The 68,920-nt window shown below is 57.8% G+C and overlaps 3 protein-coding genes across 10 annotated transcripts in view; 1 reads left to right on the top strand and 2 right to left on the bottom strand.

The window, feature by feature from the left end:
• Positions 1 to 113, top strand: part of LOC104339482 (olfactory receptor 52K2) — a 3,272-nt gene extending 3,159 nt beyond the window's left edge. The window contains exon 3 of the mRNA XM_009945637.2: positions 82 to 113. Coding sequence (XP_009943939.2) covers positions 82 to 113 — 32 coding nt within the window. The remainder of the gene's footprint in view (positions 1 to 81) is intronic.
• A 15,161-nt stretch (positions 114 to 15,274) lies between these two features.
• Positions 15,275 to 42,740, bottom strand: RRM1 (ribonucleotide reductase catalytic subunit M1). Of its 2 annotated transcripts, none has more exons than XM_075414344.1 (19): positions 42,723 to 42,740; positions 40,977 to 41,065; positions 37,971 to 38,148; positions 36,256 to 36,356; positions 35,549 to 35,608; positions 33,741 to 33,780; positions 32,642 to 32,804; positions 31,590 to 31,731; positions 30,109 to 30,192; positions 29,291 to 29,452; positions 27,724 to 27,803; positions 26,176 to 26,377; positions 23,904 to 24,053; positions 21,132 to 21,353; positions 20,644 to 20,720; positions 19,565 to 19,700; positions 17,839 to 17,934; positions 16,833 to 17,021; positions 15,275 to 16,494 (listed from the first exon to the last, which is right to left on the bottom strand). In XM_075414344.1, exons 2-19 carry the CDS (start codon positions 41,043 to 41,045, stop codon positions 16,306 to 16,308), a joined length of 2,340 nt encoding a protein of 779 aa, XP_075270459.1. In that variant the 5' UTR covers positions 41,046 to 41,065; positions 42,723 to 42,740; the 3' UTR covers positions 15,275 to 16,305. The 2 variants fall into 2 exon arrangements, with proteins under 2 accessions (XP_075270459.1, XP_075270451.1); XM_075414336.1 differs by lacking the exon at positions 42,723 to 42,740 and adding an exon at positions 42,481 to 42,612.
• A 10,835-nt stretch (positions 42,741 to 53,575) lies between these two features.
• The window catches only part of STIM1 (stromal interaction molecule 1), an 89,793-nt gene continuing 74,448 nt past the window's right edge, over positions 53,576 to 68,920 (bottom strand). For 3 of the 7 annotated variants that reach the window (XM_075414278.1, XM_075414294.1, XM_075414288.1), the window contains 2 exons: positions 67,633 to 68,023; positions 53,576 to 55,340 (listed from right to left, as the gene is read on the bottom strand). In XM_075414278.1, the coding sequence (XP_075270393.1) occupies positions 54,809 to 55,340; positions 67,633 to 68,023 (923 nt within the window). In that variant the 3' untranslated portion in view covers positions 53,576 to 54,808. The remainder of the gene's footprint in view (positions 55,341 to 67,632; positions 68,024 to 68,920) is intronic. The other 4 variants (XM_075414318.1, XM_075414327.1, XM_075414303.1 and 1 more) reach the window with 2 other exon arrangements.

The following is a 68,920-nucleotide window of genomic DNA, read 5'->3' as shown; positions in this document are numbered from 1 at the left end:
ATCTAAAGCAAAATTTATTTTCTGTTCCTGACATTACCTATGGCGACAGGTAACAGGAATGACCGCAGATCACTCTAGGAAACAGAGTTACTTCATCATTCTGCAAAGACTGAATGCAGATTTATCACCCACTTGGGAGAGAGCGCGATCTACTCAAGAAGTGAGGAAAATAAAATGTTTCCTGTAAGATGTGATGCTTCCATCTGTCTTTGCTTCCTTCTTTCCTCCCTTTCTAGGTGTCGTGGTTTAACCCCAACCAGCAGCTAAGCACCGGACAGCCACTCACTCACTCCCCCGCCATGGGATGAGAGACAGAATCGAAAAAGTGAGAAAACTCATTGAGATAAAGACAGTTCAATAGGTAAAGCAAAAGCCATGCACCTAAGCAAAGCAAAACAAGGCATTCATCCACCACTTCCCATCGGCAGGCAGGTGCCCAGCCATCTCCAGGAAAGCAGGGCTCCATCAGGCGTAACGGTGGTTTGGGAAGACAAACGCCATCACTCCCAACTTCCCCCCCTTCCTCCTTCTTCCCTCAGTTTTACTGATGAGCACGACGTCCTGTGGTGTGGAATATCCCTTTGGTCAGCTGGGGTCAGCTGTCCTGGTTGCGTCCACTCCCAGCTCCTTTTGCACCCCCAGCCTACTCACTGATGGAGCACGGTGAGGAGCAAAAAAGGCCTCCACGCTGTGCAAACACTGCTCAGCAGTAGCACAAACATCCCCCGGTTAGCAACGCTCTTTGCAGCACAAACCCAAAGCACAGCCTCATACTAGCTACTGTGAAGAAAATTAACTCTACCCCAGCCAAAACCAGCACACTAGATCCTCCAAATCTCTCTCAAATCTGACACAAACCATCATGGTCCCGCTGATTTCCATCTCAAGTTGGAAGGGACCCGTAAAGATCATCGAGCCCAACTCCTATTGAACATATATAGAGTGATGTATGTTCCTTTTCACACACAGAATCACACAGAATAGTAGGGGTTGGAAGGGACCTCTGTGGGTCATCTAGTCCAACCCTCCTGCCCAAGCAGGGTCACCCAGAGCAGGCTGCACAGGACCTTGTCCAGGTGGGTCTTAAGTATCTCCAGAGAAGGAGACTCCACAACCTCCCTGGGCAGCCTGGGCCAGTGCTCCGTCACCCTCAGAGGGAAGAAGTTCTTCCTCATGTTCAGACGGAACTTCCTGTGCCTCAGTTTGTGCCCATTGCCCCTTGTCCTGTCACTGGGCACCACTGAAAAGAGCTTGGCCCCATCCTCCTGACACCCACCCTTCAGATATTTGTAAGCATTTATAAGGTCCCCTCACAGCCTTCTCTTCTCCAGGCTGAACAAGCCCAGCTCCCTCAGCCTCTCCTCGTAAGGGAGATGTTCCAGTCCCCTCATCATCCTCGTAGCCCTCCGCTGGACTCTCTCCAGTAGCTCCTCATCTTTCTTGAACTGGGGAGCCCAGAACTGGACACAGTACTCCAGATGAGGCCTCACCAGGGCAGAGCAGAGGGGAAGGAGAACCTCCCTCGTCCTGCTGTCCACACTCTTCTTGATGCACCCCAGGATCCCATTGGCTTTCTTGGCAGCCAGGGCACGCTGCTGGCTCATGGTTAACCTGTCGTCCACAGGACACCCAGGTCCCTCTCCAGGTCTCCTTTCTGGGTTGAGTGAAGGTGGCCCATCCACCTGAGTCATGACTGATGGTTGGTGTCAACTGGCCGGATAGTTGATGGGTCATGATTCCGAGCCCATTCTTGTCCCTACGTACCCCGTTAGGGCTCGTTAGGCAACCATTGACACAAGCTTTTGTCTCATCCGTGTATGACCATTCATTAACAGTTACAATCAGGTCTTACAATTATAATCTTGGGATTTCTATTGTCGTGGAGCTGCTGGAGAGCGTCCAGCGAAGGGCTACGAGGATGAGGAGGGGACTGGAGCATCTCTGCTACGAGGAGAGGCTGAGGGAGCTGGGCTTGTTCAGCCTGGAGAAGAGAAGGCTGCGAGGGGACCTTCGAAATGCCTCTAAATATCTGCAGGGTGGGGGTCAGGAGGACGGGGCCAGACTCTTTGCAGTGGTGCCCAGCGACAGGACAAGGGGCAACGGGCACAAACTGGAGCAGAGGAAGCTCCAGCTGAACCCGAGGAAGAACTTCTTCCCTCTGAGGGTGATGGAGCCCTGGCCCAGGCTGCCCAGGGAGGCTGTGGAGTCTCCTTCTCTGGAGATATTCAAGACCCACCTGGCTGCGGTGCTGTGCCCCCTGCTCTGGGTGACCCTGCTTGGGCAGGGGGCTGGGCTGGGTGACCCACAGAGGTCCCTTCCAACCCTGATCATGCTGGGATTCTGGGATTCTGTGATCTCCCCATGGAGCAGCTCCCCCCGACCCAGGTTTGTCCACCTCCGACTGCAGGACCCCCAAGGAAAGAGGCTCTTCCCCTTGTTTACCCGCAAAGCCGCCGCGCGCGGGCACGGACAGACGCATCACGGCTGAGTAATTAGCCTCAGGACACTTCCAGCTATTAGCCATAACTCGCTCGCTAATTTTTCATCTCTCCTTTGGGTGAGGTGTCCAAAGCAAACAACAGGTTAACCCTGTGAGTGCTGGGGTAGGTGCAGAGCTGTTCGGAGGCGGGCTGTGGGGAGGGGGCTCCCCATGGTCCCCTGGGGTTTGGGCACCGATGCCCAGCCCTCGTCGCGACATGGAGGTGTCTGCAGGATGGCGTGAAAGAGCTGGACGAGCACGCCAGTGCCCAGGAAGGCTCCTGATGCAAACAAAGTAAATGCTTTTTAGCCCGTGCTGCCCCTTGCAAGCCCAGCACCCACGCTGTCGGGGTTGACCACAGCGAAAGATGAGGAGCTACTGGAGAGAGTCCAGCGGAGGGCTGTGAGGATGGTGAGGGGACTGGAGCATCTCCCCTACGAGGAGAGGCTGAGGGAACTGGGCTTGTTCAGCCTGGAGAAGAGAAGGCTGCGAGGGGACCTTAGAAATGCCTCTAAATATCTGCAGGGTGGGGGTCAGGAGGATGGGGCCAAGCTCTTTTCAGTGGTGCCCAGCGACAGGACAAGGGGCAATGGGCACAAACTGAGGCACAGGAAGTTCCGTCTGAACATGAGGAAGAACTTCTTCCCTCTGAGGGTGACGGAGCCCTGGCCCAGGCTGCCCAGGGAGGTTGTGAAGTCTCCTTCTCTGGAGATATTCAAGACCCGCCTGGACAAGGTCCTGTGCAGCCTGCTCTGGGTGACCCTGCTTGGGCAGGGGGGTTGGACTAGATGACCCACAGAGGTCCCTTCCAACCCCTACCATTCTGTGATTCTGTGATTCTATGACCACAGCCCCCAGCTCCCACCGTTCTCCTGCCTGCGCCGGCCCAGAGCCTGCACCGTCCTTTCCCACCACAGCCCATGCCCCGGGGCCACTCTCAAAATTAATGTACATTTTAATCCCAGCTAAATAAACACCCTTCAGCATCGTTTCCTTCCACGGCTGCAGCGTGCAACCCTTCCTGAGATCTGCAGCACCAAAGGTCCCTTTCGGAACCACCGCCTGAACCCCAGCTCCCGGCGGTGGGTGCTGGAGGTACCACCAGAACGGGTTTTCTCGTTATACCGCGGTGTTTTCAGCCCCTAAAAACGCCCCAGCACTGGGGATGGGTTTCGGGGGGGGTGGGGGTGGCTCTGATTTTTGTGAAAGTTTGGGTTTGGTTGCTGGTTTTCGCGTCGGGAAGCGGCCCCAGGGGAGCTGCACGACGTCGGCAGCCGCTGCAAGCGTGGAGCAAACCCCCAGCACTGGGAGGGAGCTTGGGGGTCCCCACGGGAGACCCCTGGAGAGTCCTGGTCATGGTGGGCACCAGGGACAGCGAGACACAGCTGCCCAAACACACGTCCCTCGGTAACGGGGACAGACCGCCACGGGGATGGGGGTCCCAGTGCCACCAGTGCCCCCATGCAGAGCTGGGGGCTGTGGGGGGAGGGGGCCATTGTGCACTGGGGAATTAGCAGGGGAGTTAAAAAAATAATTAATTAATTGGGGGGGGGGGTTGGAAAGAAGGACTGGGATCCTGCAGCTAGGTCTAACCCCGCAGTGCGGTGGCCGAGGGGACGCAGGGACGGTCACCCCAGTGCCACCAGCTCCGTCTCCAGCCAAGGAACTGATGCAAAACCCCCAGCCGAGCGTCATCAGCTGCAAACCTGTTAATTGGGCCCTCGGCAGCAAGCCGGGGGGCCGGGGGGGCCGCAACAGCCCGGCCACCAGCGATCAATCCTCCTGTGGCCCCCCGCGCCGTAATTACCATCCAGCTCGTTAGCGCTAATTGGATTACTCCCAAGAAGGGATGGGAAAAAAAAATAAATAAAGTTCAATTGCTTTTAACTTCAACTTGTTCAAAAAAGTCCAGGGAAGAAAAGAAGTCCGAGGGCCAAAGACAGGCTGGAGGGATGCTCCTGTCTCTTGTCATGGGAACGCAGCCCGAAGTCTGTCCCCAGGGCAAGGGGGCTTCTGGGGGTCCTTGTGACCTACGGCCACGTCCAGCTCTGGAGCCCTCAGCACAGGACAGAGCTGGAGCTGTGGGAGCGGGGTCAGAGGAGGCCCCAGCCATGATGCGAGGGCTGGAACCCCTCTGCTGGGAGGAGAGGCTGGGAGAGCTGGGGCTGGGCAGCCTGGGGAGGAGAAGGCTATGGGGAGACCTTAGAGAGGTCTTCCAAAACTTCATGGGGGCCTACAAGAGAGCTGGAGAGGGGCTGGGACAAGGGCATGGGGTGATGGGACAAGGGGTGATGGCTTTAGGCTGAAAGAGATCAGATTTAGATGAGATATTAGGAAGAAATTCTTTATCATGAGGGTGGTGAGGCCCTGGCCCAGGGTGCCCAGAGAAGCTGTGGCTGCCCCCTCCCTGGCAGGGCTCAAGGCCAGGCTGGATGCAGCTCTGAGCACCCTGGGCTGGTGGAAGATGTCCCTGCTCATGGCAGGGGGATGGAACCAGATGGTCTATAAGGTCCCTTCCCACCCAAACCATTCTGCGATTCTATGCACCCTGCACCCAGCTCCCCCGGGGATCTGCTGCCCTGGAGCTCCTTGAGGAGCACAGCCAGGAGAAGACAACCTGGCAGACTGGGCTGGATTGGGGTGGTCTCACAGCCCCACCCCAGCCACCCCCCCCTGCCCTGCCCCCAGCGCTGTGCCCAGCTGCCCTTGCATGGACTGCAGTGTCACCAGGCCTTTGCTGAGATGGTTCAAGGCCAGGTCCCAGAAGCAAGCAAGCAGCGGAGGAGCCCAGGGTGGGGTTCTGCAGGACCATGGATGCAGCACCAGGAGCTGAGCACGTCGATGACAGTCCCCTTGGCCACCTCTTCCATCCCAGCTGGTGGCCTGGGACAAGCCCAAGCAGGTCTGGGCAGCTGAGGGGTGGCCAAGGGGACAAGACCAGTGTGACAGTGGTCAGGGAGAGAGTCTGGACTGCAAAACACCCCCGCTTCTCCTGCATCCCCCCGTGCAGACACAACCCCAGAGCAAAACACCCTGGAAATGGGGCATCCTGGGTCCCCCTAGAGCACGTCATCTTGGGGGGAAACTGAGAGGTGAGACCAGAGGAACAGAGAGGTGTGACCAGAGGATGGTCTGAGCCTGAGAACGGCCGCTGTGGGGCTGCAGGGAGCTGCTGGGCTGAGCCCCCGGGACAGTTCACAGGAGCCACTGGTGACCTTCCCGTAAGCGTCCCACTGTGCTGCACCGGTCCGAGCCCACCAGAGCAGGGCTGAGCCCACCAGAGCAGGGCTGAGCCCACCAGAGCCAGGCAAGCCCAGGAGCTGATGCCTGGCCAGGGATGGGGATTTGCTGGTGAGCCCGTTTCGCAATGGGCAGTAGAAGAGGTGGTGGGCAGTAGAAGAGATGGTGGGCAGTAGAAGAGCTGGTGGGCAGTAGAAGAGATGGTGGGCAGTAGAAGAGATGGTGGGCAGTAGAAGAGGTGGTGGGCAGTAGAAGAGATGGTGGGCAGTAGAAGAGGTGGTGGGCAGTAGAAGAGATGGTGGGCAGTAGAAGAGATGGTGGGCAGTAGAAGAGATGGTGGGCAGTAGAAGAGGTGGGTGGGCAGTAGAAGAGATGGTGGGCAGTAGAAGAGGTGGTGGGCAGTAGAAGAGCTGGTGGGCAGTAGAAGAGATGGTGGGCAGTAGAAGAGATGGTGGGCAGTAGAAGAGGTGGTGGGCAGTAGAAGAGATGGTGGGCAGTAGAAGAGATGGTGGGCAGAAGAGCTGGTGTCCCAGCCAGCCTCCGCAGAGTCCTGCACATCCAGCTCATGGCTGCTGGAGTGACACAGGCCCTGGGGTGTGGTTGGGGCCACCTGCACTGCTGGGATGGTGCCCTGAAGCCCCTTCCATGCTTGGATGGAGGACCACATGGAGAGACAAGGTCACCCCCACCCACACACACAATGTCCAGGGGACACCAAGCCCTTGGCAGCCCCACAGCGGGGCTGTGTGAAGCTGAGCTCCTGGGGCAGATGTCCTCCCAGCCCTGGGGTTTGCACAGCTGGAAGGTATTGGGCAGGCCTTGACCCAGGCTGCCCAGGGCAGTGGGGGAGTCCCCATCCCTGGAGGGGTTCAAACACCGTGTGGATGTGGCCCTTGGGGACATGGTTGAGCAGGCATGGTGGGGTTGGGTTGGCGGTTGAACCTGATGGTCTTAGAGGTCTTCTCCAACCTTGATGATCTTAGAGGTCTTCTCCAACCTTGATGATTCTATGATTCTAAGGTGAGCCGGGAGGATGGTGGGGTTTGCAGGGCTGGTGGGTGAGCAAGGAGGACAGCAGAGGCAGGAGCACGTGCCCTGTCCCTAGGAGGCGAGAGGAGAGGTGCCCAAAGTGGTCAGCTCTGGGTTCGCAGGGGCCATGGGTGCAGCCTCGGGTGCAGAGGGGTGCGTGTGTCCGGGCGATGCCCCCCACCTCTCCAGCACCTCTCTGGTGAGCTGTGGCCCTTCCCACCGGCCAACAACCCCAGGCACCAGTACAGGCTGGGGCTGAGCTGCTGGAGAGCAGCTCTGCGGAGAGGGACTGGGAGTGCTGGGGGACGACAGGGTGACCATGAGCCAGCAGCGTGCCCTGGGTGCCAAGAAGGCCGATGGGACCCTGGGGTGCGTGAGGAGGAGTGTGGGCAGCAGGGCGAGGGAGGGTCTCCTGCCCCTCTGCTCTGCCCTGGGGAGGCCCCATCTGCAGTGCTGGGTCCAGTTCTGGGCTCCCCAGTTCAAGAGAGATGAGGAGCTACTGGAGAGAGTCCAGCGCAGGGCTGCGAGGATGAGGAGGGGACTGGAGCATCTCTGCTGCGAGGAGAGGCTGCGGGAGCTGGGCTTGTTCAGCCTGGAGAAGAGAAGGCTGCTGGCAGTGCCGGGGGGGGGGGACACAAGCGGCTGCGACCCGCTCTGCTGGGGGGGGGGCACCTCCCGGCCGAGGGCAGCAGTGACGGCCCCGGAGCTGCCACCTCCTCCCTGTCACCTCCTGCACTGCCACATCCCTGCACCGACATGTCCTGTCACCTCCTGCCACCCCCCCTGCACTGCCACCCCCTGCACTGTCACCTCCTGCACTGTGACCCCCCTGCACTGGCACCTCACGGCACTGTCACCTACTGCCACCTCTCTACACTGCCATCTCCTGCACTGCCATCTCCTGTCATATCCCTGCACTGCCACCTCCTCCCTGTCACCTCCCTGCACTGACGCCTCCTGTCACCTGCCTGCAGTGCCACCCCCTGCACTGTGACCCCCTGCACTGGCACCTCACTGCACTGTCACCTACTGCCACCTCCCTGCACTGCCACCTCCTGCCTTGTCACCTACTGCCACCTCCTGTCACTTCCCTGCACTGCCATCCCCCTGCACTGCCACCTCCTCCCTGTCAACTCCTGTCACCTCCTGCCACCTCCCTGCACTGCCACCTCCTCCCTGTCACCTCCTGCCACCTCCCTGCCCTGCTACCCCCTGCACTGTCACCCCCTGCACTGCCAGCTCTCTGCACTGCCACCTTCTGCCACCCCCTGCACCGTCACCTCCTTACACTGCCACCTCCTGTCACCTCCTGCACTGCCACCTCCTGCACTGACACCTCCTGTCACCTCCCTGCACTGCCACCTCCTGTCACCTCCCTGCACTGCCACCTCCTGCACTGCCACCTCCTGTCACCTCCTGCACTGCCACCTCCTGCACTGACACCTCCTGTCACCTCCCTGCACTGCCACCCCTTGCACTGTGACCCCCTGCACTGTCATCTCCTGTCACCCCTTTGCACTGCTACCCTCTTCACTGTCACCTCCTCCCTGCCACGTCCCTGCACTGCCACCTCCTGCCTTGTCACCTACTGCCACCTCCTGTCACCTCCCTGCACTGCCACCTCCTGCACTGCCACCTCCTGTCACCTCCCTGCACTGCCACCTCCTGCACTGCCACCTCCTGCCTTGTCACCTACTGCCACCTCCTGTCACCTCCCTGCACTGCCACCTCCTGCACTGCCACCTCCTGCCTTGTCACCTACTGCCACCTCCTGTCACCTCCCTGCACTGCCACCCACTGCACTGTCACCCCCTGCACTGCCACCTCCTCCCTGTCAACTCCTGTCACCTTCTGCCACCCCCCTGCACTGACACCTCTCTGCACTGCCACCTCCTGTCACCTCCCCACACTGCCACCTCCTCCCTGCCACCCCCTGCACTGCCATCTCCTGTCACCTCCCTGCACTGCCACGTCCCTGCCACCCCCCTGCCCTGCTACCTCCTCCCTGTCACCTCCCTGCACTGCCACCTACTCCCTGCCACCTCCTGTCACCTCCCTGCCCTGCTACCCCTGCACTGTGACCCTCTGCACTGCCACCTCCCTGCACTGTCACCCCCTTCACTGTTACCTCCTCCCTGCCACCCCCTGCACTGACACCTCCCTGCACTGTCACCCCCCTGCACTGCCACCTCCTGTCACCCCCTGCACTACTACCTCCTCCCTGTCACCTCCTGTCACCTCCCTGCCCTGCTACCCCCTGAACTGTGACCCTCTGCATGGCCACCTCCATGCACTGCCACCTCCTGTCACCTCCTGCCACCCCCTGCACTGTCACTTCCATGCACTGCCACCTCCTGTCACCTCCTGCCACCCCCTGCACTGCCACCTCCATGCACTGACACCTCCTGTCACCTCCTGCCACCCCCTGTCACCTCCTGCCACCCCCTGCACTGCCACCTCCATGCACTGTCACCTCCTGCCACCTCCTGCCACCTCCTGCACTGCCACCCCCTGCACTGTCACCTCCCTGCCCTGACACCTCCTGCACTGACACCTCCTGTCACCTCCTGCCACCCCCTGCACTGCCACCCCCTTCCTGTCACCCCCTGCCACCCCCCGTGCCGCCACCACTCGGGCTGCAGCCCCTTCCCCACGCCCGTGCCCCCCGCCCCGGCTGGGCCCGCGGCGCTCCCTGTCCCGGAGCTCTGAACCCGCCGGCGGTGACCGGGGGGGGGGGTCCCACCGCGGGGCTCAGGGGGTCCCAGCACCCCCCGAGCCCCGGCCCCAGTGCGGGGGCTGCAGTGGGGAGCGGAGGGCTGGGTGTCATGGCCAGGGACAGACGGGCAGGCGGTGGCAGAGGACAGCCCCATCCCGTCGTCCCGTGCCACGCTGCGAGGACGGGGTGACCCCGTGGCACCCCACGAGGGGCCCAGCCCGGGAGAGGGGCCGAGCCCCCCACCCCTGCACAGAGTACACAGCGGAGGTTTGGGGGTTTTTCCCCCCTCAGCCTTCACCCGTCAGTGAGGAACCTGCCCTAAAGACTTGGGCTCTTCTTTCTAACTTTATTAACGCCGTAATTAGCACTCATACTGACCGCTCCCTAACGACCCTCTGCTGTGTCACAGACTGGGGGGGGACACGCTTATAAATCCCCTGCCAAACCCGGACCTGAGATCTTGTGCTCCTCTCCGACGCACCCAGCAAACGGCCGCTGGCCAGAGGAGAAGAACCACCAGGCTTGAGTGGAAGCGGGGTAAAACTCATGGAGGGGGGCCCCGACGGGGAGGGGGTGTCCAACCAGCAACACCCCAGGCACCAGGACAGGCTGGGGCTGAGCTGCTGGAGAGCAGCTCTGCGGAGAGGGACTGGGAGTGCTGGGGGACGACAGGGTGACCATGAGCCAGCAGCGTGCCCTGGGTGCCAAGAAGGCCAATGGGATCCTGGGGTGCATGAGGAGGAGTGTGGGCAGCAGGGTGAGGGAGGTTCTCCTGCCCCTCTGCTCTGCCCTGGGGAGGCCCCATCTGCAGTGCTGGGTCCAGTGCTGGGCTCCCCAGTTCGAGAGAGATGAGGAGCTACTGGAGAGAGTCCAGCGGAGGGCTGCGAGGATGAGGAGGGGACTGGAGCATCTCTGCTACGAGGAGAGGCTGAGGGAGCTGGGCTTGTTCAGCCTGGAGAAGAGAAGGCTGCGAGGGGACCTTCGAAATGCCTCGAAATATCTGCAGGGTGGGGGTCAGGAGGACGGGGCCAGACTCTTTCCAGTGGTGCCCAGCGACAGGACAAGGGGCAACGGGCACAAACTGGAGCAGAGGAAGCTCCAGCTGAAGATGAGGAAGAACTTCTTCCCTCTGAGGGTGACGGAGCCCCGGCCCAGGCTGCCCAGGGAGGCTGTGGAGTCTCCTTCTCTGGAGATATTCCAGCCCCGCCTGGACACGGTGCTGTGCCCCCTGCTCTGGGTGACCCTGCTTGGGCAGGGGGGCTGGGCTGGGGGACCCACAGAGGTCCGCTGGACTCTCTCCAGTAGCTCCTCATCTCTCTTGAACTGGGGAGCCCAGCACTGGACCCAGCACTGCAGATGGGGCCTCCCCAGGGCAGAGCAGAGGGGCAGGAGAACCTCCCTCGCCCTGCTGCCCACACTCCTCCTCATGCACCCCAGGGTCCCATCGGCCTTCTGGGCACCCAGGGCACGCTGCTGGCTCATGGTCACCCTGTCGTCCCCCAGCACTCCCAGTCCCTCTCCACAGAGCTGCTCTCCAGCAGGGCCACCCCAGCCTGTCCTGGTGCCTGGGGTTGTTCCTCCCCAGGGGCAGGACCCTGCCCTTGCCCTGGTTGAACCTCATCAGGTTCCTCTCTGCCCAACTCTCCAGCCTTGCCAGGTCACGCTGGATGGCAGCACAGCCTGCTGGTGTACCCACCACTCCTCCCAGTTTGGTGTCATCAGCAAACTGGCTGAGGGTACACTCTAACTCTTCATCCAGGTCGTTGATGAAGAAGTTGAACAAGGCTGGGCCCAGTACTGACCCCTGAGGGACACCACCAGTTCCCGGCCTCCAACCAGACTCAGCGCCGCTGATGCCAACCCTCTGAGCTCGGCCATTCAGCCAGTTCTCAACCCACCTCACTGACCACTCATCCAGCCCATAATTCCTGAGCTTCCCTAGGAGGATGTGATGGCAGACCGTGTCCAAAGCCTCGCTGAAGTCAAGGTAGACAACATCCACGGCTCTCCCCTCATCTACCCAGCCAGTCATGTCATCACAGAAAGCCATCAGATGGGGCAGGCATGACAAAGCTCTGCTCACCGCTGCCAAAGGAGGATTACCTTAGGCTCTAGGAAAAGCTTTCTGGCAGTAAGACAGCCTTCGAGTACTGCGCGTGGAGAACCGGCATCACCGGAGGGTTTCGGAGCAGGTCAGATTCACACCTGCCTGAAACTGCTCGGAAGAGGAGGGGATGGAATAGCTGGTCTCTCCAGGTTCCACCCAGACCTATCTTCTGCAGGTCCTGGATTCCAAACCGCAAGTGCCACCCATTCCCCGCACTGTCCTTCACCGGCAGCACAGCTTTGGGTGAGGATGGAGTCAGCCACGCTCCCGGCAAAGTGGAAGGAAGGCTCATTGCTTCTTATCACAGAATCACAGAATGGTAGGGGTTGGAAGGGACCTCTGTGGGTCACCCAGTCCAACCCTCCTGCTGAAGCAGGGTCACCCACAGCAGGCTGCACAGGACCTTGTCCAGGCAGGGCTGGAATATCTCCAGAGAAGGAGACTCCACAACCTCCCTGGGCAGCCTGGGCCAGGGCTCCAGCACCCTCAGAGGGAAAAAAAAAAGTGCTCTCCTCCAGCTCCGCAGACCTCCGGGCTCAGACTTCGGGATGCACTGGAGGTTGGGGGAAGTCCTCAACATCTCTCTCGGATGTTGAAGCGACTCAGATACCTTTTACGTCTCTTGTTGTGTTCACAACAGAGCCAGGGTTTGTTGAGATCTTTGCAAAGAGCCCAGGAACAACCCAAGGCAAGGACACTGCGCCCACGGCTGCCGTTTGTCCCCCTTCCCCCCAGCTAGCTCAGTCTCACAAAAGCTCGTACAAACCCGCCGTCGTTTTACCCCGGCTAGGATAAACTTGGGCTGAAATTCATGAGAAGTTACAGAATATCACAGAATAGTAGGGCTGGCAGGGCCCTCTGTGGATCACCCAGCCCAACCCCCTGCCCAAGCAGGGTCACCCAGAGCAGGGGGCACAGCACCGCGGCCAGGCGGGGCTGGAATATCTCCAGAGAAGGAGACTCCACAGCCTCCCTGGGCAGCCTGGGCCAGGGCTCCAGCACCCTCAGAGGGAAGAAGTTCTTCCTCATCTTCAGCTGGAGCTTCCTCTGCTCCAGTTTGTGCCCATTGCCCCTTGTCCTGGCGCTGGGCACCACTGAAAAGAGTCTGGCCCCGTCCTCCTGACCCCCACCCTGCAGATATTTATAAACATTTATAAGGTCCCCTCACAGCCTTCTCTTCTCCAGGCTGAACAAGCCCAGCTCCCTCAACCTCTCCTCGTAGGGGAGATGCTCCAGTCCCCTCACCATCCTTGTAGTTTGACGCCTCAACGCCTGCACGGGATTGCTGCGCTGTGGGGACGAGGGTCGGACGGGGAGCAACAGAGAACGGGAGCTGACTGAGCTGAAAAATGAATATTAAACAGAAATAGCCACACAGCAATATTTCACGCTTGTTACCGAGTTGGACTTCAGTGCTGGTGGACAAAAAATCCTACGCAGTGCAAGAACTCGAGGGAATTCGCCTCTTCCCCCAGCACAAATGCCTCATTCCTTATGGAGCACAAACGAGTTCTGGGCAGAGACGAGGGGAGCCTGCGAGTACTCCTCTGTATGTGCCACCTGGTATTTCCCACCAGCACCTACAATCTAAAGCAAGAAACCGACACATTAAATATTGTGATTTTGAAAATAGGAAAGCAGATGGGAAAGAGCCTTGGAGGGAAAGGCAAGCGCCTTGTTTTCCTGCTGCATTGCAGCAGCAGAGTTAAGAATCTCAGTTATGTTTTACTGCCATAAATTAAGAAGAATCACACAGGCAGAAAGAAAAAAAAAATGAGAGCTCTGACGGCTCTGAGTGGCTCAGTCAGAGCTCTCAGTCTTCCTGCGCTGAGCCCAAAACAACCCAAGTGACGGAGTAAAACCCGGGGCCGAGAACGAGCCGAGGGCTGCGCCCGCCCCGGAACGGGAGGGGATTTCGAGCGACCTTGAGAATGCGACAGAGCCCGAAACCAACAAGGTGAAATTCAGCCAAAACCGGCGGAAAGTGCCACACTTTGTGAAGAAAACCAGAGCACGGTTTCCAAAGCGTGAAGACCCTGGGTAAGCAGCGGGGTGGTAAGGATGGAGCTGGGCTTGGGGCAGACCATAACCCCGACGAGCCGGCAACGCGGCGCCGGTGCCAGGAAAGAGCCGGCTCCTTCTGAAGCTCGACAGCAGCAGCAGCATCGCACACAGCACACGGGTGTCAGCTCTGCGTGACACTGGGGTGCTCTCAGCCAAGGGCCGCACCGGGGCTTGGGCACTGCGGCGTCAGACAGACAGAAACGGAAAGAACCCGTGAGACCCAGATCAATAAGAAAGTAATGACACGAGAGAAGAAGAGAGCTGGGTTTGTTTTCTTGCATAAACAGGGAGCTGGAAGGCGTGAACACACCGCCGCTGTCAGGAGGCAAAAGGCTTTTCTAAAGAGCAGGGATTTGTTTCTCTCCGCGACTACCGAAGGGAGGATGAGGAGCTTCGTTGGCAGCATCAATAATTCAGCCAGCAATTACAGAATCCCAGCATGGCAGGGGTTGGCAGGGCCCTCTGGGGGTCCCCCAGCCCAACCCCCTGCCCAAGCAGGGTCACCCAGAGCAGGGGGCACAGCACCGCGTCCAGGCGGGGCTGGAATATCTCCAGAGAAGGAGACTCCACAGCCTCCCTGGGCAGCCTGGGCCAGGGCTCCGGCACCCTCAGAGGGAAGAAGTTCTTCCTCGGCTTCAGCTGGAGCTTCCTCTGCTCCAGTTTGTGCCCGTTGCCCCTTGTCCTGTCGCTGGGCACCACTGGAAAGAGTCTGGCCCCGTCCTCCTGACCCCCCCCCTGCAGATATTTAGAGGCATTTCGAAGGTCCCCTCGCAGCCTTCTCTTCTCCAGGCTGAACAAGCCCAGCTCCCTCAGCCTCTCCTCGTAGCAGAGATGCTCCAGTCCCCTCCTCATCCTCGTAGCCCTGTGCTGGGCTCTCTCCAGTAGCTCCTCATCTCTCTTGAACTGGGGAGCCCAGCACTGGACACAGCACTGCAGATGGGGCCTCCCCAGGGCAGAGCAGAGGGGGAGGAGAACCTCCCTCGCCCTGCTGCCCACACTCCTCCTCATGCACCCCAGGATCCCATTGGCCTTCTTGGCACCCAGGGCACGCTGCTGGCTCATGGTCACCCTGTCATCCAACAAGACGAGGAAGGGGATGAAGTAACACCAGGTCTGTGTTTCAGTACCATGCAGAGGAGGTGTGCTCGGTTTGCTGCGACTGTGCTAGAGGCGAGGCTTGAATTCTGGCGTCTTGATTTTTTAGTCCAGCACTTGCCCAGTTTCTTCTGCTCCTGGCTTCTGTTACAAGGCGTCACTGCCAGTGCCTTGGGGATATTCCAGCCCCGCCTGGACAAGGTCCTGTGCAGCCTGCTGTAGGAGACCCTGCTTCGGCAGGGGGGTTGGACGAGATGACCCACAGAGGTCCCTTCCAACCCTGAACATTCTGGGATTCTGTCTTTAGCTTCATCCCAAATCTTCAAAAGGACACACAGAAACAGAGAGCCTAGCGAGTTCAGCACGGCTGCCCAGCACAGCCAGGGCTCTGCTCACACGCCCCGTTCCACGCGAGAGCCTTCAGGCGGCTCTCTGGAAGGAGCTGTGTGCAGGAGGGCCAGGGGCCACCAACAAGGCCCCAGCCTCCAGCTGCTACAATTCCCTTTTAATCAGAAATAGTTCCCAAGGTACCACTGCTCATTCCTTCGACATTCCACATTTTATTGAGTCTGGCTGGATTAAAGGGTTAGTTGTATGGTACATGAATTCAATAAATATTTAAGAACTGGATGATGAAGACCCATCGCATTAGAGTGGGGAGTTAAGTACGTGGATAAGTAAAAATTTATTATTTTTAAAAGATCAAATAACTAGCTAGGGTGGATAAATGTAACTCCTGAAAAAAAAAAAAAAGATGGTGTGTGCACTTCAGGTGGCTTTCTGGCCAGGGACAGCACGGAAGCCCATTACCAGCAAACTGACTGATAAATTAGAGCGGGTTCTTAACGCAGAATAAAATACACGGCAGCAGTTCTGCCATTTCCTGCTCAGAACTGAGAAGGAACATTTACCAAGAGCAACGCTCCGCCCTGCCAGGCTGGATGGAGAAGATGGACTCTCCAGGTAGCAACGCATCTACCACCAGTAGGCTCCTTCAAAAAGCGTTTTGGGAAGGGGACAGGAGGGGTCAAGGAGATTGCATGGTGGGAGAGGGTTCTTGCTGGCAGACGAGCACACGCTCCAGCTTTCTACGCTGAACAGAAATTGCTCCTTTGCCATGCCAGACAGCGCAGCAGGCGTGAGACACCTAGCTTAGGGATGTTCTCCCGCCGTCTTATCACAGCAGAGGGAAAAATATCGGTCAGGTCTGCTTCTTCCCTCTTTTGTAAATGAAAAGAATTGTCTGAAGTCCCCTGGACAGATCTCCAGGTGAGTGGCGTTGGCACTTTCCCTGTCTGTTCAGAAGGCCGGCCTACAGGTTTCTATGTAAGACCACGCAAGAGCACTGAAGTTTTCAGGAAGCCCAGCTACTAAAGCAATATACAAACTTCTCACGCACCCTACCCCTACCTGTGCACCAACCCCAGCTGGATGGGGAAGCTACAAGACACTAGTGTGATCACCCCTCCTGCCACGGGTCCAGCAAGCCTCCACATCCTGAAGTTATACTAGATGCTTCCATCCGAGGACTCCAGCCAGGTGGAACGGCTTTGCTGGCGCTGCAGGGCGGCCCTGTTAGGAGCCACACATCATACACTCATCCCGGTTCTCCAGCGAGCACACCATGGCTGCTTTATTCCTCTCCTTCTCCTCCTCTTCCTTGGAGGCCTTCTCCCGCTCTCGGAGTTTCTCTTTGTTCAGGGTGAACTGGATGGGGTTCGCAGCTGGTTTTGTCCTAAGGTAGTACATGCCCGTCTTCAGACCCTGCAGAGCGAAAGCGCCAGCCTAAGAGCTGCAATCAGCTGCAGGCCAGGCCAGCAACGCCGCCACGCTCTGAACCACTGAGGCCAACCCCCCCTCAGCCCACACCACCGCAGCGGCCTCACTGGGACGTCCAGCGGTCAGGATTAACGGGAGCGATGCTACAAGCATCCACGGCTTCACTGCTCAAGAGAGATATTCCACTAGCAGGACTGGATTCTCGGAAGGAAACGACCGGTGACCCTTCTCAGAACCAGTGAGACCAACTTCTTGGCAGACCTTCTCAGCCCCCATTTGCTGTCTGTCCTGAGCAAGCCTCCCCGCCCGCCGCTGCCCGGTACCTGCTTCCACCCGTAGAAGTGCATGCTGGTGAGTTTGCCGTAGTTGGGCTCTGCGATGTGGATGTTGAGAGACTGGCTCTGATCGATGAAAGCTCCTCTGTCGGCTGCCATCTTCAGGATGGTTTTCTGGGAGATCTCCCACACTGTCTTGTAGAGTTGCTTCAAGTCATCGGGAATCTCTGGGATGTTCTAAAATGAACAGGAAGAGTTTTCCAACGCAGTGTAACCAGTGACTGCCCAAATGTTCATATTTATAAAAGCAAATGCTTCACCAGTTCCTGAGACTTCAGAAATCCTGACCAGAACTCAGGCTCTTGGCAGCTGAACTCTATCACTGAACCCAAGCATTCTGTATCTGAAAGCACCCAAGCATAAAGAAACCTTACAGGACAGCTTATTCTGGGGAATTTTAGAGAAAAAGCCGTTTGCAAAAAGTCCTAAATAGCTGGGAGGTCTTACAAAAAGCAGTCCAGCAGCTAGCAGCCGCCCCAAAGCTCATGACAAGTGGGATGCACTTTGTTCACGTGCGTGACTCCACGCACAACAGTCACAGCAGCATTTCGAGCTCCGCAGCACGGGTGATCCATCCCACACAGACTCTTCTACATGGATCGGGACGTCACATACTCTGCTCCTGCCTCCAGCCTGCTCCCTGCTACGAAATTAGCCCTTCACAATCTTTATGGTAATGAGAACCCAGACATTTGCAGAATCTGCATAAAGCAGCGCAGCGTGACTCGGTGTTTGTTCTAGCAATAATCAGGAGCACATTTCCATTGGGCTTCTCTGACACGGGCAGGCTCCAGCAGGGACAAATTACCACTGAGATCAGACACATGTCCTCCTATTTCCAACGGAACTGCGACACACGACAGCTTCTCCTCCCCGGGCTGGCCGAGTCGCTCCTACACAGCAGACCTCGAAAGCGCTGCACGGCAAAGCAGCTGCCCCGTCACCCAGCCTAGGAGGAATCCCTGCGCCGCGCTCCCCGGCTGCTCACACACACCTGGATAGAGCCGTTGTGCGCAATGATTTGGTTTTTCATCTCCTCGTTCCACAGGCCCCTCTCTGTGAGATCTTTCAGCAAGTGTGGATTCACAACCTGTAAGGGGAAAAGGCCACAGAAGGAAAGCACTGCATGTTCTGCTAAGCTGTGCCTTCTGGCACAGATACACCTACCTCGAGGGAACAAACCCACCCCAACGTGCACAGGCTTTTAAACAGTTAAACCAAACCTTGCACAGCACTGACAACTTCCACGCTTCTGCCCGCACTGAGGTACGCGTGGCACGAGGTTGAAACAACAGGGTAACCACAAAGGCTGCTTGCAGCGCCTGGCTGACACCAACCTGGGGCTGAACTCGTAGGACAGTGATGGCAGAAGTTATGGGACATTACAGATGAGAAAGGGGAGTGTATGGAACTCCCCTGCGTAAGGGACAGCAAAAGATGTGAAAGGGAGAGACGCTGGCTTACCAGCGCCACTGACCACAACCTGAATTACCAAACCAGGGCATAAACAATCATCAAGACTGGGGTCAGAAGGGGAAAGGACAAAACCGGTGCAGGCTGTTTACTTGGGAAGAAAAAACAGCCAAGTTCTGCTTGCTGGGACCGGGGGTACCTGTCCAGCAGCCCTGCACCTGAGCTCCACAGTGCAGCAGGTCAATAAACCCGTGGCTCCGACCTGACCACACGCGTCTGGTTTGATCCCGCAGTCAGGAGGACACGGAGAGCTCTCCCTGGCATCGAGGAGGGGGCACCTCGGAGGGGACGGCCTGACCAGTCCTCCCTAACACCCAGGTACTCCCACTGCCTCACCGAGGGGTCTTTGCTAACTCCAGCCTCCAGAACTCAAATTGTTTCATGCTCTTTCCCAAAGGACAGACCCCTCTGCCTACAGAAAGCTTTTGATGACCCCTTCAGATCTCTTCCGTGCTTCACCTACAGCTCTTTCCTCAGGACTGTGCAAAGCAGCACTGCGGTCGCAGTTACTCTTGCCACAGCATGCCTGTCCCTTCAGTAATTCCACTAATCACCACTCATTTAGCAATTATTCCTGCAGGTCATCTTGAGGCTTCAGAACATTTTTTTCCAGACAAAAGCAGCGTTTCTTTACAATATGGCATATTCCATAACGACTGTCAGGAGGACGGGGCCAGACTCTTCCCAGTGGTGCCCAGCGACAGGACAAGGGGCAATGGGCACAAACTGAAGCAGAGGAAGCTCCAGCTGAACCCGAGGAAGAACTTCTTCCCTCTGAGGGTGATGGAGCCCTGGCCCAGGCTGCCCAGGGAGGCTGTGGAGTCTCCTTCTCTGGAGATATTCCAGCCCCACCTGGCCGCGGTGCTGTGCCCCCTGCTCTGGGTGACCCTGCTTGGGCAGGGGGTTGGGCTGGGGGATCCCCAGAGGTCCCTGCCAACCCCCACAATTCTGTGATTCCATGACTACTGGGGAATATGCAAAACTGCACTAGGACAGCACATTGTGCAGGCCAGATGTTCCCCTCGGCGCTTTTGGCCTTCGACATAAACGTCTGACTTGAGTTATAGAATCACAGAATCATAGAAAGTTTTGGGTTGGAAGGGACCCCTAGAGATCATCTAGTCCAACCCCCCAGTTACCAGTAACGCAGTTACCAAGCGTGCAGCCTCCATCTTGTCATTTTTAGCAGTGAAAGTCACCAGAGATACGAAAACAGAAAAGCTCTTTCCCACGGCTGCCTCGCTCACCTGAAACTCTCCCGAGAGGACTCTGCGCGTGTAGATGTTACTGGTGTAGGGCTCAATGGATTCGTTATTGCCCAGGATCTGAGCAGTAGAAGCAGTTGGCATTGGAGAGAGGAGAAGGCTGTTTCTGACACCGTATCTGGTAACAGCAGTCGAGAGTTAGCAAGCTCCAACCAGGTGAGACAAGACAGAAAAGACCCAAGAACAGCACAGTTTTAATACCGTCTGCAAAGAGCTAAGAGGGCCAGCATAAGGAACTCTCAGCTTGTCAGGGTAACCTGCAAACCCTCAGATTACCTGCAGTAAAAAAGTCCTAGGAACCTCCACTAAACTTGTAACATGGCTCAACATGGAAGCGTAACTAAAGCCTTTGCTATTTTCATCTTTAATCAGAGGCTTTCCCAAATTATTTAGTCGTGAGAAAGCGAGCACAGGAAAAAAAAAAAAAAAAATCTGTCAGGCACTCGTCAGCTCGACAGCCCTCAGGCAAAACCAAACCGAGCAGCCCACGAGGAGCCTGAGACCTCTCCTACACGAGACAGTAAACAGAGTTACTGAATTTAAAAGCCAGACCCACACAAACTGAACAAGCGACGGGCGCTTCACGCTTGCGTGGCTCCTCTCTTGAGGACGCCCAAGGCTCAGCTGCGTTTCCCTGCCGGTGCGGGAGGAGTTCCCAAGCCCAGCTGACTGCCTCGCTCGTCACTCTGCTCGTTTAATTGGAACACAAACCGTTCTGCTGCTGCATCCACGATGAAATGAGAGCTCAGAGTCCAGAGGGTGGGCTCTCTCTGGCTTGTAAGAAGAAAAGTGAAAGCAAGCCATCCACAAAACAGTTTTGAAGAAAGATCTGCTGCGGCGCCTGGACAAGGTCCTGTGCAGCCTGCTGTAGGTGACCCTGCTTCGGCAGGGGGTTGGACTAGATGACCCACAGAGGTCCCTTCCAACCCCTACCATTCTGTGATTCTGTGGGGGAAACGCATAAGGACCATTTTTACCCTTGCCCCGACCTTTTGCTTTCAGTCAGTCAGAACGTATCGCTCGTGTTTCACATCTAACACAAACTGTGCAAGACTACTCACGTAGCAATCTTCTCCTTTAAAGCCTTCCAGTCCCAAAGGTCAGACGGGGTGACATTCCACATGTCATACTGCAGAATCTGAAGAACACAGGTGTAGACTAAATTAGTCTAAATTTTCTCCACGTTTCATAAATCTCATTGTAAATTGACCTGCTATTCCTGTTAACTATTCTCTACAGTTCTGCCTCAGTGAAGCTCCTGTACCATAATCTTACACTCAACCTTTAACTGCACTAAAGGGGACGGCCACACAGGCTGAGTGCTGCTCTTCTCTTCTTGCTCTCCGCACCTCAGCTTAACTTCTGCATTTCCTCTGCACTTCAGAAGCCAAATGATGGAGGAAAACTGAAGCACCACTTGCACTGCTGCGATATTATCAGCCGACGGTGTTCCAGTCCCACATCTCCTTCTGTACTGAGGAGCAGGCACAGCCACGTTACCTCCTTTCCAGAGCTTTGGCCCTGACACAGCACAGGTCCTGGTACTTACTCCTTTGCTGACAGGAGAACCCTCGTACGTTTCATAAGGTCCTTGCTCCTTGGCAAGTTCACAGCTGGCTTCCAAAGCACCATAGTAAATGGTCTCAAAAATCTGCTGGTTCAAGCGCTGGGCCTCGGGACTTTCGAAGGGGCACCTCATCAAGATGAAGGCGTCTGCCAGACCCTGCACACCGATGCCAATGGGACGATGGCGTCTGTTGGAGCGTTCAGCCTGCAGGACAGCAAAGAGAGGGACTACCTTTAGCAGAACTACACAGAATCACAGAATAAATAAGGTTGCTGATGACACCAAACTGGGAGGTGTGGTAGATACACCAGAAGGCTGTGCTGCCATTCAGCATGACCTGGACAGGCTGGAGAGCTGGGCAGAGAGGAACCTGATGAGGTTCAACAAGGGCAAGGGCAGGGTCCTGGCCCTGGGGAGGAACAACCCCGTGCATCAGTACAGGCTTGGGGTGGACCTGCTGGAGAGCAGCTCTGCGGAGAGGGACCTGGGTGTCCTGGTGGACGACAGGGTGACCATGAGCCAGCAGCGTGCCCTGGCTGCCAAGAAAGCCAATGGGATCCTGGGGTGCATCAAGAAGAGTGTGGGCAGCAGGGCGAGGGAGGTTCTCCTTCCCCTCTACACTGCCCTGGGGAGGCCCCATCTGGAGTCCTGTGTCCAGTTCTGGGCTCCCCAGTTCAAGAAAGATGAAGAGCTACTGGAGAGAGTCCAGTGGAGGGCTACGAGGATGATGAGGGGACTGGAGCATCTCTGCTACGAGGAGAGGTTGAGGGAACTGGGCTTGTTCAGCCTGGAGAAGAGAAGGCTGCGAGGGGACCTTATAAATGCTTACAAATATCTGCAGGGTGGGGGTCAGGAGGACGGGGCCAGACTCTTTCCAGTGGTGCCCAGTGACAGGACAAGGGGCAATGGGCACAAACTGAGGCACAGGAAGTTCTGTCTGAACATGAGGAAGAACTTCTTCCCTCTGAGGGTGCCGGAGCCCTGGCCCAGGCTGCCCAGGGAGGCTGTGGAGTCTCCTTCTCTGGAGATATTCCAGCCCCGCCTGGACAAGGTCCTGTGCAGCCTGCTGTGGGTGACCCTGCTTGGGCAGGAGGGTTGGACTGGGGGACCCACAGAGGTCCCTTCCAACCCCTACTATTCTGTGATTCTGTGAAAGGACCTCCGAGAGGAACTGTCATCCATATCACAGAATCACACAATGTTCGGGGTTGGAAGGGACCTCTGGGGGTCACCCAGTCCAACCCCCTGTCGAAGCAGGGTCACCTACAGCAGGCTGCACAGGACCTTGTCCAGGCAGGTCTTGAATGTCTCCAGAGAAGGAGACTCCACAACCATACCATTGCCTTAACATTTATGAGCCATCCATTCTACTATTCTGTGATTCTGTGATTCTGCTGCAACAACCCACCTTCCAGTTCTGCTCTGTTGCCCACTGTTTGCTGTTTGGTGGGGCAGGAATTTGAGGACCCAAATTTTTAGAAGTGACCACTGATTTTAATCGCTCAACCTGACAAAGGGAGCCACGATTTAGAAGTGAACACTGAGCACTTTCTGAAAAACAGCCCCAGGAAAACATTTAAACTCATGCACTCAAATTCTACATGCTAGAGAAACCTGATCTTCATCCTGTGTGGAGGTTTGGCTCCACACTTCGGGTATTTTATTATTCCCTCCTCTAATGCCCAGCTCTGCTGCTTGCCTTTCCATGTTCTTGCAATGCAACAAACCCTACTCCCATTCCTCTTCAATAATTACCAACCCTCTCCCCAATTTTCCTTCCAGAAAGCTGCCTACGCACCCTCCCAAAAACGCATAAAACCAACAACTGCAGACTGAGTGACAGCTTCTTGGGCTCTTTCCAGGATTCTTATCTCTTGTTCCACTTCCCACTCTATTCCTAGTGCTCTTCTGTGCTTTGTTGAAATCCTCACACATGAAAAAATTGCAACCACAGAACCATCGCCAGGGGAGGCTTTTTCCACAACTGCTTCACTAAGGAACTGTTCTGGGTTGAAGCTTAAGAAGTCACTAACAGAATCACAGAATGGTGGGGTTGGAAGGGACCTCTGTGGGTCCCCCAGCCCAGCCCCCTGCCCAAGCAGGGTCACCCAGAGCAGGGGGCACAGCACCGTGGCCAGGCAGGGCTGGAATATCTCCAGAGAAGGAGACTCCACAGCCCCTCTGGGCAGCCTGGGCCAGGGCTCCGGCACCCTCAGAGGGAAGAAGTTCTTCCTCGGGTTCAGCTGGAGCTTCCTCTGCTCCAGTTTGTGCCCGTTGCCCCTTGTCCTGTCGCTGGGCACCACTGGAAAGAGTCTGGCCCCATCCTCCTGACCCCCACCCTGCAGATATTTAGAGGCATTTCGAAGGTCCCCTCGCAGCCTTCTCTTCTTCAGGCTGAACAAGCCCAGCTCCCTCAGCCTCTCCTCGTAGCAGAGATGCTCCAGTCCCCTCCTCATCCTCGTAGCCCTGCGCTGGACTCTCTCCAGTAGCTCCTCATCTCTCTTGAACTGGGGAGCCCAGCACTGGACCCAGCACTGCAGATGGGGCCTCCCCAGGGCAGAGCAGAGGGGAAGGGTCACATCTGCAAACGGGTAGTTAACAGAACTCCCAGCTATTAGCCAAAGCCGGTTTACAAAATCCCTCGCTGATTCCTTCTGCCCAAGACTGAAGTGGGACTGCTGCAGGACAAGGGGCCCTCTGTCCCCAGACTCTCGCCATGCCTTCAGCCCCGTGCCACCTCGGCACGGCACTCACCTCTGGCACAGGGTAGTAGTTGATATCGATGATTTTGTTCAGGTTTCGGACAATAACTTTAGTGACTTCAGCCAGTTTCTTGAAATCATACGTATGCTCTGAAGTGACATACATGTTCAGGGCTATAGAGGCCAAATTACAAACGGCAACCTGGGGAGAAAACACAGTGAAAACACAGTGAAAACACAGTGAAAACACAGTGAAAACACAGTGAAAACACAGTGAAAACAGGCAGGCCAGTCAACACCCCATGCAAAAAGCCACCGTCTCAGTCCCAGAGCATGCTCTCTGTCCAAACTATATGGAAACAAAGAACCAAGCAACACACAAGGCTGGAAAATGCACTCCTCATTTCTCTGCTATCTTATGAGTTGTGGAAAGAGTAACAACAATTCAAAAAGGTTTAGTACATCCCATTATCACCATAAAAATTCAGTTCTCTGGCTTGGTCAATCTCATTGTCCATAAAGCCATCCAGAAACCCAGCCTAACCATCTCCTGTGTTGCCAGAACCAGCAGCTGATCTCAGTGAGATCCAAACTACCTCAGGGCATTTTTTGGAACAATTTTTCACCATAATATCATTTCCAACCCCAGGAGAACTGAAACAAGTAAGCTGTAATTTCTTGTGCAGCACAGGCAGGCAAGATGGCTCTCCGTCTCTTCTAGACTACTCAGGATTTTATCAATGTGCCAAGGAGCGTGAGCCAAAGAACAAATAGTGGCTCAGGCAGCAGAAACTGATACTTCCAGCTACCACGGCCTCAAGAGCTTTCCTGGCCTAGAAGAGCTCACTGCTGTATTAGCACCAACTCATTTCTATGTCCTTCCCTCGCCGTCGGTAGCAATGCTGTGGTCCGAACGCAGCACACCCGTAGAGCACCAAGATCAGGGTGGTACATAGGGAACACAGGGGGAACTGATACCAAAATGTGAGTCTTGGGGGTAAGAGAGGCATGGGTTTACTAAATCATTAGCTGAAGGGGTGCTTACATCAGCTACCAGCAAGCCAAAGAGCTCACTGCTCCCTCAAGCTTTCAGAGGTTTGTTTTGATGGGTGTCCTGTTCTACATCAAATCCTCCACGGGAGTCGGAAGGGAGGGGAAACCCCCACACACAGAGCAGGTGGAAGAGTTGTAAGTACTCAAAGCACCCCCAGAATTTTCTTAGCTACCTGTTCCCTTCCTCAACCAACAGTCAGGCACATCCTAGTAGGCTGCAACAGGAGCAGTCACAGAATCCCAGAATCCCAGCATGGTGGGGTTGGCAGGGACCTCTGGGGATCCCCCAGCCCAACCCCCTGCCCAAGCAGGGTCACCCACAGCAGGGGGCACAGGACCTTGTCCAGGCGGGGCTGGAATATCTCCAGAGAAGGAGACTCCACAGCCCCTCTGGGCAGCCTGGGCCAGGGCTCCGTCACCCTCAGAGGGAAGAAGTTCTTCCTCATCTTCAGCTGGAGCTTCCTCTGCTCCAGTTTGTGCCCATTGCCCCTTGTCCTGTCGCTGGGCACCACTGGAAAGAGTCTGGCCCCGTCCTCCTGACCCCCACCCTGCAGATATTTGTAGGCATTTATAAGGTCCCCTCGCAGCCTTCTCTTCTCCAGGCTGAACAAGCCCAGCTCCCTCAGCCTCTCCTCGTAGCAGAGAAGCTCCAGTCCCTTCCTCATCCTCACAGCCCTCCGCTGGACTCTCTCCAGTAGCTCCTCATCTCTCTTGAACTGGGGAGCCCAGCACTGGACCCAGCACTGCAGATGGGGCCTCCCCAGGGCAGAGCAGAGGGGAAGGAGAACCTCCCTCGCCCTGCTGCCCACACTCCTCCTCATGCACCCCAGGATCCCATTGGCCTTCTTGGCACCCAGGGCACGCTGCTGGCTCATGGTCACCCTGTCGTCCCCCAGCACTCCCAGTCCCTCTCCGCAGAGCTGCTCTCCAGCAGCTCAGCCCCAGCCTGTCCTGGTGCCTGGGGTTGCTCCTCCCCAGGGGCAGGACCCTGCCCTTGCCCTGGTTGAACCTCATCAGGTTCCTCTCTGGCCACCTCTCCAGCCTGGCCAGGTCACGCTGGATGGCAGCACAGCCTGCTGGTGTGCCCACCACTCCTCCCAGTTTGGTGTCATCAGCAAACTGGCTGAGGGTACACTCGTAACTCTTCATCCAGGTCGTTGATGAAGAAGTTAAACAAGACTGGGCCCAGCACTGACCCCTGGGGACACCACTAGTTTCCAGTTACCAGTCACAGCTCTCCTAAACGCTACAAGTTCCTGTTCTCCACCTACCTCATCGTTGCTGGTATACTCCACTATTTCTGTACACAGGTTGCTGCATTTGATGGTCCCCAGGTTCTGCTGATTGCTCTTCCGGTTGCAAGAGTCTTTGTAGAGCATGTACGGCGTGCCGGTCTCCGTCTGAGATTCAATGATAGCGTACCAGAGCTGCTGGGCCTTCACCACGCGGCGGACACGGCCTTGCTTCTCGTAACTGCAATGGGGCACACGTTGCTTAGCATTCCCCAGGTTCTCCAAGGACAGCAGTGGAGGACAATCACTCTTAACACAACAGCAGGTTCTCAGGCAGGTAAGACCCCATTCACTTCTGAACTGTGTGAACTCTGTCCTTGTTTGAAGGCAACAGAAACCTTCCACTACAACAACCCTACACAGCTTGTTCAAGACAAAGCCATCAACCACTTTACGCAGGGATCACTTCAGAATTTCCTTCTAACAAGCTAAAACAATCGTTCATGCACAGTTCCACCTTGAGCAGGTCATGCTTTGAAGCAAACATAAGCTAACATCTAAACAACATAAGCAAACATTACATAAACATCCACATAAGTAGTCATTCCCCATCCTTTTATCAGTATGATAATGGAATCACAGAATCACAGAATCCCAGTATGGTGGGGCTGGCAGGGACCTCTGTGGGTCCCCCAGCCCAGCCCCCTGCCCAAGCAGGGTCACCCAGAGCAGGGGGCACAGCACCGTGGCCAGGCAGGTCTTGAATATCTCCAGAGAAGGAGACTCCACAGCCTCCCTGGGCAGCCTGGGCCAGGGCTCCGGCACCCTCAGAGGGAAGAAGTTCTTCCTCGGGTTCAGCTGGAGCTTCCTCTGCTTCAGTTTGTGCCCGTTGCCCCTTGTCCTGTCGCTGGGCACCACTGGAAAGAGTCTGGCCCCGTCCTCCTGACACCCACCCTGCAGATATTTAGAGGCATTTCTAAGGTCCCCTCGCAGCCTTCTCTTCTCCAGGCTGAACAAGCCCAGCTCCCTCAGCCTCTCCTCGCAGCAGAGATGCTCCAGTCCCCTCCTCATCCTCACAGCCCTGTGCTGGACTCTCTCCAGTAGCTCCTCATCTCTCTCGAACTGGGGAGCCCAGCACTGGACCCAGCACTGCAGATGGGGCCTCCCCAGGGCAGAGCAGAGGGGGAGGAGAACCTCCCTTGCCCTGCTGCCCACACTCCTCCTCATGCACCCCAGGATCCCATCACCCTTCTTGGCAGCCAGGGCACACTGCTGGCTCATGGTCACCCTGTCGTCCACCAGGACACCCAGGTCTCTCTCCGCAGAGCTGCTCTCCAGCAGGTCCACCCCAAGCCTGTCCTGGTGCCTGGGGTTGTTCCTCCCCAGGGGCAGGACCCTGCATTTGGCTTTGTTGAACCTCCTCAGGTTCCTCTCTGCCCAGCTTTCCAGTCTGTCCAGGTCACGCTGAACTCCCTGACAACTTCCGAGCCACCACACAAACCTGGGCTTTGGCTCCCAGCTCCCACACAACAAGGCCAGTTCTGTGAAGGGACGACCACTGCTTAAAAACCTACTCACTTTTCTTACCTTTCATATAGTTTCTCAAATTCCTCTCCCCAGACCTCATCTAGGCCAGGACACTCATTTGGACACATTAAGGACCAGTCCTGTAAGAAGGAAAAACACTCTGAGAAAATCTTCAGGCACCCTGTTAATTAAAGGCATTCAACTTCATCAGCAGATCCTGCTGGACAGGAACGTGCAAACTACGCTTCCCATCCCGAAAAACTAGGAACCAGCTCTGTCAGCAGTTATGCAGAAGATGTTTATCAGACTAGTCAGATTTATTTAAAGATTAATTATATGAACATTTATGTCCAAACTGCATTTTTAGTCTTGAAATGACTGGTTCTCAAGCTATAGCCCATTTTAAAGCAAATACAAGCAGTCATCAATTTACTGGGCAGATTTTGATGCTTTAAGGAACTCCAGAGTAAGAATTTAGCGTAACAGGGTCGGTATGTCAGTCATGGGCTGCAAGATTCACAGAATCACAGAATCACAGAATGTGAGGGGTTGGCAGGGACCTCTGTGGGTCACCCAGCCCAACCCCCTGCCCAAGCAGGGTCACCCAGAGCAGGCTGCACAGGACCTTGTCCAGGCGGGGCTGGAATATCTCCAGAGAAGGAGACTCCCCAGCCTCCCTGGGCAGCCTGGGCCAGGGCTCCAGCACCCTCAGAGGGAAGAAGTTCTTCCTCGGCTTCAGCTGGAGCTTCCTCTGCTTCAGTTTGTGCCCATTGCCCCTTGTCCTGTCGCTGGGCACCCCTGGAAAGAGTCTGGCCCCGTCCTCCTGACCCCCACCCTGCAGACATTTAGAGGCATTTCGAAGGTCCCCTCTCAGCCTTCTCTTCTCCAGGCTGAACAAGCCCAGCTCCCTCAACCTCTCCTTGTAGGGGAGATGTTCCAGTCCCCTCCTCATCCTCGTAGCCCTGCGCTGGACTCTCTCCAGTAGCTCCTCATCTTTCTTGAACTGGGGAGCCCAGAACTGGACACAGTACTCCAGATGAGGCCTCACCAGGGCAGTGTAGAGGGGAAGGAGAACCTCCCTGGCCCTGCTGCCCACACTCTTCTTGATGCACCCCAGGATCCCATTGGCCTTCTTGGCACCCAGGGCACGCTGCTGGCTCATGGTCACCCTGTCGTCCACCAGGACACCCAGGTCCCTCTCCGCAGAGCTGCTCTCCACCAGGTCCACCCCAAGCCTGTCCTGGTGCATGAGGTTGTTCCTCCCCAGGGGCAGGACCCTGCATTTGCCTTTATTGAACCTCATCAGGTTCCTCTCTGCCCAGCTTTCCAGCCTATCCAGGTCACGCTGAATGGCAGCACAGCCTGCTGGTGTGCCCACCACTCCTCCCAGTTTGGTGCCATCAGCAAACTTGCTGCACTGAAGCACTGAAGCAAAGCACCCCACTGGAGTACTCCAACTCCACTCTCTGCCCACACAGCCCAGTTGTCAAACCAGGCGCAGAAGCTCTTTCAGCAAGTCCCTTTGCTGCTAGGAAGATGGCTCTGCAACCTCTCGTGAACTCCATCCCAGGGCTGATCACCTGTTTCTCCGTTAACAGACCCATTCTGCACCAACCAAGCTTCTTACCTGGTTGGTTTCAACTCGCTTCATGAAGAGATCAGGAATCCAGAGGGCAAAGAAAAGGTCTCTGGCTCGCTGCTCTTCTTTTCCAGTGTTCTTCTTTAAGTCAAGAAACTCAAAGATGTCCAAATGCCACGGCTCCAGGTAGATGGCAAAAGCCCCAGGTCTCTGAGAGATAAAACACAGCCAAGATCAGAACAAATCGCCCTTGAAAATAACAACATCTCCTGCACTGCTCCTGAGCGCACACAATACCCTAAACTAACTGGACCTTAGATTCACAGCCTCGTGAAGCCAATTCTGATATGCTTTTCTGCGTTATTGTTGCTCTCACTTATTGGAACTGGGCCGTGTTACCAGCTCCACATTCTTAATAAATATTATTTAGTACCAAAAAGGTATTTCCTCTGCGTAAACAGGAGCTTGACAGATCTTAGGTTTACTTCTTGTGTCATGTCTCCATTGACCTCTGGACTATGTGAAGACAAAGGATACAGATCAAGAAGCTCTCTACAGTCTTACACCTTAAATCACCGCAGGGCATTCGAGGAGTGACTAATAACCAGCCCAAGAGGCTGCTCTAACATTTGCATATCATGCAGCAGACATGTACCAAAAGATATATCTGCGTGATAAAACACAGTGAAAGGGGAACCCCAGAATATCAACAAGAAGGGGAAAAAATGCCCTGTTTTAATTACGTGTCACCTACAACCACTTCACCAGCTCACTGATGATACTGGGGTCAACCTTTCACAGATGTGGAACCCCTCTCTCTGACCTGAGGTTCCCTTCTTGACCCTAAATCAACAGAAAGCCGGTACCTTGTTTCCGCCTTGATCCACGTAACGGGCAGTGTTGTTGTAGACCCTCAGCATTGGAACAAGCCCATTGGAATTTCCATTTGTCTGCAGACGCACAAGAAAACCATCAATACTCAAAAGTAACAGCCTCAAGAGATGGGCCTACATTTTCTGCACGTCTTTCAGCAGTCAGCAAAACTCTAGCGCTGAAAGCCAGGAACCGACCACCCCAATCAGTTCTTTGGTAGTCCCTTCCCCTTGCTTTTTTCTTCTAACAGACAAATATATATATATATATATATCAGCTATTGGTCCCAGAGTTAATAAAACATACCTTCTAACTTCTTTCCTCTACATTATGTAATCTAAAGGCTTGCAGAGGTTACATACACAGTGACAAAAAACCCAAACACACATCCACAGATGATCTTGAGCAATTAGACATACAAAAAGGAAAAGGGCTAACGGACGAGTCTCTAAGTGTATTCATAGAATCACAGAATCCCAGCATGGTGGGGGTTGGCAGGGACCTCTGTGGGTCCCCCAACCCAGCCCCCTGCCCAAGCAGGGTCACCCAGAGCAGGCTGCACAGCACCGTGTCCAGGCGGGGCTGGAATATCTCCAGAGAAGGAGACTCCACAGCCTCCCTGGGCAGCCTGGGCCAGGGCTCCGGCACCCTCAGAGGGAAGAAGTTCTTCCTCGGGTTCAGCTGGAGCTTCCTCTGCTCCAGTTTGTGCCCGTTGCCCCTTGTCCTGTCGCTGGGCACCACTGGAAAGAGTCTGGCCCCGTCCTCCTGACCCCCACCCTGCAGATATTTAGAGGCATTTCGAAGGTCCCCTCTCAGCCTTCTCTTCTCCAGGCTGAACAAGCCCAGCTCCCTCAGCCTCTCCTCGTAGGGGAGATGTTCCAGTCCCCTCACCATCCTCGTAGCCCTCCGCTGGACTCTCTACAGTAGCTCCTCATCTTTCTTGAACTGGGGAGCCCAGCACTGGACACAGTACTCCAGATGAGGCCTCCCCAGGGCAGTGTAGAGGGGAAGGAGAACCTCCCTCGCCCTGCTGCCCACACTCTTCTTGATGCACCCCAGGATCCCATTGGCTTTCTTGGCACCCAGGGCACGCTGCTGGCTCATGGTCACCCTGTTGTCCACCAGGACACCCAGGTCCCTCTCCGCAGAGCTGCTCTCCAGCAGGTCCACCCCAAGCCTGTACTGCTGCCTGGGGTTGTTCATATGTTGCTAATACATAAATAAATTGGAACTGTCTGATCAAACAGTGGTAGAAGACCCTCTTTTTGGAAGGGCTTCTATTAGGAAGCCAAAACACCAAGAAAAAGTGACCTTTTTGCCTTAGAGCATACTGAAAAGGGAAGGACGACTGAGCTAGACTGACTGCTGTGTCCAGCTGACTCGGTAGAAGCAGCACGGGTTTGGCAAGTGAAATAGAGACATTTCCTGAAACTGGAAGGTTAACCTCTGGTGGGAACACCATCTGCACGCTTACCCCAGCGATGTAGCTGCCTGTGGCTCGGATACAGCTCACAGCGAGACCGATCCCACCAGCAGACTTTGAGATCAGCGCACACTGCTTGAGAGTGTCGTAGATCCCCTCAATGCTGTCATCCTTCATGCACAGCAGGAAACAACTGATGGAGACAAATAGCTTCAGCACACAAAGATTAAAACAAAAAAAAGCCGAGAAGTATTTCACTGGGCTGCAGAAAAACAAGGGTAAGCACTGAATCTTTAACATGCTATGCAAAGCAAACAAATGAAGCAAAACCATAGGCTGCAAAGTGGAATAAAGGACAGTTTCAAAAAACATCATGAGTAATAGTTGTATTACTGATACCTGTGTTAGCAAAACACAACATTTTTATAAACATATTAACCATGCTTGCTACTTTGAACATATTTTAGAAAACAAGTACCAGGATTCATTTTGTAATCTACAGAAGACTATGCATATAAGTAACTTTTAAATAAAATATAGCCACGTAAACATTTCCATTACAGAATCACAGAATAGTAGGGGTTGGAAGGGACCTCTGTGGGTCATCTAGTCCAACCCTCCTGCCGAAGCAGGGTCACCTACAGCAGGCTGCACAGGACCTTGTCCAGACGGGTCTTGAATATCTCCAGAGAAGGAGACTCCACAGCCTCCCTGGGCAGCCTGGGCCAGTGCTCCGTCACCCTCAGAGGGAAGAAGTTCTTCCTCATGTTCAGATGTTTAGAAGCTTACAGAAACCCATGCATTTTTCATAGAATCATAGAATAGTTTGAGTTGGAAGAGACCTTTAAAGATCATCTAGTCCAACCCCCAAGTTGCCGGCGAAGCGGCTGCGACCGCGAGTGCGCGGCCCCGACCCGTGCGCCCCTACACCTCGGAGCAACTCATGAAATCCGACAGCACCTTCTCCAAACTTCATAAACCAATCACCAAAACACAGCTACTCTTTTTAGAAGCTGTGAAAGCATTTCACTTGGACAGACTCGATCTCCAACACTTCACCTTCACCCAGCTGTGCATTAAGCAAACTTCAAAGCCAAAGGTACCTGGAAAGCTGAGGCCGGTTGGTGCCCGCGTTGAACAGCGTGGGGGAGGCGTGGGTAAACCACCTTTCAGACAGAAGATTGTAAGTCTCAATTGCAGCATCAATGTCACTTTTGTGGATCCCCACCGCCACCCTCATCAACATATGTTGAGGACGCTCAGCAACTGAAGACCAAGGGGGGAAAAGAATGACGTCAGTACGACATTTACCATTAGCACAGACAGATGCAGAGGTCACAGCAATAAGCTACAGAAGACGTGCGACAGGCCACTTGAGCCACAGTTTTCATAGAATCACAGAATAATTCAGGTCAGAAGGAACCTCCAGAGGTCTCTAGTCCAATCTCCTGCTCAAAGTCAGCTAAGAGAATCAGACCAGTACGCTCAGGACTTCATCCAGTCAGGTTTTGAAAAACTCCAGGACAGGGACTGCATAACCCCTCCCAACAACCTGCTCCAATGCTCAACTGTCCTCATGGAGGGGGTGTGGGGGGAACCCCACCTGTATTAACAGTTAAAATCCAATCAAATATCCAATCCAGCACCCAACTGCTCTCTCAGTTTATTATATTACAAATAACCTCTCAGACCTTCTGGTGTCCTAGGCTTTTCGTGCTAAGGGCCTGCAGTAACTGATAGCACAGAGGCTCTTTCAACTTAGTTAAGTGCTTAGCATTATGGAACAAGTTATCAGCTGGACAGGAGACACTTCATCTTCTAAACCCCAGATAACGTGCAGCTTTCCAAGCACTAGGGTCCTTCAAACAGACAGGGAAAGCACAGTTGTCCAGGTCACACCACCAGTATTTGGAACACCCAAGAAAACTAGCCACAGGGCTGCTCCTTAATGCTCAACTGTTCCTCATGCCAGCACACCACTGCCACCACAGATGCTCAGTTCTTAGCCTAAGAAAGGAATTTGTAGATGCCCAAAGAACACTTACTACAAACATGTTGCTATTTTTTAAACCAGTACTCGGTGCTTTCACTGGGTTGCTTTATGGAAAGCTATGAAGTAGCCTGTTTGCCTCCTCAACCCCTGCTCTGAGCCTTGGTCTTGACTTTTAAATAATACTTTAACTCTATACAGACAGTTCTTACCTTTTGAGTTGATTTTCAGCAAGTAGGAGCGTTCTAGAGTCTTTAAAAAAAAGAGAATGCATTTTAGTAGACATGCAGATCTCAGTTTAAAAAAAAAAAAATCCTATTAACTCCAAACTCCAGCATCATCATGCACCTTATCCCAGGCTTCAAGAGAAGCACCAACCCTGCACTCCGCTTCTCCTCTAGTTAATGACACAGGATATTAGGTAACTAATGACTGAAAAGTCCACTGTAAGATTCCAGCACTGGGGACTCTACACTTTGGAGTACGGAGCGGCAGTGGAGCACGCAGGCTCAACGCTGCCTCTCAGCCCACTGTGAATTAAGGCTAGGATACAAGGGAGGGCTTGTTCTCCACAATCCCACGCCTCCTTAAAGTATTATCAGTTATACTACGATACGGCTTTCCAGAAAACCCGTACCACAGTCCGCAGTGCTGGGTGTTGAACACACAAAATGACAAATACGGCAAGCCTGGCACCAGAGCAGATTCCCTTTAGGCTTGTGCCTAATGGATTTCAGCAGTAATGACAGGAGGGGACGTCAGGAACTGCGTATCTACACACATCTATCAACACACAACCCTTCTAGGACCCCTCTTTCCATCCTTGCCTATGCTGTTTCCGCAGCCACTCCGCTCTGGACCCACACGAGTTGTTTCCTCATTGCAAACTACTTCCCCTAAAGCAGAAGGCACAGAATCACAGAATCACAGAACGGTAGGGGTTGGCAGGGACCTCTGTGGGTCATCTAGTCCAACCCTCCTGCTGAAGCAGGGTCACCCACAGCAGGGGGCACAGGACCTTGTCCAGGCGGGGCTGGAATATCTCCAGAGAAGGAGACTCCACAGCCTCCCTGGGCAGCCTGGGCCAGGGCTCCGGCACCCTCAGAGGGAAGAAGTTCTTCCTCATCTTCAGCTGGAGCTTCCTCGGCTTCAGTTTGTGCCCGTTGTCCCTTGTCCTGTTGCTGGGCACCACTGGAAAGAGCTTGGCCCCATCCTCCTGACCCCCACCCTGCAGATATTTGTAGGCATTTCGAAGGTCCCCTCGCAGCCTTCTCTTCTCCAGGCTGAACAAGCCCAGCTCCCTCAGCCTCTCCTCGGAGGGGAGATGCTCCAGTCCCCTCACCATCACGTGTGGTGATGGAAACTCAAGGCAAAGACCCGCAGTTCTTGCAGAGATTCACAAGAACCATCTGAAGCACCCGGTGCCACGGACAAGCTAAATGCTCTCCAGCCAACCCTCCGGAGAGCCCACTGCGTCATGCCCTGAAACAGCTCAGCGAAGAACAGCGTGTTATGAGGGGAGCAGGAGGAGCAGATGGTGGGGGCACAGCAGACCGGACTGGTTGTGGGGGAGATGTTCCAGCAGCGTGGAAGACGACAAAGGCGTGGGATGACACGCTGAGAACAACTGCTACACAAAACAACGGGGAAAACCAAAAATTCCTTTTTTGGTTTATTAAGAATCAGGTTATTTCCTTGAGGAACGGCAGGAGCTGGAGAGCTTTCACCAACGTTCAGCGCTATCCGCTGCGAAACAGCCAGAGCCCCACAGTTAAAATATTGAAGCAGCCAAGGGTACACAACGCAGCCAAGAAGAAAGTACACGATTCACCCAGTCAGGCAACCTCTTTGTGCAGGTGCTCTTTGTCTTTCACAAACCCACTAATGTCCCACCTACTCCAGTGCCCTGCTGGCCCAAATCTAGATGATTCTGCATGTATTCCCATCCTTCCCACAAGGCTCAACCCCAGAACAACGTCAAAATAGCAATCTTCATTATCATGAGCAATGTGCTTTTTACCTTAAAACCGAAATAGTTGTAGGAGAAGTCTCTGTCATAGATAATGGCAGAATTCAGGCGCTGAGAGGAAATAATAGAGGGAACAATTAAATTTACAATCAGATTTTTTGTGCCTCACATTTCGGTGTAACAATGCTATCGTTGTTTGGCAGTTCTGGCCTCACAGGTCTGGTGAAATCGATACCTTGTCAGAGGGAACAAATTAGGAAAGAGCACTTAGCCTGAAACAACCAATGCACAATTTTTCCCAGGCACAATGCACAATTGCTGGCTACGTTTTACTGAAGTCTCTAACGAGACGCTAGGAAACACAAGATAGAATCAAAATTTAAACGTGACTTCCCCATAAAGACACAGACCTGGAACGACTTGAAATCAGAAGCCAGACCTCACCTCTCCCTTCTGCGCACACAAAGCAGATTGCTACATCAAAAGGTCCTTTTTCCTCAAATTAATTAGTTGTGCTGATCATGACTATGAGGAAACCCAAGAAATCAGATTCTACTACAGAAACTTGCTTACATGAAGGAAATTCCTATATCCTCTCTTTTAAACTCTCCAGAACAGAGCAGTTGTCACCTGCACTGGTTTCTGCGTTGGCTTTTTGTCATAAACCAGACAGAGCTTCCTTAAAAATTAGAAAAATAAATTATCTGAACTAGTATATTGAGTTTTTAGAAATTGGAAGTGAAAATAATGTTACGTACATCTTTGTTGGCCAAAACTATGTCTAGAGTTTCTTTGGAGATCATTGGTGAGTGTTTCCCGTTGTGAGGGTTTATGTAGTTGTAGAGATCATCCATCACATCTGCAACAGAAAGGTATTTAATAAGGACATCCCCAGACCCATACAGGCATCACCCGTGGTTTGTGTGCCAGGATTTAACAGGCAGGACCACCCACCCTCTAAAATAACCCCCCTCCACCTCTACAAACACATAACTTTTCTCCTACCTGCTCAGAACTATTAATAACGTTACCCTTAAAAACACACTTCTCTTACAACATTTTCTGATAGAATTTATAACACATAATAAATGCTAAAGAAAGCGGGTGCAACCTAATTTCATCAGTTACTTTTGTCATCAATCTGACAGATACTTTTAACAAAACAGGCAATGTTATTTTCCTTCTGACATGCCTAAAACTCATGTTTTTCGTCTCCATGGCATTTACAGTTAGCCTGGGTACTTAGTAACTTCTGCTTAAGAGAGAGATTTCCATATTTACATCCTCGAAACTCCTACTCCCTTTCTGACTAACAGCTACCCAAGTGCCCGCAAAGAATCACAGAATCCCAGCATGGGGGGGTTGGCAGGGACCTCTGTGGGTCATCTAGTCCAACCCCCCTGCCCAAGCAGGGTCACCCACAGCAGGCTGCACAGGACCTTGTCCAGGCGGGTCTGGAATATCTCCAGAGAAGGAGACTCCACAGCCTCCCTGGGCAGCCTGGGCCAGGGCTCCGGCACCCTCAGAGGGAAGAAGTTCTTCCTCGGGTTCAGACGGAACTTCCTGTGCCTCAGTTTGTGCCCATTGCCCCTTGTCCTGTCACTGGGCACCACTGGAAAGAGCTTGGCCCCATCCTCCTGACCCCCACCCTGCAGATATTTGTAGGCATTTATTAGGTCCCCTCTCAGCCTTCTCTTCTTCAGGCTGAACAAGCCCAGTTCCCTCAGCCTCTCCTCGTAGGGGAGATGTTCCAGTCCCCTCATCATCCTCGTAGCCCTGCGCTGGACTCTCTCCAGTAGCTCCTCATCTTTCTTGAACTGGGGAGCCCAGAACTGGACACAGTACTCCAGATGAGGCCTCACTAGGGCAGTGTAGAGGGGAAGGAGAACCTCCCTCGTCCTGCTGCCCACACTCTTCTTGATGCACCCCAGGATCCCATTGGCTTTCTTGGCACCCAGGGCACACTGCTGGCTCATGGTCACCCTGTCGTCCACCAGGACACCCAGGTCCCTCTCCGCAGAGCTGCTCTCCAGCAGGGCCGCCCCAGCCTGTACTGGTGCATGAGGTTGTTCCTCCCCAGGTGCAGGACCCTGCATTTGCCCTTGTTGAACCTCATCAGGTTCCTCTCTGCCCAACTCTCCAGCCCGTCCAGGTCACGCTGAATGGCAGCACAGCCTGCTGGGGTACCCACCACTCCTCCCAGTTTGGTGTCGTCAGCAAACTGGCTGAGGGTACATTCTAACTCTTCATCCAGGTCGTTGATGAAGAAGTTAAGCAAGACTGGGCCCAGTACTGACCCTTGGGGGACACCACTTGTCACCAGCCTCCAACCAGACTCAGCGCCGCTGATGCCAACCCTCCGAGCTCGGCCATTCAGCCAGTTCTCAATCCACCTCACTGACCACTCATCCAGCCCACACTTCCTCAGCTTCCCTAGGAGGATATCATGGGAGACCGTGTCGAAGAGCCTTACCGCTGAACACTTTCTTGGTTTCTTTGTGCAGATTGGACACGGCAATCCTTGCTGCCAGGATGGCGTAGTCAGGGTGCTTGGTGGTCAGGGTGGCGGCCGTTTCAGCAGCCAGCGTATCCAGCTCCACCGTCGTGACACCACTGTACAGCCCCTGAATCACCTTCATGGTGATCTGGGCCTGAAAAAGAAAAGTCCTGGAGGTTAGCTACCTGTTGTTGGGGTAAAAAAAAAAAACGATCGAAACATCAGGATTTTTTTTAAGATGTAAGATATGCTTCACTATACACAGTACCATTCACTCTGTTTTAGTAGAAAAGCAAATTAAAATGCCTAAAACTCTTGGTTAAATACTGATTCCTAAAATTCTAAAGCAATACTGGGGCAGAAGGGAGAGTGAGGAAAGAGTGAAAAAAGCAGAAACTTGTCAGTCCAGAAACATTAACAGTTTTTTCTCCGCAGACACTCTCCTGAAGGCTAGACTAGACAGAGCAGCAGCAAAGTTAATGGAGAGAAAAGTCAAATTAAAACAGTACTTGCTTGGGAGTTTCGAAACTCCAAATGAAGCTTGACTTTATAAATGCCTGATGAGACACAGAAGTGCTACGCTTCAAATCATTTTGTGACAAGAGCAAAAAAAAACCCAGCCCTGGAGGGGACAGAATGGCTTTTGCTTCATGGCTTAACCTAATCTTCATCCGCCAGTTGGGACCTTTGGTGGGAAAAGACTTTTGCACCTACCCTCTCTAAAGTATTTTCTGCTTGTCTCTCAAGCATTCAGCACTTATCACCCCAGGGAAGAGCACGTTCTGCACTGGAGAAGAGAGGTCTTATCGAATGTGGTAACTACCAAGTACATTGGCAGTGCCAGCAGCCTCACAAAACCCAGACGTGTCGTTTTCAGACCTCACTCTCTGAAAGGAAGCACGTTAGGTCAGGGATTTTTAGTATTGGCTTTAAAAAACATAGAGAACTGGCTGAAGGGCAGAGCTCAGAGGGCTGGCATCAGCGGCGCTGAGTCTGGTTGGAGGCTGGTGACAAGTGGTGTCCCCCAGGGGTCAGTACTGGGCCCAGCCTTGTTTAACTTCTTCATCAACGACCTGGATGAAGAGTTAGAGTGTACCCTCAGCCAGTTTGCTGATGACACCAAACTGGGAGGAGTGGTGGGCACACCAGCAGGCTGTGCTGCCATTCAGCATGACCTGGACAGGCTGGAGAGTTGGGCAGAGAGGAACCTGATGAGGTTCAACCAGGGCAAGGGCAGGGTCCTGCCCCTGGGGAGGAACAACCCCAGGCACCAGTACAGGCTGGGGCTGAGCTGCTGGAGAGCAGCTCTGTGGAGAGGGACTGGGAGTGCTGGGGGATGACAGGGTGACCATGAGCCAGCAGCGTGCCCTGGCTGCCAAGAAAGCCAATGGGATCCTGGGGTGCATCAAGAAGAGTGTGGGCAGCAGGGCGAGGGAGGTTCTTCTCCCCCTCTACACTGCCCTGGTGAGGCCTCATCTGGAGTGCTGGGTCCAGTTCTGGGCTCCCCAGTTCAAGAAACATGAGGATCTACTGGAGAGAGTCCAGAGGAGGGCTACGAGGATGAGGAGGGGACTGGAACATCTCCCCTACGAGGAGAGGCTGAGGGAGCTGGGCTTGTTCAGCCTGAAGAAGAGAAGGCTGCGAGGGGACCTAATAAATGTTTACAAATATCTGCAGGGTGGGGGTCAGGAGGACGGGGCCAGACTCTTCCCAGTGGTGCCCAGTGACAGGACAAGGGGCAACGGGCACAAACTGAAGCAGAGGAAGCTCCAGCTGAACCCAACCCGAGGAAGAACTTCTTCCCTCTGAGGGTGCCGGAGCCCTGGCCCAGGCTGCCCAGGGAGGCTGTGGAGTCTCCTTCTCTGGAGATATTCCAGCCCCCCCTGGCCGCGGTGCTGTGCCCCCTGCTCTGGGTGACCCTGCTTGGGCAGGGGGTTGGGCTGGGGGATCCCCAGAGGGCCCTGCCAACCCCTACCATTCTGTGATTCTGTGAACATGTGGCGCAAGAAAATCTGAGTCCAAAAGGAGAAACTCAGTTCCAGGAGGGGAGATGTCACACACTACTGCACAGCAAATAAGAATGCAGCGCTTCATATAAGATTAGCTTCCTTATTAAGACAGGGGTATTTATTTCTAAGAGTCAGGACGACTAGGAATCTGGCTTCTGCCCTCATCACCAATCCCCTGTGACACTGAGGTCAAGTCAGTGTGCTTTGCTTTTCAATAACCAAGCCACTCATGCTCCTCCTCCTGCTCTCTCTGGCTGAAGAGCGCTACTTCTTGGTACAGAACGAATGTCAAATATTTTACAGATGGAATTTAAGACATGAAAGCAGATTATTAGATCTTGGAGATGGGAAGAGCCTAAGCTGGCAACTCCAAATGAACAGACCGGGGCTGCACATCTGCCTAAAAATCTCGCAGAGATCAATGGATCCAGGAGAAAGTCATCCTCTGCACAGGCTTTGGAAGGAGAAGCTTACACGGGTGGGATCAACGTGCCCTCATAATCCTGTGCAGCTCGGAAAAACAGAGATATTACAACGACAGGGAAGGTTATGGCAGACAGAAAGGGCACCTGGTTTTACTACAAGAGAATCGAGAGCTTCTTTCCCTATAGCATTGCTCAAGCTTTGCAGACTGAAATGGAGAGCAACCTACCAAAACCAGAACATTCAGAACAGCAAAACAACTCTTTTTTAGCACAAGCAGCTCAACTGCTTCAACAAGGTTTGAGGTAAATGCAATTTAGAGTAGGCAAAGTGATTTTCCTCCACCCACAGTCTCAGACTCTGCATCTGTGAAGCAAAAAACCTCAGAACACCAAAAAAACAGAAGAAACACTTTATGAATGCATTTGGCACCGCGCTCGGCTTTCGCCACGGAGAGTAACTGGGTAACAGCGGGTCCCCGCCGCTGGCTTTTGGCAGAGGTCCCCCCCAGGGGCAGGGAACAGGACAGCAGGACGAAGGACAGACTCACGGGATCGACAAAGTCAGCGTTGAGCCCATAGCAGAGCTTCTGGATGCGCGACGTGATCTTGTCGAACATGACACGCTCTTGGCGTCCATCTGTCGGGGGAGAGGTCACTGTCACAGCGCTCCCGTCACAACACAGAACCAGGTCAGCGCAGCACCCTCCCACCCAGCACCTCGCACGAGAAGCCAGCCCTCTTTTGGGGGAACTGGGGTGGGAATCACAGAGGACAACCTGTGTGGGTTCTCTGTTCAGGCCCAAGGAGCAGAGAGGCTGTCCCTCCACCCCAGCACACTCTTGCTGCAGGTGATCTACCTTTCTCCGTGGGATCCCCCTCTCAAGGGTGCAGGGCTCGGTATAGCGTAGAAATAAAACGAGGGAGCTCACACTCTTTCAAGAGGAACAGGAGTACCCACTACTGGGCCAAGAAATTCCCACCCCACTACACCTAAAACTTTGCACACACTCAGTTCTCAGGACCACCGGTGCAGAGATGGACCCCAGCTGATGGCCAGACCCCCAAAAGCTGGGGGTCCCTCCTCCAGCCAAGCCCTCTCCTTTGATCAGAGTTGCGGGGACCAAGCCCAAAGCTCGCTGCTGGGTGGGCGGGGGTCTCCCAAAGCAAACCGAGGTGTCTCACCCCTCACTCTGGGTGTCACAAGGGGAGCTCCCTCCCTCCGGGGTCCCACCAGTGCAGACGGGGTGCCATCCCCTCACACTCGGTGTCTGCCCCCAAAGCAGAGGGGATCCCACCCTTCTGCCCTCGGTGCCATGAAGGAACCCCCCCAAAACAGGAAGGGTGTCCCCCATCTACTCACTGTAGAGAGTGAGCAGGTGGGGACCCCTGCTCCCATGAGAGGGACCTCTCAAAGTAGAGGGGGTCCCATCCCCAACACCGTGTGCCATGAGAGGGACCCCCCAATGCAGACGGGGTCCCATCCCCTCACACCAGGCACCATGAGAGGGACCCCCAAAAGCAGATGGGGTCCCATCCCCTCACACCGTATGCCCTGAGAGCGACCCCCCAGAACAGATGGGGTCCCATCCCCTCACACCAGATGCCATGAGAGGGACCCCCCAATGCAGATGGGGTCCCATCCCCTCACACAGGGTGCCATGAGAGGGACCCCCCAAAACAGAGGGGGTCCCATCCCCTCACACAGGGTGCCATGAGAGGGACCCCCCAAAACAGAGGGGGTCCCATCCCCTCACACAGGGTGCCATGAGAGGGACCCCCCAAAACAGAGGGGGTCCCATCCCCTCACACCAGATGCCATGAGAGGACCCCCCAGAACAGAGGGGGTCCCATCCCCTCGCACCGGGCGCCATGAGAAAGCCCATTCCCCCCCCGGTCAGAGGGGTGACCACATCCCCAGACCCTCGGTTCCCCGAGTGGAGACCCCCACCCCCACCCCGCCGAGCACAGGGGTGACCCGACCCCCTCCCCCCGGCGCCGAGGGACGCCCCGCGCCCGGCCGGTGCCCCCGCGTTGGCGGGGCCCTCCCCTCACCGCGCTTCACGACGTGCATGGCGGCGGCCGGCCTCCCCGCGCGCGGGTCCCCCAACGGCTCCTCAGCGCTTCCCGCTCCCGCCAACCGCGCTGACCCCGCCGCGCCGCCGTAGCGCTCCACCCCTCCCGGCTGAGGCCGCGGGCGCCATCTTGCCTCCGGGCACCGCCTCCTGCTCCGGCCCCTTCCCCCGCCGCCACGGCTGCAGCGCGGCCTCTCGCCGGCAGCGGAGCCTCGCCCCTACCTCCACCCGCGCCTCGCCCCGCGTCCTCCCGGGTAACACCACACCGCCGGGGGAGGCCGCGCCGCTTGCCCGCTTCCAAGATGGCGGCCGGCGGCGCGGGGGGAGGCGGCGGGGCGGGAAAGGGCGGTTCGCGCGGGCGCGACGTACGGAGCCCGCGAAGGGCCAAAACGCCCTCGTCCTGCCGTAGGCAGTGCAGCAATACCAACGGCCGTTATAACGTTGCTAAAGCAAGGCCCGGGCATATTTAATGCGATCCAAGAAGCCAGCGGCGGTCCCGCAGCTCCCGGCCTGCCCATGCACCCCGCAGAGGCCCAGTCCCCTGGGGCAGAGGCCCGTGAGGGCATGGCAGCCTGTGCGGTGTCATGGCAGGCTGCGCGGTGTCATGGCGGCCTGCGCGGTGTCATGGCGGCCTGCGTGGCAGCACGGCACCCAGCCTGTCACCGAAAATCCAGGAATCAAACCTCGTCACACCACTGCAGGGTTAAAAGGCAGCATTGCTTATTGCAGCGCTGGATGCACAGGGGAGAATTCCACCCAACGTGCACACCTCATACCCCTTCCATGCAGTTTATATAAATCAAAAATATACATATTTATTTTATTTATGCATATTCAGTATTATTCTCTTTGCCGATTGGGGTCAATTTCTCTCGCTTCACGTTTAAAGGTTCAGGAAAAATGGAGAGCGCAGACGCGAAGAGGGGTGGTCGCACCTCAGAGGCAGGGAGCCTTCGGGATGGAGGTGTGTTTTGGTATTAAAATGATATTAAAACGAGCAAAGTTCACGAGAGGATAGCACTTTGGCAAGGTTTCGAAAACCTGTTGGCTCAGGGGGCCAGCTGAGCTGCTGATCAGTCCTAGAGAACCATTTCTTCCTGCTCTATCATCATGGAGCAGGGCCACGGAGTCTCCACTCCGCTCCATCCTCCATGGTGTGTCGCAGGGAGCTGCTGTGTGAGTGGATTCCTCGCCTGCCTGCTGCAGCTCTGTCCCACTCCATCATTTCTCTTGATTAAAAACATAATTACTTAATGGTTCCTTAGAGAACAGACCCTCCGTCCTACTGCCCAGGTGGGTCGGGTTGTGCCAGCAACACACCAGCACTGTTCATCTTTATGGCCAACTGATTCTGTCACCTTGGTTACAAGCCCAGGCAGGGGCCGGGGCAGGGGGCTGGAGGGGAGCTGGCACCCCGCGAGGAGGAAGGCCCCCCGGGGAGACGCTGCCGCAGGAGGGCTCTGGAGGCCGGGACCGGGGGCCGCCCGGCCGCCAGCCCCAGCCGAGGGTGACGTGAAGGGTGCACATCCCGCTGTGAAGACCCTTAGGATCTCAAAAAGCCCGTGAGTGCCTTTAAAACGTCACAACTGGCAGTGTCGATGAGGGGGCACCCTCCTCCTGCGCTTCGGGAGGGTGAGCCCCTTCCCACGCCCGTGGGCAACCGCCATCTTCCGCAGCGCTTGCTCCTCACAAGGGGAAACATCTGCGAGGCCGGGCAGGGCTCCCGGGCAGCGGCACCCAAAGCTCAGCCGAGGTTTCTGTGTGATCCAACCCAAAGCACCAGGAGTTTCTCTGCTAACCCACTCTGAACGCCTTGGAAACCAGCAGCTGACCAGCAGCTCTGAAACGTGTGAGTCTGACATGGTGTGAATCACACAGAAACCCAGCATGGTGGGGTTGGCAGGGCCCTCTGGAGATCCCCCAGCCCAGCCCCCTGCCCAAGCAGGGTCACCCAGAGCAGGGGGCACAGCACCCACATCCAGGCGGGGCTGGAATATCTCCAGAGAAGGAGACTCCACAGCCTCCCTGGGCAGCCTGGGCCAGGGCTCCGTCACCCTCAGAGGGAAGAAGTTCTTCCTCGTGTTCAGCTGGAGCTTCCTCTGCTCCAGTTTGTGCCCGTTGCCCCTTGTCCTGTCACTGGGCACCACTGGAAAGAGTCTGGCCCCGTCCTCCTGACCCCCACCCTGCAGATATTTAGAGGCATTTCGAAGGTCCCCTCTCAGCCTTCTCTTCTCCAGGCTGAACAAGCCCAGCTCCCTCAGCCTCTCCTCGTAGCAGAGATGCTCCAGTCCCTCCTCATCCTCGTAGCCCTCCGCTGGACTCTCTCCAGTAGCTCCCCATCTCTCTCAAACTGGGGAGTCCAGCACTGGACGCAGCACTGCAGATGGGGCCTCCCCAGGGCAGAGCAGAGGGGAGGAGAACCTCCCTCGCCCTGCTGCCCACACTCCTCCTCATGCACCCCAGGATCCCATTGCCCTTCTGGGCACCCAGGGCACGCTGCTGGCTCATGGTCACCCTGTCGTCCCCCAGCACTCCCAGTCCCTCTCCGCAGAGCTGCTCTCCAGCAGCTCAGGCCCAGCCTGTGCTGGTGCCTGGGGTTGTTCCTCCCCAGGGGCAGCACCCTGATATCTCACGCTGATCCCTTACAGCCCCTTCCTTTTCTGCACTGAGCCTGCGAAGGGCCCCAAGCAGCACGCCCGCCCGCAGAGGACGGTGCAGAGCAGCTTAGCACCGCGTGTTCTCTCCTCTGCGAGCGGGAAGCGGAGGCGATCACAGCATCGCACCGGAAACGTCACATTCTGCACTGTGAGATTATCATCACCCAACACACAAGTTACCCTTCGGCTGCGGCCAATCCTGCCAGCCTCAGGAAGCGATCCGAGGAGCTTTGGTGGCACAAAGCGGCTGGAAATTCAGTTACTCATTTCTTCTGAATGGGCCACAGTCACTTCCCACGTGAGGGTGTTGATTCCATTCAGACTCGGAGCAAAAAATGGCAGTTTTTCCTGTTCCTCAGCACCGAGGTTTGCTTGGAAGGCGCCCAGCGCACCGGCAGGTCAGCCTGGTCCTGCTCAGCTCCGAGCCAAGCAGGAGCACTGCGCAGAGCCTGGCAGCCAGCGAGCTCGCGGCGCAAAGATGTGACACGGGGAATTTTTGAAGCTCCTCGGGAAAGGGGAATAAATTCGGGGTTGTGTCTCTGGTTTGTTACCTACAGAAGGAAAATGTGTGGGGTTTTGATCCATTTGAAGCCTGAGCTGTGCTCACGGATCTTTCACACAGAATCACAGAATGGTGGGGGTTGGAAGGGACCTCTGTGGGTCACCCAGCCCAACCCCCTGCCCAAGCAGGGACACCTACAGTAGAGGACCTTATCCAGGTGGATCTTGAACATCTCCAGAGAAGGAGACTCCACAGCCCCTCTGGGCAGCCTGGGCCAGGGCTCCGTCACCCTCAGAGGGAAGAAGTTCTTCCTCGGGTTCAGCTGGAGCTTCCTCTGCTCCAGTTTGTGCCCGTTGCCCCTTGTCCTGTCGCTGGGCACCACTGAACAGAGTCTGGCCCCGTCCTCCTGACCCCCACCCTGCAGATATTTGCCCTCAAGCTCCTCTACTTTGTGTTTTTTTCGCTCTTTTTTGAAAGAAAACAGTAGTAGGTGGAGCAGTTGTTTCATTTTTGTGAGGGCGTGACTGTACGTGGCGGGTTAAACTGCTGCAGAGGAAAACCAGCCTCCTCCCTCCTGTGGCGAGATCAGAGCGACCAAGACCAACCCCGCTCTTCAGCGAGGGGACTTTTGGAAGGAAATGCAGCAACGAAAAGCAAACATCCGGAGGCTGCGCAATGCTGAACCTCCAGCCAGCTCTGAGGCAGCCGTGGCGGGAGCGGAACGGCCGTGCTCGCAGGTTCCTGTGGTTACTCCTCTGCTGTTCTCCACAGTGAAGTGTCCTCTGTCTGAACAGGGTGCTTCACTCAAACTCTCAGGGCCATGGGCACGTGCAGCCGGCACCTTGGCTGCGCAAGGGCGTCGAGCCTTCCCCAGCTAGGAACCGAGCGCTGAGCTGGGACACCACTCAAAACGCAACCAAGGTTTCCTCAGCACCTTGCATTCACGCAGTGTGAAGCCCCAAAACAGAGAATGTGATCCTGCCGTGGATCGAGGGGACCAAGGAACACGTGGCTCCCGCCTCTTGCCCACGCACTCCTGTCTTACCCGGTGTGAAGGCAGCGGGGAGCCTGCGTGTGAGCCCACCGCCCTGGCACGCTCTGCAGGGAACCCAGGGTGCGGGACCAGCAGGGAGATGCAGAGATTTGCATCTTACCTCACCCCGGAGCTGACATGCTGCGTGATGTCCTGATCACAGAATCACAGAATCCCAGCATGGTTGGGGTTGGCAGGGCCCTCTGGGGGTCCCCCAGCCCAACCCCCTGCCCAAGCAGGGTCACCCAGAGCAGGCTGCACAGCACCGCGGCCAGGCGGGGCTGGAATATCTCCAGAGAAGGAGACTCCCCAGCCTCCCTGGGCAGCCTGGGCCAGGGCTCCGTCACCCTCAGAGGGAAGAAGTTCTTCCTCCTGTTCAGATGGAGCTTCCTCTGCTCCAGTTTGTGCCCGTTGCCCCTTGTCCTGTCACTGGGCACCACTGGAAAGAGTCTGGCCCCGTCCTCCTGACCCCCACCCTGCAGATATTTAGAGGCATTTCGAAGGTCCCCTCGCAGCCTTCTCTTCTCCAGGCTGAACAAGCCCAGCTCCCTCAGCCTCTCCTCGGAGCAGAGATGCTCCAGTCCCCTCCTCATCCTCGCAGCCCTCCGCTGGACTCTCTCCAGCAGCTCCTCATCTCTCTTGAACTGGGGAGCCCAGCACTGGACCCAGCGCTGCAGACGGGGCCTCCCCAGGGCAGAGCAGAGGGGGAGGAGAACCTCCCTCATCCTGCTGCCCACACTCCTCCTCATGCACCCCAGGATCCCATCGGCCTTCTTGGCACCCAGGGCACGCTGCTGGCTCATGGTCACCCTGTCGTCCCCCAGCACTCCCAGTCCCTCTCCGCAGAGCTGCTCTGTGATGCTGACCTCTCTTCTGGACCGAAAAGTCCAACCTCCCTTTTGGCAGGGAACAGAGTTATCGTAGAATCATAGCATAATTTGGGTTGGAAGGGACCTTTAAAGGCCATCTAGCCCAACCCCCCTGCCGTGAGCAGGAACATCTCCAGCTGGATCAGGTTGCTGAGAGCCCCGTCTGACCTGACCTTGAATGTTCCCAGGGATGGGGCATCCAGCACCTCTCTGGGCAACCTGGGCCAGTTCAGGCCTGCTTTCCAAAGTGGCCGTTGGTGATGATGATGATTATGATCCTGACTACGTAGCTGGTGAAGCTGGGCAAGGCTTGAGTTCACGTCTTCTCTCTGGAGGAGAAGACTCATGCTTGTGCTCCCCACCACCCAGGGAGCACTGTCCCTGGCAGACTGGAAGTATCCTCAGGAGGGAGGCTCTCTCTGGTTCTCCTGATGAAAGTCTCCTGCTTTTCCCAGACCTGCTGGCTTGTCTTGAATGCTCGTAGGTCACCTCCTGGAGTGGGCCCTGAGAAGAGTCATCCTGCAGATCTTGATGGTGCTGCAGTGCCAGGCTGCCCAGCTGGCAGCACTCCTGGTGCAGGTGGAGAGCTGTCAGGCTTGAGGAACATTTCTGGCCAAAGCAGGGGAAACCAGGAGAAGGAGGTGGAGGCCTTGAGTCAGAGACTGAGCTGCGCAGAGGTGTCGTAATCCTGCCAGGGACAAAGGCCTAGGCTGCTCTGTGGCTCTAGCTTGGAGGGCCCCTAGGCTACAGTGGAAGTTGTGCGTATCTTGGGTGTCTTGGGGGTTTCTTGCAGGATCCAGTCTGTGAGGAGAAAACACAGATGGAAGAGTCTCATCCTCTGCCTCCTGGCTGCTTTGTGCGTCACAGCACACTATGCTGATTTCCCAACCCTGATTACTGGTGCCTCAGTTGCCCTGGGCCAACCCTGTCCAAAGCTCTACCACAAACAAGACCATCAGAAGTACCCAAGCTAAAAATACCTCTTCCATTTCCCTCTTTTGGGTGGAATTACGGTCAATTCCTTGACCCAGAAGCATCTGTAGAAATGCTGTTCGTTTGAAGAGACTGCCTGATTCGGATTGTGTCTCTTGCAAGGTCTAGGACTTTGCACTGCCCCAGGAGTACAGCAGGGCTCTGGCTGACGGCGTGAGATGAAGGTGACCACAGTCACCAAGCAGAATGACTCTTTCTTCCTTTGGTGTCCTCCCGTGACGAGCTTCCTTTTTGTTCCTGGCTTAGATTCGATTGCAGCCACCCCACAAAGACTTTATTCAGACTTCTTTTGGCGGGGGTCACCAGCTTAGTGGATCACCGAGCAGTTCACGACCCATTCCCATCCTGCAAAAGTGTTCTCAGTTGGAAAGAGTTGATTCTGCTGAACCTGTGTTTGAGATCTCTCCCATTCTCCACCGTCCCTTCCCTGCTGCAGTGGTGGGGGATAGTCCTGCTTCAAGGGCTATTTCCTCCTTCTGAGGAACCTGCCCTGTTTAGAGCTCATTCCTTCTTCTGAGGAACCTTCGTGTTTAGAGGTTGGAGACGGCTGGCCCCAGATGCGGTGTGAGGGCAACGGGCAAAGAGAGGCAGGGCCTGCACATCAGCCACGGAGAACATGGACGTGGTACTGAGAGGCAGAGAGAAGCTGGCGTGCAGCGGAGGATCAGGGATGGACCCCAGGGATGGAACCCAGCGTCCCGTGGAAGACGTAGAGGAGAGGAGGCGGAAATGCTAGCAGGAGCAGAAGATGACTCCGTGGCTGGAACGGGGGAACGGCAGGAGAAATCCTGGCTCTTTCAGGGCTAGATCACAGTTTTCGGCTGAGCTCTTTCAGCAGCTGCTGCTACTGCTGATGCTGAGCCTGTGCGAAGGCAGCAGCTGTCTGTCTGGATAGACCTGGCCAGGCTGGAGAGCTGGGCAGAGAGGAACCTGATGAGGTTCAACAGAGTCAAGGGCAGGGTCCTGCCCCTGGGGAGGAACAACCCCAGGCACCAGCACAGGCTGGGGCTGAGCTGCTGGAGAGCAGCTCTGCGGAGAGGGACTGGGAGTGCTGGGGGACGACAGGGTGACCATGAGCCAGCAGCGTGCCCTGGGTGCCAAGAAGGCCGATGGGATCCTGGGGTGCATGAGGAGGAGTGTGGGCAGCAGGGCGAGGGAGGTTCTCCTTCCCCTCTGCTCTGCCCTGGTGAGGCCCCATCTGCAGTGCTGGGTCCAGTGCTGGGCTCCCCAGTTCAAGAGAGATGAGGAGCTACTGGAGAGAGCCCAGCGGAGGGCTGTGAGGATGAGGAGGGGACTGGAGCATCTCTGCTACGAGGAGAGGCTGAGGGAGCTGGGCTTGTTCAGCCTGGAGAAGAGAAGGCTGCGAGGGGACCTTGGAAATGCCTCTAAATATCTGCAGGGTGGGGGTCAGGAGGACGGGGCCAGACTCTTTCCAGTGGTGCCCAGCGCCAGGACAAGGGGCAATGGGCACAAACTGGAGCAGAGGAAGCTCCAGCTGAACCCGAGGAAGAACTTCTTCCCTCTGAGGGTGACGGAGCCCTGGCCCAGGCTGCCCAGGGAGGCTGGGGAGTCTCCTTCTCTGGAGATATTCCAGCCCCGCCTGGACAAGGTCCTGTGCCCCCTGCTCTGGGTGATCCTGCTTGGGCAGGGGGTTGGGCTGGGGGACCCCAGAGGTCCCTGCCAACCCCGCCATGGTGGGATTCTGGGATTCGGTGAACGCGTTCTGAGCAGGCAGCGGTGCCTCTGGTCCCTCCTTGATGCTAAAGCAAGGGGCATGGACTGGTTTGGGGGGCTCTGTGTGCGCTGTGGGCTCCGGGGGGGTCTCATAGGGACCCCGTCACAGCGTGTCCCACGCCCTGCACCGGGGCCAGCCGGGGTGGAGCTGCACCTGGCGCAGGTGAGCGAGCGGCCATCCCTCCCTCCCGCTGGGAAATGCCACGCTCCCCGCACCTCGACACGCCGGGGTCCCCGGTCCCCAGCCCCCACCACGCCGCTGAAGCCCACGGTAGGACCGGGGTCCTCGGGGGACATTCTGCCCTGTGCTGCCCTGGGCTGCAGGACCCCCTCTCCTGGTGCTGGGGACCCATGGGGTGCTGGTCACCCTCCACAGCCCTGTTGCAGCTGCCCCCGGTCCTGGTGCTGGGGACCCATGGGGTGCTGGTCATCCAGTTGCAGCTGTCCCCACTGGGACCCCCACCCCTCAATGAGCCATGGCTGTGGTGGGAGCAGCACCGGGGACGTGCAGGGGTTTCTGCAGCGCGTTGTCCCTTGGCCACCCCATGTGCCCAGGTGATGGCCAGCCTTTGGGTCTCAGCCCGGCTCGGTTCCTCTTGCCGCGGAGCAGTGCCCTTCCTCCGTCCCTGATGGGTGGACGTCTCCTTGCGGTTTGCCCCGTGCCTGCGGTTTGGTGGAGCTGCTGGGGTTCCTCAGGGTGCACCAAGCAGAATCACAGAATCACAGAATAGTAGGGGTTGGAAGGGACCTCTGTGGGTCATCTAGTCCAACCCCCCTGCCGAAGCAGGGTCACCCAGAGCAGACTGCACAGGACCTTGTCCAGGTGGGTCTTGAATATCTCCAGAGAAGGAGACTCCACAGCCTCCCTGGGCAGCCTGGGCCAGTGCTCCGTCACCCTCAGAGGGAAGAAGTTCTTCCTCATGTTCAGCTGGAACTTCCTCTGCTCCAGTTTGTGCCCATTGCCCCTTGTCCTGTCACTGGGCACCACTGGAAAGAGTCTGGCCCCGTCCTCCTGACCCCCCCCCTTCAGATATTTAGAGGCATTTCTAAGGTCCCCTCGCAGCCTTCTCTTCTGCAGGCTGAACAAGCCCAGTTCCCTCAGCCTCTCCTCGTAGCAGAGATGCTCCAGTCCCCTCCTCATCCTCGTAGCCCTGCGCTGGACTCTCTCCAGTAGCTCTTCATCTTCCTTGAACTGGGGAGCCCAGCACTGGACCCAGCACTGCAGATGGGGCCTCACCAGGGCAGTGTAGAGGGGAAGGAGAACCTCCCTCATCCTGCTGCCCACACTCCTCCTCATGCACCCCAGGATCCCATCGGCCTTCTTGGCACCCAGGGCACGCTGCTGGCTCATGGTCACCCTGTCGTCCCCCAGCACTCCCAGTCCCTCTCCGCAGAGCTGCTCTCCAGCAGGTCCACCCCAAGCCTGTACTGGTGCCTGGGGTTGTTCCTCCCCAGGGCCAGGACCCTGCCCTTGCCCTTGTTGAACCTCATCAGGTTCCTCTCTGCCCAACTCTCCAGCCTATCCAGGTCACGCTGGATGGCAGCACAGCCTGCTGGTGTGCCCACCACTCCTCCCAGTTTGGTGTCATCAGCAAACTGGCTGAGGGTACGCTCTAACTCTTCATCCAGGTCGTTGATGAAGAAGTTGAACAAGACTGGACCCAGTACTGACCCCTGGGGACACCACCAGTTCCCGGCCTCCAACCAGACTCAGCGCCGCTGATGCCAACCCTCTGAGCTCTGCCATTCAGCCAGTTCTCAATCCACCTCACTGACCACTCATCCAGCCCACACTTCCTGAGCTTCCCTAGGAGGATGTGATGGCAGACCGTGTCGAAAGCCTTGCTGAAGTCGAGGTAGACAACACCCACGGCTCTCCCCTCACCTACCCAGCCAGTCATGTCATCACAGAAAGCTATCAGATTGGTCAGGCATGATTTCCCCTTGGTGAATCCATGCTGACTGCTCCTGACTATATGGATGATGTATGGGTGACGTGTGGATGATGTGTGGGTGACGTGTGGATGAGGTGTGGGTGACGTGTGGATGAGGTGTGGGTGACGTATGGGTGACGTGTGGTTGACGTATGGATGTCGTGTGTGTGACGTATGGATGATGTGTATGATGTGTGGGTGACGTGTGGGTGACGTGTGGATGACGTGTGTGTGACGTATGGATGATGTGTGGATGATGTGTGGGTGACGTGTGGATGACGTGTGGATGATGTGTGGGTGATGTATGGATGACATATGGGTGACGTGTGGGTGACGTGTGGATGATGTATGGGTGATGTATGGGTGACGTATGGATGACGTATGGATGACGTGTGGGTGATGTATGGATGACGTGCGGATGACGTGTGGATGACATGTGAGTGACGTGTGGGTGACGTGTGGGTGACGTGTGGGTGACGTGTGGATGACGTGTGGGTGACGTGTGGATGACGTGTGGGTGATGTGTGGGTGAGGTATGGGTGACATGTGGGTGACATGTGGGTGACGTGTGGGTGACGTGTGGGTGACGTGTGGATGACATATGGATGATGTATGGGTGATGTGTGGATGATGTATGGATGACGTGTGGATGACGTGTGGGTGACGTGTGGGTGAGGTATGGGTGATGTATGGGTGACGTATGGATGACGTGTGGGTGACGTGTGGGTGACGTGTGGGTGACAGTCAGCTCCGCAGCCGCGTCCCCTCGCGCCACGGCCCAGCACCGACCCGCGCAGCGCGGGGCCCTCTGTGGCGCTGAGCAGAAGCTCCCGAGCCAGACCCCGCAGGAGAGGGCTCCTGGCGCGGGGCCCTGGGGCAGGCGGGGGAGAGCTGGGGCGTCCGTCTGTCCCTGCCGGTCCCCAGGGACCCCCCCCTGCCCCGACCCCCCCCCAAGCTGCATCCTGGGAAGGGCTGGAAGCAGAGAGCGGCAGGCGGCGGCTCGTAAAATAGACTACATGCTTTATTGAATTTAAAAGTTTTATGAAATGACACCCCCCCCCCCCCCAAAAAAAAAAATTAAATCAAGATCTGGCAGATGCGCCGACAGTCGCCGTTCGGTGGACCCCCAGCCCCCTCCCCAAAGCATCGACCGGTCTCCGCCACCGCAGGCTGCGCCGCCGGGCCCCCCGCTCGCAGGGCACCCATGGGACCCCCCCCCGGTGCCGAGCCGGTGTCCCCCCACCCCGCGCCCCGCAGCCGCCGCGGGGACGTGCAGGCACTTTAGTCACTGAGAGGAATTTTTCACTTATCTCAAAGCAAGAGTTGTCATTTTCTAACTACCCCCCCCCAAACACCCCCCCCCCACCTTCATAAACCTTCCTGTATTGTAATGTATGCAAATATATTACTCTGGCATAAAGCGAGGCCCCGGGGGTGGCTTTCGGCATCCCCCCCCCCCGCCAGCCCCCAGCAGCGGAGGGGCTCGGGACGGAGGGGGCTCAGGGCAGGGACCCCAGCCCGGCGCTGACCCTCGAGGGGTGCGGGAGGGCGGCGGGGGCTCCTCTGCCCACCCCGGCGCTGGGTGCCCCGATGCCGCCCCGGGCCGGGGGTCTCTCCCCCCCCCCCCCGGGGTCCGCAGCCCACCCGGGGCGGACGGGAGAGCCGCTGAGCGCGGGACGGAGCGAGAGCTGCCGCGGGCACGGCCGTTACGGGCGGTGGGCGCAGAGCCCCCCGGCCATGGGGACCCCCCCCCCTGCTGCGCCCCACTCCCTCCCTCCGGCCCTGCCAAAGCGGGACCCCGCAGCCCTCCCCTCTCCGAGCAGACATGGCGGTGGGACCCATCCCTGCGCCAAGACCCCCTCGGGGACAACCCTTCCCTCCGTGCTCCGCCATGGCAGGGTCCCGCTCCCGGGGCACGAAGCCAGCGGAGACGCAGGGTCCCAAGCAGCCGCCCCGGCACCCACCCCCGGCACCCACGGACACGGGTGCTGCTCCCAGCACCTCCGGCAGCCCCCAGCCCGGCCGGGCAGCCCCGTCCCACCGCAGAAGGCCATCGGGCAGAGCTCTTCCTCGCCCGGGCATCTTCCTCACCCTCACGGAGCGAGAGCCCAAACGGGGACTCCGCGACCCAACCGCGGCAGCGACGGAGGCCGGGGCGCGGGGAAGCGATGGCGAGGGAGCTCCGTTGGCGTGGGCTCCTCGGGGAGCGTCCCCACCGCCCCGAGCGAAAGTTGGAGGAGGCAGAAGAACCGGGGAGAAGGGGAGGGGAAAAAAAAAGAATCATAAAGATAAAAAATCAACAAAAATGAAGCGGATTGAGGCCAAACCCGAATGGCGCGCGGCGGAGCGGGGGCGGGGTAACTGGAAGCCATGCGCGGCGAAGCCGGGGCGGCTGCTCTCTCTCGGGGTGGGGGGAGCGGTCGTCGTCTTGTTTTTGGTATTTTTTTTTTTCTCAGAGATGAGGAAATAAATTAAGTTTAAATAGCTCCTCCCGCCGCCGGTGTCGGGCGAGCTCCGAGCCGGGGGGGGATATGGGGAGCTGGGGGGTGGGCTTCCTCCTCCCATCCCCCCCCACCTCCCAGCCCTCTACTTCTTGGGCTTCTTGAAGATCTTTAGGGGGAACTTCTTCTTGCTCTGGCCGAGGTCAACCTCGTCGCCTGTCAAGCTGCTGTCCTCGTCCCCCGGGCTCTTCTTGGCAGCCAGCTGCGGGATGCGGGTGCTCTTGGCGCTGCCGGGCCGGCAGTCAGAGATGGGGGAGGGGGTCTCGGGGTCGGTGGAGCTGGGGCTGTGGGACCGGGAGGAATCCGAGTGGCTGTGCTTGCCGGCCGGCGGGTGGCTGATCTCCCCCAGGCTGGGGGATTTCTCCATGCCGTGGTTGACCACCATCACCTTCTTCATCACCACGGGGCTCTCGGGCAGCCGCTCGGGCGGAGGGACGGGGGCTTCGGCGTGGCGGCTGCCGCCGTTGGGGGTGGGCGCGGCGACGGCAGCGTGGCCGGGAGCAGCCTCCTCGGTGGAGCGGGCCAGCGGGTTGGGCCGGGGGGCCAGCAGCTTGGGGACGCGCTGGTGGTCGCTCAGGTGCGGGATGGAGGAGTCGGAGTCGCAGCGAGTCAAGTCCCTGGGGTGGAGAGGGTGGGGGGGGGAGGGGAGAGAGGTCGTTAGCGGCGCTGGACCCGCGGGATGCGCGCGCGGACGCGGGCGGTGGGGTGGGATGGGGTGGGACGGAACCTGATGAGATTCACCAAGGGCAAGTGCAGGGTCCTGCACCTGGGGAGGAACAACCCCAGGCACCAGGACAGGCTGGGGGGGACCTGCTGGAGAGCAGCTCTGCGGAGAGGGACCTGGGTGTCCTGGTGGATGACAGGGTGACCATAAGCCAGCAGTGTGCCCTGGCTGCCAAGAAAGCCAATGGGATCCTGGGGTGCATCAAGAAGAGTGTGGCCAGCAGGGCGAGGGAGGTTCTCCTTCCCCTCTACACTGCCCTGGGGAGGCCTCATCTGGAGTACTGTGTCCAGTGCTGGGCTCCCCAGTTCAAGAAGGATGAAGAGCTACTGGAAAGAGTCCAGCGGAGGGCTACGAGGATGGTGAGGGGACTGGAACATCTCCCTTACGAGGAGAGGCTGAGGGAACTGGGCTTGTTCAGCCTGGAGAAGAGAAGGCTGAGAGGGGACCTAATAAATGCCTCTAAATATCTGCAGGGTGGGGGTCAGGAGGATGGGGCCAGACTCTTCCCAGTGGTGCCCAGCGACAGGACAAGGGGCAACGGGCACAAACTGGAGCAGAGGAAGCTCCAGCTGAACCCGAGGAAGAACTTCTTCCCTCTGAGGGTGCCGGAGCCCTGGCCCAGGCTGCCCAGGGAAGCTGTGGAGTCTCCTTCTCTGGAGATATTCCAGCCCCGCCTGGACGTGGTGCTGTGCCCCCTGCTCTGGGTGACCCTGCTTGGGCAGGGGGTTGGACTGGGTGACCCACAGAGGTCCCTGCCCACCCCTACTATTCTGTGATTCTGTGACGGGCAGGGGAACCCCCTCCAGGCAGCCCCATCCTGCACACGGCTGGTGGGAGCAGGGCAGGCCCCAGCCCCACGGGGGTCCGAAGGCGCTGGCCACGGCTCCGGGGGCCGTCAGGGACCCTTCACCGGGCACAGCGGGGCCGGACGTCGCTGGGCTGCGCTCAGAGGGGGCAGATCCCCCCCTGCTCCCCAAAAAACGGCCCTGCCCGCCCCGTTCTGTCCCGTGGGAGCTGGGCCAGGAGCTCGGGGCACGGCACGGCTCGCCCCGGGCTCGTCCTCCTTCACCCGAGGGTTCCTCTACGCTTGCTCCATTGCACCCATCCGCGCCCACCCGCGTCCCCCCAGCTCCTCGGTCAGCTCTGCAAACCCCCAATCCCAGCGGGGGGGTGCAAGGTTGGGCTTTGCCCCCCCCCCAAGCCGTGCCCGAGCCCGCAGCCCCCCTGCTGCGCAGCGGTTTGGGCCCCCAGCCCGGTGCCTGCTCGCCCTCGCCAACGGCGTCGCGGCCAGCGCTGCGCCGGAGCTCCCGGGGCCGTGCTGGGAGTGGGAGCAGGAGGGGAGTTAGAGCGGACCCCCAGCCAGTTTGCTGATGGCACCAAACTGGGAGGAGTGGTGGGCACACCGGCAGGCTGTGCTGCCATCCAGCGTGACCTGGACAGGCTGGAGAGGTGGCCAGAGAGGAACCTGATGAGGTTCAACAGAGTCAAGGGCAGGGTCCTGCCCCTGGGGAGGAACAACCCCAGGCACCAGTACAGGCTGGGGCTGAGCTGCTGGAGAGCAGCTCTGCGGAGAGGGACTGGGAGTGCTGGGGGACGACAGGGTGACCATGAGCCAGCAGCGTGCCCTGGGTGCCAAGAAGGGCAAGGGGATCCTGGGGTGCATGAGGAGGAGTGTGGGCAGCAGGGCGAGGGAGGTTCTCCTCCCCCTCTGCTCTGCCCTGGGGAGGCCCCATCTGCAGTGCTGGGTCCAGTGCTGGGCTCCCCAGTTCAAGAGAGATGAGGAGCTACTGGAGAGAGTCCAGTGGAGGGCTGCGAGGATGAGGAGGGGACTGGAGCATCTCTGCTACGAGGAGAGGCTGAGGGAGCTGGGCTTGTTCAGCCTGAAGAAGAGAAGGCTGAGAGGGGACCTTCGAAATGCCTCTAAATATCTGCAGGGTGGGGGTCAGGAGGATGGGGCCAGACTCTTCCCAGTGGTGCCCAGCGACAGGACAAGGGGCAACGGGCACAAACTGGAGCAGAGGAAGCTCCAGCTGAACCCGAGGAAGAACTTCTTCCCTCTGAGGGTGCCGGAGCCCTGGCCCAGGCTGCCCAGAGGGGCTGTGGAGTCTCCTTCTCTGGAGATATTCCAGCCCCCCTGGACAAGGTCCTGTGCCCCCTGCTCTGGGTGACCCTGCTTGGGCAGGGGGCTGGGCTGGGGGACCCCAGAGGTCCCTGCCAACCCCACCATGCTGGGATTCTGTGGGAGAAACGGAGAGCCACTGCCTGCTCCTTCCACCCGGGACCGCGGGAGGGCTGCATCGCTGCCGTACCCCACCCCGACAGCCCCCCGCACCCATCGCTCGGCCCGGCAGGGTGGGCACAGCCGGGCGGGACGGGGCTGAGGGGCACCTGGGGGGTCTGCACCGGCGGGAGGGAAGAAGCCCAGCATGGGCACGGCGAGCGGGGAGCCAAGAGCGAAGCGGAGGAGAGGGGAAGGCTGTGGGGAGAGCTGGGGGTTCCTCGGCCCTGGCCCCCCCCCGGGGTCTCGGTGCCCGGCACAGACCCCCCCGCAGCCCCCGGACGGGGGTCCCAGTGCCCCGCTCAGCTCCCGCAGTGGCCTCGGGCTGCTGTGGGTAATGCAGAACTGAGACAGAACTGCACCCAGCAACGCGACTCCTCTCCTTCAGGACGTTCACAGGAGGGTTTGGGTGGGAAGGGACCTTACAGAGCATCCGGTTCCACCCCCCTGCCATGGGCAGGGACCCCTTCCACCAGCCCAGGGTGCTCAGAGCTCCATCCAACCTGGCCTTGAGCCCTGCCAGGGAGGGGGCAGCCACAGCTTCTCTGGGCAGCCTGGGCCAGGGTTTCACCATCCCATGGGGAAGAATTTTTTCCTAATCATGGAATGGTTTGGGTGGGAAGGGACCTTCCAAGGCCACCCAGTCCAACCTCCTGCCGTGAGCAGGGACATCTCCAACTGAGTCAGGGGACTCAGAGCCCCGTCCAGCCTGGCCTGGGATGTTCCCAGGGATGGGGCATCTCCCACCTCTCTGGGCAACCTGGGCTGGGGTTTCACCACCCTCAGCGTGAAGAATTTCTTCCTTAGATCCAGTTTAAATCTCCCTCTTTCAGTCTGAAGCCATCACCCCTTGTCCTATCACCCCATGCCCTTGTCCCAGCCCCTCTCCAGCTCTCTTGTAGGCCCCCATGAAGTTTTGGAAGACCTCTCTCAGGTCTCCCCGCAGCCTTCTCCTCCCCAGGCTGAGCAGCCCCAGCTCTCCCAGCCTCTCCTCCCAGCAGAGGGGCTCCAGCCCTCGCATCATGGCTGGGGCCTTCTCTGGTCCCGCTCCCACAGCTCCAGCTCTGTCCTGTGCTGAGGGCTCCAGAGCTGGACGCAGGACTCCCGGGGGCTCTCAGCAGAGCGGGGCCAAGGGGCAGAATCCCCTCCCTCACCCTGTGCCCACGCTGCTGGGGATGCAGGACAGGAGATGGGTGGCCTTCAGGGCTGCCAGCGCACACTGCTGGGTCATGTTGAGCTTCTCATCAACCATCACCCCCAAGTCCTTCTCCTCAGCGCTGCTCTCCATCCACTCTCCACCCTGTCCTTGGGATTGCCCTGACCTTGCCCATGGCCTCAGGAGTCTCCTGCTCTTCCCGACCGTTCCTCGTCCCCATCAGGGCTGCGAAGGGGGAGCTCCTGCTGAGGCACTCGCCGTGTCACCTCTCTCAAGAAGCGGCGGCAGAAGCCATCGCGCAAGGGGAGGCAGTGGCCGGCGGGTCCTCGTGGCCGGCGCTCGGTCCCGGCTCTTGAAATCATCTCAATTATTTCACCGAGGTGACTCAGAAACACCTGGTCGGCGAGGAAGGTTTCTCCCTGCCGAGGCCAGCAAACGCCCACCAGCTCGGCGGCCACCCGGCCAGCTCCCTCCTTCTGGGGTGCATCAAGAAGAGTGTGGCCAGCAGGACGAGGGAGGTTCTCCTGCCCCTCTGCTCTGCCCTGGGGAGGCCCCATCTGGAGTACTGTGTCCAGTTCTGGGCTCCCCAGTTCAAGAGAGATGAGGAGCTACTGGGGAGAGTCCAGCGCAGGGCTGCGAGGATGAGGAGGGGACTGGAGCATCTCTGCTACGAGGAGAGGCTGAGGGAGCTGGGCTTGTTCAGCCTGGAGAAGAGAAGGCTGAGAGGGGACCTTATAAATGCCTACAAATATCTGAAGGGTGGGGGTCAGGAGGACGGGGCCAGACTCTTTCCAGTGGTGCCCAGCGACAGGACAAGGGGCAACGGGCACAAACTGGAGCAGAGGAAGCTCCAGCTGAACCCGAGGAAGAACTTCTTCCCTCTGAGGGTGACGGAGCCCTGGCCCAGGCTGCCCAGGGAGGCTGTGGAGTCTCCTTCTCTGGAGATATTCCAGCCCCCCTGGCCGCGGTGCTGTGCCCCCTGCTCTGGGTGACCCTGCTTGGGCAGGGGGTTGGGCTGGGGGACCCACAGAGGTCCCTGCCAACCCCTCACATTCTGTGATTCTCTGATTCTCTCTCAAGGTCCTGCACAGCTCCTGTGTCTGAAGACACAAAGCAATCCCACGGCCACGGCAGCGTGCGGAGGAAATGACGGCGGCAGACGGAGAAACGGCCCCCGGCCGCGGGAGGCTGACACCGCGCTGGGTGCCCTGTTCGGTCCAGCCGGGCTGGGACCGCGGCTTTTTCCCTCTGGGCTCGCCGTGCAGAGGGGGGTGAAGGAGCTGGCAGGGGGAAAGCAACCCAGTGGTGCTCAGCTGACCCGTTTTATTCTGGATTTGTCCAGCTGTAACTCAGGAATCACACAGAATCCCAGCATGGGGGGGTGGGCAGGGACCTCTGTGGGTCCCCCAGCCCAGCCCCCTGCCCAGGCAGGGTCACCCAGAGCAGGGGGCACAGGACCTTGTCCAGGCGGGGCTGGAATATCTCCAGAGAAGGAGACTCCACAGCCTCCCTGGGCAGCCTGGGCCAGGGCTCTGTCACCCTCAGAGGGAAGAAGTTCTTCCTCATGTTCAGACAGAACTTCCTCTGCTCCAGTTTGTGCCCATTGCCCCTTGTCCTGTCGCTGGGCACCACTGGGAAGAGTCTGGCCCCGTCCTCCTGACCCCCACCCTGCAGATATTTAGAGGCATTTCGAAGGTCCCCTCTCAGCCTTCTCTTCTCCAGGCTGAACAAGCCCAGCTCCCTCAGCCTCTCCTCGTAGCAGAGATGCTCCAGTCCCCTCCTCATCCTCGCAGCCCTGCGCTGGACTCTCTCCAGTAGCTCCTCATCTTTCTTGCACTGGGGAGCCCAGCACTGGACCCAGCACTGCAGATGGGGCTTCCCCAGGGCAGAGCAGAGGGGCAGGAGAACCTCCCTGGCCCTGCTGCCCACACTCCTCCTCAGGCACCCCAGGATCCCACCGGCCTTCTTGGCAGCCAGGGCACGCTGCTGGCTCATGGTCATACACCCTGCTAACTTCACGAGGCTTCTGCTCCTGGGTCCATCTGGTGCGTTCACCGCTTGCTCTTCGACCCAGGGAGCCCGAAGCCGACAGCGTTCCCCTGCGTGAAGGCAGGACGCGCGCGTGGCTGCTGTTCCGCCCGCTCTCCCCCGCGCTCCCCACCGCGGAGCTCCAAGAATCCGAACCCACCACGGGGAACGAGGGAGGGCCAGAAAATGGGTGACTTTGCAAAGAAAAGAAGCTGAGAGCAAAGCACGGGGTAAAGAAAGCCTGGCAGCGGTGGAAGGAGAGGACCAGAGGATGATACAGAATAAATATCTACTCTTCCTCAGCTCTGCAGCCAACTGAGGGGCCTCTCCGGTGGGCTCCTGCTCTCTGCCCAACCCAGGGTTCTCCTCACCGGGTGATGGATGCTCTCCTCACCAGGTGATGGACGCTCTCCTCACCAGGTGATGGACGCTCTCCTCACCAGGTGATGGATGCTCTCCTCACCTGGTGATGGACGCTCTCCTCACCTGGTGATGGATGCTCTCCTCACCGGGTGATGGATGCTCTCCTCACCGGGTGACGGACGCTCTCCTCACCAGGTGATGGACGCTCTCCTCACCAGGTGATGGACGCTCTCCTCACCGGGTGATGGATGCTCTCCTCACCGGGTGATGGACGCTCTCCTCACCAGGTGATGGACGCTCTCCTCACCAGGTGATGGACGCTCTCCTCACCGGGTGACGGACGCTCTCCTCACCAGGTGACGGACGCTCTCCTCACCAGGTGATGGACGCTCTCCTCACCGGGTGATGGATGCTCTCCTCACCGGGTGATGGACGCTCTCCTCACCAGGTGATGGACGCTCTCCTCACCAGGTGATGGATGCTCTCCTCACCGGGTGACGGATGCTCTCCTCACCGGGTGATGGACGCTCTCCTCACCGGGTGATGGACGCTCTCCTCACCTGGTGATGGATGCTCTCCTCACCGGGTGATGGATGCTCTCCTCACCGGGTGATGGACGCTCTCCTCACCGGGTGATGGACGCTCTCCTCACCGGGTGATGGACGCTCTCCTCACCAGGTGATGGACGCTCTCCTCACCAGGTGATGGATGCTCTCCTCACCGGGTGATGGATGCTCTCCTCACCGGGTGACGGACGCTCTCCTCACCAGGTGATGGACGCTCTCCTCACCAGGTGATGGACGCTCTCCTCACCGGGTGACGGACGCTCTCCTCACCAGGTGATGGATGCTCTCCTCACCGGGTGACGGATGCTCTCCTCACCGGGTGATGGACGCTCTCCTCACCGGGTGATGGACGCTCTCCTCACCAGGTGATGGACGCTCTCCTCACCAGGTGATGGATGCTCTCCTCACCGGGTGATGGATGCTCTCCTCACCTGGTGATGGATGCTCTCCTCACTGGGTGATGGATGCTCTCCTCACCGGGTGACGGACGCTCTCCTCACCAGGTGATGGATGCTCTCCTCACCGGGTGATGGATGCTCTCCTCACCGGGTGACGGACGCTCTCCTCACCAGGTGATGGACGCTCTCCTCACCAGGTGATGGACGCTCTCCTCACCGGGTGACGGACGCTCTCCTCACCAGGTGATGGATGCTCTCCTCACCGGGTGACGGATGCTCTCCTCACCGGGTGATGGACGCTCTCCTCACCGGGTGATGGACGCTCTCCTCACCAGGTGATGGACGCTCTCCTCACCAGGTGATGGATGCTCTCCTCACCGGGTGATGGATGCTCTCCTCACCTGGTGATGGATGCTCTCCTCACTGGGTGATGGATGCTCTCCTCACCGGGTGACGGACGCTCTCCTCACCAGGTGATGGACGCTCTCCTCACCGGGTGATGGATGCTCTCCTCACCGGGTGACGGACGCTCTCCTCACCAGGTGATGGACGCTCTCCTCACCAGGTGATGGACGCTCTCCTCACCGGGTGACGGACGCTCTCCTCACCAGGTGATGGATGCTCTCCTCACCGGGTGACGGATGCTCTCCTCACCGGGTGATGGACGCTCTCCTCACCGGGTGATGGACGCTCTCCTCACCAGGTGATGGACGCTCTCCTCACCAGGTGATGGATGCTCTCCTCACCGGGTGATGGATGCTCTCCTCACCTGGTGATGGATGCTCTCCTCACCGGGTGATGGATGCTCTCCTCACCTGGTGATGGATGCTCTCCTCACCTGGTGATGGATGCTTTCCTCACCGGGTGACGGACGCTCTCCTCACCCGGTGATGGATGCTCTCCTCCTGCTTCAGCTGCCCTCCCTCCCCATCAGACCCAGCGTTGGGACGCGGTCCTACGCTCCCATCTCCACCGGGTTCCTCGTAGGGGACCGCTCGCAGCAGGCACCGGCGGCAGAAGCCCCCGCGCGCGCAGCACCCTCCAGCCCCTCTCCCCAGGGGATGCCCCTCCCTTAACACCCCGGAGCGGACATCAGCGGGCGACAGCGGAACAGCTCTGACCTGGTTTGCGCCGGACCCTCTGAAGCCAATTGCAAGAGAGAAGCAGAGAGTGAGGAGGTCGGGCAGGCGACTCGCCGGCCACGCGCTGGCCTGGCCTGGAGAGAAGGTCCCCACCAGGTCAACCCCCCCAGCAGACTCTCGCACGGAGAGCAGCCACCCCCGAGCCTTTCTCCGGGGGAACGGCTTCTCCAAGATGACCTCTCCCACGAGGTCTCACCACCATTGGCATCTGCTGGACTGGATGACCCCCAGAGGTCCCTTCCAACCCCTACCACTCTGGACATGAGGGGCTGCAGCGACCCGGCAGCCCCCAGCCCCCGAGGCCGCTCTCCCCTCCCACCAAGGGCGCCTGGGGTGCTCTGGGTTCCGTTTTCATCCTCGGCCACCACTCCCTGGAAGGGCTTGCTCAGCCTCAGCGTCCCCATCGGGGACTGTGGAGCTTGAGGGACGCGTCCCAAGGCCTCCAGGGCCGGTTGTGTGAAAGAGAAGGAGCGATGCGTCGCCTCGTGCCGTGGCACATCTTCATGACACGGCTCTTGGGGACGTGTCCGAGCAGGACCCGCCAGTGACGCGGGTGACAAGAAACTAAAAGCACCAAAACGCCGACGCATCCGGGCGGCCGGTTCCTCGCGCCCGTTTTCTGCAAGGGACAGAGAATGGATGAGCATGGATTTGGATTTCGGAGTCGCCCGCTCTTCCGCAGCCGGAGCAAATCTCAGGTGAGGAGTTCTCGCTCCATCGCCAAGCCGACCGCCCTGCGTCCATGGATGGTCCTTGCTATGGGAACAGGGAGAAAACAGTCCCAGCTTCCACCAAATGGTGACCAGTTCGGCTCTGGGAAGCCACCAGCTGCCGTGGGGAACAAGGAGCCGACCCCAGTCCTTCTCTCCTGACGACCTCTCAGCACCATCGCCTCTCCTAATGAGCATCCCGAAGTCACAGCCCCTTCCCCTGCCACGCTCAGGGGTTCTGCAGGGTCGAGACCTTAACCTGGCCAGCAATTAAGAGTATCACAGGCCTCAGCTGGAAAAACAGAAAAATCCCAGAATCACGGAATGGTGGGGTTGGCAGGGACCTCTGGGGTCCCCCAGCCCAACCCCCTGCCCAAGCAGGGTCACCCAGAGCAGGGGGCACAGCACCGCGGCCAGGCGGGGCTGGAATATCTCCAGAGAAGGAGACTCCACAGCCTCCCTGGGCAGCCTGGGCCAGGGCTCCGGCACCCTCAGAGGGAAGAAGTTCTTCCTCGGGTTCAGCTGGAACTTCCCAGGCTTCAGTTTGTGCCCGTTGCCCCTTGTCCTGTCGCTGGGCACCACTGGAAAGAGTCTGGCCCCGTCCTCCTGACCCCCACCCTGCAGATATTTAGAGGCATTTCGAAGGTCCCCTCGCAGCCTTCTCTTCTCCAGGCTGAACAAGCCCAGCTCCCTCAGCCTCTCCTCGCAGCAGAGATGCTCCAGTCCCCTCCTCATCCTCACAGGCCTCCGCTGGACTCTCTCCAGTAGCTCCTCATCTCTCTTGAACTGGGGAGCCCAGCACTGGACACAGCACTGCAGATGGGGCCTCCCCAGGGCAGAGCAGAGGGGCAGGAGAACCTCCCTCGCCCTGCTGCCCACACTCCTCCTCATGCACCCCAGGATCCCCTTGCCCTTCTTGGCACCCAGGGCACGCTGCTGGCTCATGGTCACCCTGTCGTCCACCAGGACACCCAGGTCCCTCTCCGCAGAGCTGCTCTCCAGCAGCTCAGCCCCAGCCTTTACTGGTGCCTGGGGTTGTTCCTCCCCAGGTGCAGGACCCTGCCCTTGCCCTGGTTGAACCTCATCAGGTTCCTCTCTGCCCAACTCTCCAGCCTGTCCAGGTCACGCTGGATGGCAGCACAGCCTGCTGGTGTGCCCACCACTCCTCCCAGTTTGGTGCCATCAGCAAACTCCTGTTTACAGAGCAAAATCCAGTTTCTAGAGCGATTTCTGAAACAGTCCATCAGCCTTCGAGCTCCCAGGACGAGCCCTCCCTTCTCCAGAGACGGGAAGGTCGATGGCAAACGGGGCCCACGCGCTCTTCCTCGCCGCGTTCCCAGCCTTCATCAGCCAAACCGGGATGGCTGCAACCGAACTCGAATCGGCAGCCACCAATCTGAAATTTTAATTCCGCTGCTTCTCGCCACCCGAAACCAAACGCCGCAAAGTCCTCCAAGACGCCGCTCTTGGTTAGCAAGCCCTGCTCCGAGCGCGGTGGGACGGCCAAGGTGGAGACCGGGGTCCGGAGAGACCCCGCGCCTGCGGGCAGCGGTTCCCGCAGGTGAAGGGACACGGGGACCACGCGTCGGGAGGAAGAGGAGGTGCCTTGGAACGCCGTCCTGCCCGGATAAGTAAACGTGGGTGGACGTTGCCCAGTCAGCTCCTCACAGGAGAGACCTCCAGCCACCCCCAGAGGTCACAGAATATCACAGAATCACAGAATAGTAGGGGTTGGCAGGGACCTCTGTGGGTCCCCCAGCCCAGCCCCCTGCCCAAGCAGGGTCACCCAGAGCAGGGGGCACAGGACCTTGTCCAGGCGGGGCTGGAATATCTCCAGAGAAGGAGACTCCACAGCCTCCCTGGGCAGCCTGGGCCAGGGCTCTGGCACCCTCAGAGGGAACAAGTTCTTCCTCGGGTTCAGCTGGAGCTTCCTCTGCTTCAGTTTGTGCCCGTTGCCCCTTGTCCTGTCGCTGGGCACCACTGGGAAGAGTCTGGCCCCATCCTCCTGACCCCCACCCTGCAGATATTTAGAGGCATTTCGAAGGTCCCCTCGCAGCCTTCTCTTCTCCAGGCTGAACAAGCCCAGCTCCCTCAGCCTCTCCTCGTAGCAGAGATGCTCCAGACCCCTCCTCATCCTCGCAGCCCTGCGCTGGACTCTCTCCAGTAGCTCCTCATCTCTCTTGAACTGGGGAGCCCAGAACTGGACACAGGACTCCAGATGAGGCCTCACCAGGGCAGAGCAGAGGGGAAGGAGAACCTCCCTCGTCCTGCTGGCCAAGGTCTTCTCCCCAGCGCTGAGGGGACAGGGACTATTTTTACTATTTTTACTATTTTTACTATTATTTTTACTTTCACCAAGGAGAGTGCGGAACGGAGAGGAAACGACCTGGCCGCGGTCGCAGGCAGCCCCCCGGCGGGGCAGGAGGACGGGGCTCCCTGGTGACCCCTCACAGCCCTTCCACCATCGCTTCGGCGCCGACACCTCCGCACCGAGGGCCCGCAACACCCCCGAACCCGCGCCCACGCAAACCCCCCGGCGCCCATCGCCCCCTCGGCCCCGGGCTCAAACCAGGCGTCGGAGCGGACACCGGCTCCGGAGCTGGGGGCATCCGTGGCCGTGGTGGGGCGAGGACCTCCAACGGCTGCACCCATGGATCTGGTCTGCAGCAAAGCCACCCGGGGTTGCCCACGGGGCCCGATCCTCTGCTTGGGCTACAGAACCTCCCCGAGCTCAGCGCAGGGCCCCTCGCAGCACCCAGTCAGATGAGACGGGGTTCCTGCTCCTCTGCGCCACCCGGTTCTTTGCTTGATGCCAGCATGGTGGATCGGGAGAGGGCAGGGACTCCGGGATGCGGGTGGTCACCAGTCCCTCGGATCCTACCAGAGGGCTCCACAAGGCCACCGCTCGCTGGCTGTTAGTAGGAAAGGGACTGAGCTCAGGCCACCGATCCGGCCATCAGTGCCCTCCTCTCCCTCAGTCAGATGTTCTTCGGCCAGAGCACACCCTCACGCCCCGTCCCGGGCCGGAGCAGAGGCAGAGCCGCTCTGGAACCCAACATTTCCAAACACTGCTTCTTGGCCACCTCTCAAACCAGCAGGAACCTCCCCCCCCGGGCAGCCCCAGCCGCTGTCCCACCGCATCCACCCCTCGTGCTGCCTTCGCCATGCGCTGGTGAAGACCCCAAGGAAGCCAAGGCTTCAGACAAGGTCAGTGTTCGTCTGATCAGCTGGGCTACCTTTGCTCCCACAGCTGTGATGCCCAAGTGAAAGACTGACTTCTTCAGCAGCAACCAAGCATCCAGGAGTTCTCATTAGCTTGGCTGCAATTAGCGAGCGGCACCCCCTGAGCTTGCAGATACGGGGATGGACCATGCAGCACTCTCTAGAGTGTCTGCTGGCATGGGAGAAGGGGTGAAGAACCAAACATGGGGATAAATCCTAAAGGAAAGGGCGCAAGGAATCGAGGAGAAAGAGCACCCGGGCAAGCGTCAGCCCTGAGACGCAGCAGGCGAGAGGGAGCTAGAAAAGAAACGGCAAAATATACCCAAAGCTCTCAGTGCGACCGCGAACTCCGGAGGTGACATCAGGAGGGGGCAGATCGGGGATGGAGTCCATCTGAAGGAAATAAGAGGAGGTGGCGTGATGGTAACAGACAGGGTGGACATGGCAAGCAGGAGCAGGTGCGGTGGCGGAGGATGAGGAGGAAGAGGTGGAGGCAGCGGCGGAGGACAGGCTGGTGCCGGGAAGGTCGGAACTGAAAGACCGTCCGGAGGAGAGGCTGTGCATTCGGCGGAGAGAGACTCTGCCCGCCCGGGAATGGGCGGCTCGCCCCGACTCATGCTGGCCTTGCGCACAACGCTCTACCAACCTCTGAGATCCAGGGGCGAGCTGGGGGTCCACCAGGCGCTGGCGAACGGCGCTGGCCAAGGCAGGAGCTGCAACGAGAGGAAGGGGGAGAACGTTGAAGGTGGTCGGGATGGGACGGGACGGCTCGCTGGTGAGGGAGCCCCGCGGTGAAGCTGCACCCACGGCCACGGCTACGGCCCGCAGCACCGTGCCCGCTGCCACCGGGACGCGGGCTCGGGCCGTTGCGGCCGCCCCACCGCGCGCCGTAAGCTGCGCTGGCTGAGGGCAGAAGAAGCGAGAAGCTGGTACTGCTGCTCGGCACGCGAGATGAACGCCCAGCCCACGGGAAGCTACGCGTGATGTTCCTCACCCAGGCGCTTCCTGAACACCTCATCTGCTCCTCTTGGCTGAAGCAGGTCCTGTGCCCCCTGCTCTGGGTGACCCTGCTTGGGCGGGGGGGTTGGGCTGGGGGATCCCCAGGGGTCCCTGCCCACCCCACCGTGCTGGGATTCTGTGAAACGGGCTGCGTGATTCATCCCACCCAGCTCCACATCAGAGCGGCCACCCCGGGCTCCCCTTCCAGCAGGCGTCGGTGCCCGCGGGGCGCGACTCGTCTCACCCCAACACAGACATCCGAGTCGTGCGGCCGCTGCACCCCTCCCTCGGCAGCACCGCTGCCCTGCGCAGCCCGGACACGGAGCCTCGGGCTGCGAGGATGAGGAGGGCACTGGAGCATCTCCCCTACGAGGAGAGGCTGAGGGAGCTGGGCTTGTTCAGCCTGGAGAAGAGAAGGCCAAGAGGGGACCTTCAAAATGCCTCTACATATCTCTAAATATATGGAGTCTCCTTCTCTGGAGATATTCAAGACCTGCCTGGACAAGGTCCTGTGCCCCCTGCTCTGGGTGACCCTGCTTGGGCAGGGGGTTGGGCTGGGTGACCCACAGAGGTCCCTGCCAACCCCTACTATTCTGTGATTCTGTGATCTG

Source organism: Opisthocomus hoazin, chromosome 1, assembly GCF_030867145.1.
Source record: "Opisthocomus hoazin isolate bOpiHoa1 chromosome 1, bOpiHoa1.hap1, whole genome shotgun sequence".
In the NCBI taxonomy this organism is placed as follows: Eukaryota; Metazoa; Chordata; class Aves; order Opisthocomiformes; family Opisthocomidae; genus Opisthocomus; species Opisthocomus hoazin.
The sequence above is the reverse complement of the archived record's forward strand: the minus strand, read 5'-3'. Positions and strand labels throughout refer to the sequence as shown.

Bases quoted from the DNA above. Each gene is read 5' to 3' on its own strand.
- RRM1 (XM_075414336.1), bottom strand. The intron at 30,193-31,589 runs GTAAGCGTGCAG...GTGCGTCTGCAG, and splicing joins CAGGCAGCTACATCGCTGGG to ACAAATGGAAATTCCAATGG. The intron at 24,054-26,175 runs GTAGGTGGAGAA...TTTTCTCCCCAG, and splicing joins AGTATACCAGCAACGATGAG to GTTGCCGTTTGTAATTTGGC.